Here is a 64322-nt window from a genome sequence, read left to right as displayed (position 1 = left end):
GACCTAGGGTCCTGGGAAGTGCTGGGAGGTGCTGGGAGGACACTTGGGGGGCTTCAGAGGTAGTGTGGTATAGGAGATAAAGGCACAGACTTCGGAGCCAGACCCTAGGTTCAAATCCCCAAATTCCTCTCTTTCTGGCTATGCGGTCTTGGGAATGATACTGCACCCTTTGTCCCTCTGCTATCCCACCTGTGAAATGGGCTGACAGAGGCCTCTTCACAGGGCTGGTGTGAGAGTAGATGAGTTGCTGCTTCCAGAGAACTGGGGCAGGATGCCTAGGCCGGGGCTGGCTTTTTGGTGCTTGGAATAGGGTGCTGGGGATCTTGGTGGTAGGAGGCCAGTGCCTGAGCTGGATGTTGTCGCTCACCCAGAGTTCCCCTTGGGTGAGAGAGAAAGTCTGATGAGCAAGAGCTGGATATGAGACAGCCCACCACCATTACTTGAGCACTTACTGTATACTGGCTGTATACTGTATACTGGCTCCGTTTCGCAGATGAAACCGAGTCCCTGAAAGGTGAAATACCTCGCCCAGGTGTTCATACCTGAGATGTGCTGGAGCAGGGACGGAGTGAGGCTGCTGCTAGGCCACTGTCCGAACAGAATGTCTAGGGACCCAGACAAGTCAGGTTAACTCCTGTTAACTGCTGAGGGCACCCCATCATTGGCGATTGGGGAAGCTGAGGCTCTGGATGGGGAGTGTTCTCATATAGGGTTGGCACCAGCCATGGGGAGAAGAGGGTGCCAAATGGGGGATCCCTTAGCAGGTCCTGCTCAGCTGAAGGGCCCAGGGCCCAAATGACAGGCCCTCCCCCAGCCTGCTCTGAGGGAAACCAGTGACATCTTAAATGGGACTCTCGGTCACACCTTCCTCAGGGAGGTATTTTGAGGATGTAATGAGCCAAGGTGGGCAAGGATCTTTGTGTATCGTAAGTGCTCAAGAAATGGGGACTCAGGAGAATTCTGGAAGCTGAGGAATGTACCACGGCAGGGCCACAGGACCCACTCAAGAATAGCTGTGGGCATCTGGAGGGTCCCGCCTGACCTTCAGTCACCAGGGGTACCCCTTTAGAAGATCTTCCCCTAATACAGTCAGGGACCACCAGGAACCTTCCCCCACTTGTCCTTCTCCCATCCTCCCCACCTAATGGGATGGGCAGAGCTGGGAACAGAGAGTGCCTGGGGTGTATTTGGGGGGGCTTCCTTCCGAAGCCACTCCTACCCAACCCCAGGAGCTGGGTATATGGCTCAGGAAGGGCACAGATGGGCTAAATATAACCTGGGCTCAGCAGGGAGGAGGGAGGAGGGCAAGCTCTCTTGCTCCCGCCCTGGCTAAGCTTCCTGTGCCAGCCTTTGGGTGTGACCCTTGCTGCCCTGGCCTGAGACAGGGAACTGGCAGGCCAGGAGAGCCTCCCTTCCATCTCCACTACCTCCTACAAGTATCAGGCTCTCCCACCTCCCACTCAGGATGCTATGTGGTGTCAGGGACTCAGTTTTTCAGACCTGGGTTCAAGTCCCAACTCTGCCACTGTGGTGTCTTTTTTTTTTTTTTTTTTAAGATTTTATTTATTTATTTGACAGAGAGAGATCACAAGTAGGCAGAGAGGCAGGCAGAAAGAGAGAGAGGAGGAAGCAGGCTCCCTGCTGAGATCCCAGGACCCTAAGATCATGACCTGAGCTGAAGGCAGAGGCTTTAACCCACTGAGCCACCCAGGCACCCCTGCCACTGTGGTGTCTTAACCCTCATTTATTCATCAGTAAAATGGGGTACCAAGGCCACATCTATAAAGTGCCTGCCCAGCCCATGTTTGGCCAAGGAGTTACCTTTAAAAATGCCTGTTTGGGGCACCCTCAATCCCCCACCTCCCTTCCCAGCCCAGCCCCTGCCCCAGTTCTTTTGCTGCTTGGGGCTTCTCCAGTGCTCAGAGCCACCAATGAAAGTTCAGGTCCAGAGTTGGGGTCAAGGTCAGGGTCTTGGCTGTGTGACCCTAGACAGGTCACTTCCCCTCTTTCAGCCTCAGTTTCCAACCCTAAAACAACCACCATATTCAGGGTGATTCAGAGACCTAGGGGGATCCGCACTGGGGCTAGTCTGTAGGAAATGCCACAGATGTGGGACCTGGAGCAGCTGAGGTCTCAGAGGGGAGACTGGGGAAGGCCACAGAGACCAGGACTCCTAGGAGGGCCAGGGAGAAGCCCTCTGGTACTGTGGGGTCCCTGCCAGTGGAGTGGGTACAGCTGGACCATTGAGGGGTCCCTGTGTCCTCTATCCTGGCCAGTGGTGGGCTATGAAGGGCCATTGTGTGGCTGGGGGTGGGTGGGCAGGGGTGGAATGTGACTGGGCACAGCAGATGGGCCATTGTTTGAGGGAATGTGCCGCGTGAGGCCTGACCTTTCCCGGTAGAGTGGGGGTTGGAGGGTTGGCATGCCAGGTGGGGGCTGGGAGGACAAGGCCAGCGTCGGTCAAGGGGGAGGGAATGTGGAGAGACAGTATCCATGCCCTTTTCCCCAGAAAAGCCTGTTGGGGAGGAGGCATGGGAATCCCAGTTCTGCCTCCTTCTCACTGGGCTGTGTGACTTTATGCGAGATTCTTGGCCTCTCTGAGGAGCTGTGGGTTTTCCGCAGGGAGGAGGCGGAGCACAGGACTGACAAAGAATAACCGCTCAGTACCCATTAGTTACCACCACCTGTAGAAAAGTCTGGAACTCTCAGATAAGTTCAAATCCTGGCTCAGCCACTCATGACCATTTGTGGTTGTCCTTCTCCCAGCCTCAGGTGTCTTCTCTGTAATGGGCTCGAAAACTCTCTTGACCTCACAAGAGTGTTCTGAGGTTTAGGGGCAATGAATGACCCTTGTGGGACATTTGTCACAAGATCAGGACCACAGGAAGTGCTCAGTAATAATAATAGGGCTTCTGAAGCCCCTCCATGTGCCCAGCATTTTGTATTTACCCACTTCTTTGACATAGTAGGTGCTGTTCTTCTCCCCATTTAACAGATGAGGAAGCTGAGGCCCAAAGAGGTGAGGTGATTGGCCCTCAGGGAGGACAGGGGAGTGGTTAGGATTGTTTTATGGTGAATTTGGCTCTCTCGGTCGACCCAGGTGGTTGGCGCAGGGGCTCTACTCTCAGGTAGTCCTAGGAGTCAGCTCTGGCTTTACTTTACTGTTTGTTGGCCAATAAAGGTGTTCTAGGCCTCAGTTCCTCCCCCCCCCCCAACCCTGCACTGTGGGGATGGGATCCTGACAGAGCGCAGGAAGCATCCGGCACTCAGGAAGCAATGGGTGGGGGGTGCCTGGGTGGCTCAGTGGGTTAAATCCTCTGCCTTCAGCTCAGGTCATGATCCCAGGGTCCTGGGATCGAGCCCCACATTTCTCCTCTTTCTCTGCCTGCTTGTGATCTCTGTCTGTCAAATAAATTTTAAAAATCTTAAAAAAAAAAAAAAAAAAAGGAAGCAATGGGTGGGGTTAGCTGATGGTAATGCTCACGTTCTTCTTCTCAGAGCCCCGGACCCAGGAGGCCCAAGGAGCTGGCCGTGACCCTGAGGTGAGCATTGGCCGGTGCCACATGCCCCCCCCTCCCCGCCAATCCCTCCCCGGCCTGCTTGGAGCCTCATGCCCTGGTCTCTTCCTGACAGGTAGCAAGACCCCAGAGGAAGGGTGTGAGCCCTGCAGAGGACTGTGCCTGTGCTACACCCCAGGCTGGGCTCCTGTTAGGCGGGGGTGCCTGTGCCCAGGCAGCGGTGAGAGGAAGGGGTGGGGGGCCCTTCTCCTGTTCTGATACCCGTCTTGGCCTCTCCCTCCACACCTGGCTTCCTCCTCGCCACTCTCCTGGCCTCAAGCTTCCCTTCCTGTCCCCCACAGGCTCAGAGGCAGCTGCTCCATGCAGAGCTAAAGCTGGTTCTGCAGCAGAAGGGAGAGAGGAAGCAGGAGCCTGGGGCTCCGGTGACTCCCAGCTGTGCCATGGAGGCCAGGAGCCGGAGCGCTGAGGTGAGCACTCACATGCCCTGCAAGGGGAACCTGGGGGCGGGGGGCGGGTAGGGGGCACAGACTGAGGCAGCAAGAAGACACTTCCTGGTTTCTCTGTGCCTCAGTCTCCCCATCCGTGAAATAGAAATAGTGACAGTGCCTATTTTATAGGTCACTGGGAGGAAAAGAATTTGAACATATGGAAAGTGCTTAGCAGTGCCTGGTACAAACTGAGAGTCCAAGCAGCGAATTCATTGGGGGCTTAACGGAGTTATATTAATAACGGGCTAAAGAAAATTGGGCAGAAACTTTTTGTTGGAAGAGGCAGGCTGCTATGGGGGTTAAATACGTGAGCTTTGAGCTCCTGGGCTTAAATGCCAACCCCCCACTTTGGTTGTGCAGCTCCAAACAGGGGACCTGACCTCTCAAACCCTGTTTTCCCATTGGTGAAATGGGACAACGGTCACTGTTATGACGCTAGAGGACCCGCATTGACCGCTTTCTACAGGATGCTAGGCACAGAGTGGGTCTACTTTTCCCGGAGCCAAGCTGAAGCCGAGGGGTGGCAGACCGGGGGGAAGGCCAAGGAGGTCACTCACTGCCTCCAGGATGGCCTAGGGGCTCTGAGGTCACAGACGGGGGTTTAAGCCCAGCTGCTTAACTCTGCTGTGTGGCATTAGGCAAATCACTCCTCTTCTCTTTACCTTTGTGTCTGTCCGTGCTGTGGGGAGGATAAAATGAGATGCTGTAGGTAAAATGCTTAGCCCAGGGCCTTGGGGAGGTGGTCATGTTCCTGCTGTTCCCAGCTGCCTCTACAACTCTTCTCACCTCCTCTCAACATGCTCCTCCTAGCCCTCTAGTCCCAGGGCCACTGCCAGCCTCGACCTGCTGCCCTAACCCTCTCCAAGCCCTGGGCTCAACTCCAATCTACCCAGTCCCGATGCCCCGCCCATTACAGCATCCTCGGATCCCTGTTGCTTCAGGTCTCAGCTCACAGGGACTCCTTCCGTAAACCCATGTCACCCATGGACCCAGAGAAGGCAAAGTTCTCCCCCAGAAACACACAGCAGATTGAGTTCCTAGACCGGTGTGGAACTGGGGTCTCTCACGGCCTCTTCTAAATCCCGGATGTGAATCCCGACGGGCGCTGCTGGGCCAGGGCCAGGACAGCACCATTTACAGTGAATACCAGGAATGCCATGTCTGCTGGTCCACTACTCATCACCCACGCACCCCTCTTCTTCACTGGATTCCCTCTCCCAAAGGCGTTATGCAGATCTTGGGGTCACAGAGTCCACAATAGGGCATAGTCTCACACGCGTTCAGGCCTCTGAAGAGCCCGGTCTCACCCTCCCCACTTCATCCTGCACCACTTAAAGATCCAGCACTTTCCTCGGAAGCCCATCCTCACCCCAGCCCTTGCTGGGCTGTTTTTAAAGCCTTTTTCCATACCTCAGTCCCACCCTATGGATCCCCGCCTTACCTTCCTGTATTACTCTCTTGCCACACCCCTCCCAGATTTTTGGCCCCTCCTCTGTGGCCTGAGCTCTACCTGCGCGAGCGGTCTGTTCACAAGCCCAACCCCTAGCCTCGCCCCCGAACTGGTCCCGCCCCCGAGGACAGAGCCCGCCCTATCAGGCCCTCCCCTCTCGCACATGCCCCCCGCTCCCCCCGCCTCGCTACTCCGCTTCTCGTCTATAACCCCGCCCCTTCGACCCCGGCCCCAGGGCTCCGGCCGACAGCAGTGGACCCAGCCGTTGAGCCTTGCCGCTGGTGCGAGAGAGCAGGCGGCCCTCGCGCTTCCTCAAAGGGAAGATGTCGGAGTGGGTGGGCCCGCACGGCCGGCCAGAGCCGCGCTCAGGGTCGTGTAACTGGAGGACCCTTTTAAGAGCCACTTTTAAGCGCGATGCCGGACTCTGGGCGAGGTCCGGCACCAGCGCCCCATGGCGACCCCTCGCTGCCCTCCGCAGGAGCTGAGGCGGGCGGAGTTGGTGGAGATCATCGTGGAGACCGAGGCGCAGACCGGGGTCAGCGGTATCAACGTAGCAGGCGGCGGCAAGGAGGGAATCTTTGTCCGCGAGCTTCGGGAGGACTCGCCCGCGGCCAGGAGCCTCAGCCTGCAGGAAGGTGGGCGGTCCGGGAGCGTGCGGCGGGGCCTTTCCGAGGCGGCGCCTTTTGGAGGCGGCGGGGTTAGGAGTGCGCCCCAGGTCCCGGGCGTGGCCTGCTCCCAGGAGGCGGGGAGAGTGGCTTGGGGCGGGGCTTTGTGTGTCCGCCTGGCAGTGGCTAAGAGCGGGCTCTGGAGGCTCATAGTGTCGGTTTGACTTCGAGATCTGCAGCTAGCTTGTGATCTTATGTGCCTTGGGTTTTCCATCTCGAAAATGGGAATAATTCTAGTACTCACCTCGCAGGGTTATTACGTGGATCAAGTGAGTCAGTAGTTGAAAATGCTTAGCGCATAGCTAAGTGGCACACAGTAAGCACCGTGTAAGCACTAGTTATTATTTTTGTTTTTGGGCCTGGAGAAAAGAGGTGGAGTTAACTTGGAGGGAATCTTAGTAAGTAAGGGATATTTTAAGTGACATGGATGAAGCCGATGTGATTTATTCATGCAACAACTATTTACTAAGTGCCTTCTATTTCCAGATACGATTCTAGGTGCTTGGGCTACTACAGTGAACAAAACAGAACACACTCTCTGCATTTATGCTTACTTTCTAGAAGGGAGAGATATATTTGACCAAAATATGTAAAACACATAGTAAACTAGAAGGCATTGTGTGCTGTGCGTGCCTGTAGGACAGTTGTATTTTTAAATAGAGTGAGGCAGGAAGGGAGGAAAGGCCTGGTGGAGGGAAGGGAGTGAGCTGTATGGCCATCTGGTTTTCAGAGGGCTTCATAGGCCATGGTGAGAATTTTGGCTTTTAATCTGGGAAGGTTGTGAGTGGGACAGCACAGAACTCCCTGCTTGTGCATGTACTCTCTCTCAAACAAGTAAAATCTTTAAAACGTTTTTATTTTTATATTTTTATTTTTTAAGATTTTTATTTATTTGACACAGAAGAGAAAGCACAGGCAGGAGGAGTAGCAGGCAGAGGGAGAGGGAGAGGGAGAAGCAGACTCCCCACTGAGCAGGGAGCCGGATATAGGGCTCAATCCCAGGACCCTGGGATCATGACCCAAGCCAAAGGCAGCTGCTTAACCATCTGAGCCACCCAGGCGCCCTAAGACGGTTTTTTTTTTTTTTTAACTTTATTTGAAAGAGTGAGAACTAGCAGGGGTGGGGGAAGGAGCAGAGGAAGAGGGAGAAGCAGATTCCCCAATGATCAGAGAGCCTGATGTGGACTCAATCCCAGGATCCTGGGATCATGACCTGAGCCAAAAGCAGATGCTTAACCAAGTGAGCCAACCAGGTGCCCCAAGATAACTTTAAATAAATAAGTACACACACACACACACACACACACACACACACACACACAGCCTACTCTGATTATCCAGGTAAGACATGGTGATGTTCAGACACAAAACAGTGTTAATGGGCATGAAGAGAAAGGTTTGGATTCTGGATATATTTTATTTTATTTATTATTATTTTTTTCTGGATATATTTTAAAGGAGGAGCCTTCAGGACTGGATATGGGGTGTGATGAAAAGAGAAGGGTCAAGGATGTGTCCAGGGATTCTTGACCTGAGGTTGGAGTTGCTAGTTCCACAAAAGGGCAACACTGGGGCTGGAGCTTGTTCGGAGTAAGGCCAGAACAGTTTGGATCTGTCAAGTGAAGGATATCTGTTGGATGCCATGGTGAAGCTGTGGAGGGGGAAGTGGATATATGAGTCTAGAATGGAAGGGAGAGTGCTGGACTGGAGAAATGGACTTGGGAGTTGTCAGCCCATTTATGGTCTTTAAACTCCTAATCTGTGGGGCGCCTGGGTGGCTCAGTGGGTTAAAGCCTCTGCCTTCGGCTCAGGTCATGATCCCAGGGTCCTGGGATCGAGCCCCGCATCGGGCTCTCTGCTCGGCGGGGAGCCTGCTTCCTCCTCTCTCTCTGCCTGCCTGTCTGCCTACTTGTGATCTGTCTGTCAAATAAATAAATAAAATATTTAAAAAAAATAAAATAAACTCCTAATCTGGGTGAGCTTCCTAAAGGGGTGAATATAGCATGGAGATAGAGATGAGAAGGGGCCCAAGGCCTGAGCTCTGGTGTGTCATTAAGAGATCCAGGAGGTGGGGAGGCTGAGAAGAAACCTCCAGGAGGTTCTAGAGGGTGTGTCTTACCCTGGAACCCAAGCCAGACAAATGAATGAAGGAGAGAGTCATGTTAGGTCGAAGTCTGTGAGGTCCCCTCAAATCAAGTCTGGGACTTGATCACTGGGCTTAGCTATACAGACGTATGGGACCTTGAGAGGGGCCATTCAAGTTTCTGGAAATGGGTGTCAGAAGTGTGGTTGGAGACATGGAAAGTGATGCAGCTAGACGACTCAGTGCATTTGTCATTAAGGTGAACAGATAAATGGAGCAGGAGCTCCAGGAGTGAGGTCAAGATAACTTTTCCTATGGGGCAAATAATGGTATGTTGTATGCATATGGGGATAACACAGAAGAAAGGGACAAATTGGTGATGCGGGGAGAGAGGGGAGAACTGCTGGAGGATGTCCCTGAGAAGGTGGTGGAAAGGCTGACCTGAGTTGGAAGTGGGGACAGTTCATCCTTAGAAATAGGTGGAGAGTGGAGTGAATAGCCACAGGAACTGGGGGGTGAGTATGGCGTGGAAGATTCTGGAAGGTCTGATTCTGTCCTCTCAGTAAACAAAGTCAGTGTCTTAAAATGTGAGAATAGGGGAGTGCATGAGTGGCTCCACTGGCTAAATTTCTGCCTTGGGGTCAGGTCATGATCACAGAGTTTTGAGATCAAGCCCTGAGTCCATCCAGCTCCCTGGTCAGCAGGGACTCTGTTTCTCCCTCTCCCTCTGCCCCTCTGCCCACTTACTTGTGTGCTTTCTTGCTCTCTTAAATAAATGAACAAAATCTTTAAAAAATAAAATAAAATGTGAGAATGGGGAGGGTGTCTGGATGGCTCAGTAGTCTGGGCGGGGTGGGGGGGGGTGTCTGTCCTCCACTCAGGTCATGATCCCAGCGTCTTAGGATCAAGGTCCACATGGGGCTCCCTGCCCAACGGAGAGCCTGTTTTTCATTCTCCTCCCTGCTTGTTCTCTCTGTTGCTATCTCTGTCTCTCTCTCTCAAATAAATAAATAAAATCTTTATAATAAATAAAGTAAAATGTGAGAATGGGGGAGGGAAGTGGAAAGGCAATGGGTGTGGCTTGGATGGGAGGGGATTTGTTTGGCAGGGGCGGGGCTAAGGCCATGGGGCGGGGCTTCACCTGAGCCTGTCTGGATCTCAAACTGGGAGGACTTCGCTTCTCAAGTCTGTACTGGGGGCTGGGGCGGGGAGGATAGGCGGGGCCAAGGTTTGGGGCCCGCCAGCCTTGCTGAGGTCGCTCCAGGGAAGTGGGTGGAACCAGGCCTAGGTGGAGCCAGCAGATGCCCACGCCCTGCCCACGTCCACCTTGCCTACAGGAGACCAACTACTGAGCGCCCGTGTGTTCTTCGAGAACTTCAAGTACGAGGACGCACTACGTCTGCTGCAATGTGCCGAGCCTTACAAGGTCTCCTTCTGCCTGAAGCGCACTGTGCCCACGGGGGACCTGGCGCTGCGGCCTGGCACCGTGGCCGGCTACGAGATCAAGGGCCCACGGGCCAAGGTGGCCAAGCTGGTACGCGTGCTTAGCCCGGCGCCGGCTCTGGACTGCCCCAGCGATCCAGTCTCTGCGCCCTGAGCCCTACTCTTCCACACCGTGGGTCGTCTTATCACTAACCCAACGCTAATCCCACTGTCCGCCTTCTGTTCTCTACCCCTAAACTCCTCCCTGGGGAGGGGGACCCACCTGTCTCAGACCAGGGCCTTTACCCACTTTGGAGAGCTATTAGCTCTAGGCTTGCCAGTAGTCCTGCACCAGGGAACTCCAAACCAGCAAGGCCAGGTTCAAGCCTGAGTGCTGCTAACTTACTGCTGAGTGACCCTGGACCAGTTTCTTTCCCTTTCTGGGCCTCAGTTTCCCCATCTCTAGAATGAAGGTATTGGGGAAAATCCTGGATGAGGACCTAGCAGTCTTGGGTCCCAGTTCCTACACTCCTGTTGACTCATTGTCAGCTGCTAAATGAATGTCTGTGCCTTACGGGGGCAGTAATTGTGAAATGACAGGAAGGAAGTGGGGCTGGTGTTTTGGGGACAAGATGCTTCATCCAACACATCCCCAGCCTGGTGCAATGCCAGATGGGGTTCCCCCTGTCTTCCCCGAGCCTCCCACTGTCCCACCGCCTCCCGCATCTCTCCTCTCTCCCCAGAACATCCAGAGTCTGTCCCCCGTGAAGAAGAAGAAGATGGTGATGCCCGGGGCCCTGGGGGCCCCTGCAGACCTGGCCCCTGTTGACGTCGAATTCTCCTTTCCCAAGTTCTCCCGTCTGCGTCGGGGCCTCAAAGCCGAGGCTCCCAAGGGTCCCGTCCCAGCTGCCCCAGCCCGCCGGCGCCTCCAGCTGCCTCGGCTGCGCGTCCGAGAAGTGGCAGAAGAGGCCCAGGCAGCCCGGCTGGCCGCTGCTGCTCCTCCCCCAAGGAAAGCCAAAGTGGAGGCTGAGGTGGCAGCAGGAGCTCGTTTCACAGCCCCCCAGGTGGAGCTGGTTGGGCCCCGGCTGCCAGGCGCCGAGGTCGGTGTCCCCCAGGTCTCAGCCCCCAAGGGACTGGGAGAGGTGGCTCTCCACCTGCCAAGCCTTGGACTAGGAGCCCCCACTGCCCCTGCTGTGGAGCCCGTGGCCCTAGGGATTCAGGTCCCCCAAGTGGAGCTGCCCACCTTACCATCGCTCCCCACTCTGCCCACACTTCCCTGCCTGGAAACCCGGGAAGGGGCTGCGGCCGTGACGGTGCCCACTCTGGATGTGGCAGCGCCTGCCATAGGGGTGGACCTGGCCTTGCCAGGTGTGGAGGTGGAGGCCCGGGGAGAGGCACCTGAGGTGGCCCTGAAGATGCCCCGCCTCAGTTTCCCCCGATTCGGGACTCGAGCAAAGGAAGTCGCCGAGGCCAAGTTGGCCAAGGGCAGCCCCGAGGCCAGGGTGAAGGGGCCCAGACTTCGGATGCCCACCTTTGGGCTTTCGCTCCTGGAGCCCCGGCCTACTGCTGCCGAAGCTGCTGTCGAGAGCAAGCTGAAGCTGCCCACCATCAAGATGCCCTCGTTTGGCCTTGGGGTCTCGGCCCCTGAGGTCAAGGTGCCCAAAGGGCCTGAGGTGAAGCTCCCGAAGGTGCCGGAGATGGCCGTGCCAGAGGTGCGGCTCCCCGACGTTCAGCTCCCCAAAGTCCCCGAGATGAAGCTCCCAAAGGTGCCAGAGATGGCCGTGCCCGAGGTGAGGCTCCCCGATGTTCAGCTCCCTAAAGTCCCCGAGATGAAGCTCCCCGAGATGAAGCTCCCGAAGGTGCCAGAGATGGCCGTGCCCGAGGTGCGGCTCCCCGACGTGCAGCTCCCCAAAGTCCCCGAGATGAAGCTCCCGAAGGTGCCAGAGATGGCCGTGCCCGAGGTGCGGCTCCCCGACGTGCAGCTCCCCAAAGTCCCCGAGATGAAGCTCCCCGAGATGAAGCTCCCGAAGGTGCCAGAGATGGCCGTGCCCGAGGTGCGGCTCCCCGACGTGCAGCTCCCCAAAGTCCCCGAGATGAAGCTCCCCGAGATGAAGCTCCCGAAGGTGCCAGAGATGGCCGTGCCCGAGGTGCGGCTCCCCGACGTGCAGCTCCCCAAAGTCCCCGAGATGAAGCTCCCCGAGATGAAGCTCCCGAAGGTGCCAGAGATGGCCGTGCCAGATGTGCAACTCCCAGAGGTAGGCCTCCCCAAAGTGTCAGAGATGAAGCTCCCAAAGGTGCCGGAGATGGCCGTGCCCGAGGTGCGGCTCCCCGACGTGCAGCTGCCGAAAGTCCCTGAGATGAAGCTCCCCGAGATGAAGCTCCCTGAGATGAAACTGCCAGAGATAAAACTCCCCAAGGTGCCTGAGATGGCTGTGCCCGAGGTCCACCTCCCGGAGGTGCAGCTGCCAAAGGTGTCAGAGATTCGACTGCCAGAAATGCAGGTGCCCAAGGTCCCAGAGGTGCATCTTCCAAAGGCGCCCGAGGTGAAGCTGCCCAAGGCTCCGGAGGTGCAGCTAAAAGCCGAGCAGGCAGAGGGGATGGAATTTGGCTTCAAGATGCCCAAGATGACCATGCCCAAGCTAGGGAGGGCAGAGTCTCCATCGCAAAGCAAGGCAGGCGAGGCAGGGGCTGAGGTCTCTGGGAAGCGGGTGACACTGCCCTGTCTGCAGCCAGAGGTAGGTCCCGAGGCTCGTGTGGGCGTCCCCACTCTCACACTGCCCTCCGTGGAGCTAGACCTGCCGAGGGCCCTCAGCCTGGAGGGGCAGGTCCCAGCAGCCGAAGTGGGCAAGGTGGAGCGGGCAGAGGGCCCTGGGGTGGCCGCAGGGGTCGGGGAAGTGGCCTTCCGAATGCCCTCTGTTGAAATCGTCACGCCACAGTTGCCTACTGTGGAAGTAGAGGAGGGGCGGCTCGAGGTGATGGAGATGAAAGTCAAGCCCTCCTCCAAGTTCTCCCTGCCCAAGTTTGGACTCTCGGGGCCCAAGGTGGCCAAGGCAGAGGCTGAGGGGGCTGGGCGAGCCACCAAGCTGAAGGTGTCCAAGTTCGCCATCTCACTCCCCAAGGCCCGAGCGGGGACTGAGGCTGAAGTGAAAGGGGCCGGGGAGGCAGGCCTGCTGCCTGCCCTCGATCTATCCATCCCGCAGCTCAGCCTGGACGCCCGTCTGCCCACAGGCAAGGTGGAGGTGGCAGGGGCTGACGTCAAGGTCAAGGGGCCGAGGTTTGTCCTGCCCAAGTTTGGGGTCAGGGGCCGGGATGCTGAGGCAGGAGAACTAGCGCCAGGGGTGGCCGAGTTGGAGGGCAAGGGCTGGGGTTGGGATGGGAAGGTGAAGATGCCCAAGTTGAAGATGCCCTCCTTTGGGCTGGCTCGGGGGAAGGAAGCTGAAATCCAGGGTGGGCGTGTCAGCCCAGGAGAAAAGCCCGAGTCCGTGGCTGGGCAGCTTAAGATCCCTGAGGTGGAGCTGGTCACCCTGGGGGCCCAGGAGGAAGGGAGGGCTGAGGGGGTAGTAGCTGTCAGTGGCTTACGGCTCTCAGGCCCCCAAGTGTCCATGACCAGGCCGGCAGGCACTGAGGGCAAGGAGGGGGCGCTGAGGATGCCCCTGGGCATCTCCCTGCCCCAGGTCGAGCTGTCTGGCTTCGGGGAGGCTGGCCTGGGCACCACCACTGGGCCACAGGTCAAGGGTGCAGCCCCATCAGTGGAGGGTGCAGCAGGCTACAGGGTCCAGGTGCCTCAGGTGACTTTGTCTCTGCCTGGAGCCCAGGTGGCAGGTGGCGAGCTGTTGGTAGGTGAGGGTGTCTTCAAGATGCCTGCTGTGTCGGTGCCCCAGGTTGAGCTGGACGTGGGGCTGGGCCGAGACGCGCAGCTGGGTGAGGCAGCCACAGGCGAGGGGGGCTTGAGCCTGAAGATGCCCACACTGGGGGCCAGAGCTGAGGCTGGGGAAGAGGGGTCTGGAGACCAGTCCCCAGGGGCCGAGCGCACCTTCCACCTCTCACTACCCGACGTCGAGATCTCCCCACCCACCGTGGGCAGCCATGCTGAGTACCAGGTGGCAGAGGGCGACGGGGAGGCCGGACACAAGCTCAAGGTGCGGCTGCCCCGATTTGGCCTGGTTCGGGCCAAGGAAGGCGTTGAAGAGGGTGAGAAGACCAAGAGCCCCAAACTCAGGCTGCCACGAGTGGGCTTCAGCCAGAGCGAGGCAGTCCCTGGGGAGAGCTCCCCCAGCCCTGAGGAGGAAGAGGAGGAGGGTGGCGGGGAAGGGGCCTCTGGGCGCCGAGGCAGAGTCCGGGTCCGCTTGCCCCGTGTGGGCCTGGCCACCTCGTCTAAGGCCTCTCGGGGCCAGGAGGGCGAGGCAGCCCCCAAGTCCCCTGGTGGGGAGAAGTCACCCAAGTTCCGCTTCCCCCGGGTGTCCCTAAGCCCCAAGGCCCGGAGTGGGAGTGGGGACCAGGAAGAGGGTGGATTCCGGGTTCGGCTGCCCAGTGTGGGGTTTTCAGAGACAGGGGCTCCAGGCCCTGCCAGGATGGAGGGGGCTCAGGCTGCTGTCGTCTAAAGTCCCAGAGCAGAGGGAACGTCCCCTCCCATTCCCTATTCCTGCCTCCTTCTTGTTTTGTGTGTGAGATAACTAGCACTAACCCCTCAGAGGGCCGGGAGGTGGCTGACTGACCGGGACCGGGCCAGGGAGGCCTCATGCCTGGCTCACTGGCAGGAGGGCCTGTATCTTGCCGAACCATGTGAATAAAATAATCCAGAGGTAGCCTTGTGTTGGGTTTCTTGTGTGTGTGTGTGTGTGTGTGTGTGTGTGTGGCGGAGGAACAGGGGAGGGTGGAGAGGGTGCAGGGAAAGAGGTCCCCAAGGAGGGGGCCTGCTGGAGCCTGGCCTGAGGAGGGCCTCTGTTGGCAGACACCGGGCCACCCCAGGTCTGAAGAGAGTCAGGAAAGATTAGCAGTGGGTCCTGCCCTAGCCATTCAGAACTCCCCAGGGCCTCTGAGCCAGATCCCTAGGCTGAGGCCTCTCCCACCAGGACCTCCCTGGGGGGCCCTGAGAGAGCAGCACAATTGCTACGCATGTGACCTCTGCTGGCCACCTTCTCCTCGACAAGGCCACCTCCACATCCCGGGGATTGCTTTCCTGTCTGGCTTGTTTGACTGCCCCATCCGGCCCGGCCCCACCCAGGAAGGCCCCTCCTGCTCCCTCTCCAGGCTCCAGTCCTCTTAGGACTAGGTCCCAGCATCCTCAGCTCCCATCAGGGCTGGCTGGGCCTTGGCTCCCAGGGACCCATTCCCACGCAGGTCCTAAGCCCCCGCCAAGGAGCTCCAGACTCCCCCGCATCTCTCTGCGGTGGCCCAGGCTGGGACAAAAAGATACTCTGTCCAGTCCCAAGTGTCCCCCTGACGCCCCAGTATCCGTCTGTCTGCTCTCCTCACATCCAGCCATGCCCTTGAGTTGTCACACACCACTGGCTTACTCTAGTATCTTCTCCATTAAAGCTGACCTCCCCTGGGTCACCACCTGGTCACGTGCTTTCTCTTCATCCCCACCAGACATGGCAGGAGTGACTTATACCTCTGGTGCACACTCTTTGCCCAGCCCTCCCCTCCCCCCACTTGGTGTTTCCCTCCCACTACGGCTGACCTGTCAGTGTCTATGGTGACTTCTCTATGGCCATGCTGAGGGCTTCCTCTGTCTCTCTTGTCCTGACTTCTCAGGGTCCCTTTCTCCTTTCTAAACACTCTCTTCTCTCTTCCCCACTCCTCTCTCTCCTCATGCCCGTTGGGCCCTCAGGACTCTTGTGAGGCCCTCAGCCACCTCCACCCCGTCCCCAGGCCATGTCACCCTCCCTGTGGTCCACATGGGAACCTAGTGTCCCTTGAGTGCCCCCGCTGGACGTGGCAGTGGTTCGGAGCTTGGGTCTAGAGTCAGACTGCTTGGGGTCAAAGCCTGTCGCTGGCACCCAACTGGGTGGCCTTCGGCATTTTTTCAACTTCTTTGCATCTTTTCTCTTCCATAAATGTTGCTATTAAAATGTATGTTTAAGGGACGCCTGGGTGGCTCAGTTGGTTGGACGACTGCTTTCGGCTCAGGTCATGATCCTGGAGTCCCGGGATCGAGTCCCGCATCGGGCTCCCAGCTCCACGGGGAGTCTGCTTCTCCCTCTGACCTTCTCCTCGTTCATGCTCTCTCTCACTGCCTCTCTCTCAAATAAATAAATAAAATATTTTTAAAAATGTATGTTTAAGGACGGGTTAAGGCTTCTAAAGCACTCCAGACTTGTCTAACCTGACATCAGCATCTGCTCCCCTAAGGTGTTCCTTATCCATGTCCCTGTTCCAGGGACCATCCCTGAGCCCTGGGCCTTGTTCTGGATGGTTCCCTCGCCCCCACCAAACTATCGGTCCTATAGCCTGCCCTCCTGGCTGCCAGTCTCATACACCAGCCTCCCCGCCGCACTCCCTGCTCCAGGGTCCAGGCCTCCACTCTTGTCCCCTCTGATCCACTCTTATTTGCTCGATAGCTTTCTGACATTTAAATCTGACCCTGTACTTTCTTGCTCAGAGCCCTTCTGTGGCTCCCCAGGGCCCTCAGAGAGATGAGTCCAAACTCCTTAGCCTGGCATTCAAGACCTTTTACCAGCTGGCCTGGCTTGAGCGGCACCCCTCCCCCCATGGCATCCACGGGTAGGGGCAGGTGTTTGCTCACATGGGGACACACACACACACACACACACACACACACACACACCCCAAGCTCTTCACCTCTGTTTAAAAATGTCCCAGTTCCCCCTGCCAGAAGTCCGGGATTGGACTTCCTTCTCTGTCGACCCTTCACCTGGCCAGCCCCTCCAGGATTCCGACGCTGGGGTGGGGGAGGGGGCTCCACCGGCCACCCCACCCCCCATTCCAGCCTGGGGCTCAGGTCTCCAACAACAGAACCAGAGCCACTCAGCAACGCTGGAACCCATTCGGGGGGGCCTGGGGCCCCTGGTCCCAAGCCAGGAGGGCTTCGGGGGAGGGGTGTGGCCCCTGGCGGACTGGCAGTGTGGCCCAGGGGGCTGGGGGGTGCCAGGGAGGTGGGCGTGAACCTTGAAGCGGGAGGCACGAGTGCGGTTCTCTTTCCCCCGCTGGGGGGGCCTTGGAGCCGGTGGCGGGCCGGAAGCCTTCGAAGGCAGAGCCTGTGGGGCGGGGGCGGTGGCAGGGCTGCGCCTGGGGGCCGGGGCACTATGGCCACCATCCAGTCTGAGACCGACTGCTATGACATCATCGAGGTGTTGGGCAAGGGCACCTTTGGGGAGGTGGCCAAGGGCTGGCGGCGAAGCACGGGGGAGATGGTGGCCATCAAGATCCTCAAGAATGACGCCTACCGCAACCGCATCATCAAGAACGAGCTGAAGCTGCTGCGGTGTATGCGGGGCCTGGACCCCGAGGAGGCCCACGTCATCCGCTTCCTCGAGTTCTTCCATGACGCCCTCAAGTTCTACCTGGTCTTCGAGCTGCTGGAGCAAAACCTGTTCGAATTCCAGAAGGAGAACAACTTCGCACCCCTGCCTGCCCGCCACATCCGCACAGTTACCCTGCAGGTGCTCAGAGCCCTGGCCCGGCTCAAGGAGCTGGCGATCATCCATGCCGATCTCAAGCCCGAGAACATCATGCTGGTGGACCAGACCCGCTGCCCCTTCAGGGTCAAGGTGAGTGGGGCAGCCCCAGTATGGCCATATCCCTCTTCCTCGTCTTCTCCGAGCTTCCCCCAGCCCTGGACACTCTCCTGTTGCTAAGGTCTCCCGTGTCCCCCACTCCCAGCCTTGAATGTCTCCCCTTCCCTGCCCATGATGCCTCTCCCCACCTCCTGGCCCTAAAATCCTCCCCACCTCCCTGTCCCAATACTGACATCCTCTCTGTCCCAGACCCGAGACCTGACCTTCCTTCTCCAATTCATAGTCCAGCTCCTCTGGCCTGGTCCTGTCTATGTGGGGCTCACATTCTAGGAGGGGGGGGGAACACAGTTGCTAAGATAAATTAGTCAAATGTGGTATGTGAGTGAGAAGGAGAAAAAATAAAGCATAGAGGAGGAGGATGTGGGTGGGGTGTTGATTGGGGGTGGCAGTGGTGACCGAAATTGTAGACATGGCAGTCAGGGAGACCTGGTTGAGATGACATTTGAGGAAGGTCCCAAAGGAGGGAGGTAGTCATGTAGACATCTGGGGAAAAGCATCTGGGGAGAAGGAAGAGTTCATGCAAAGGCCCTGAGGTAGGAGTGATCTGAGTATATGTGTTTGAGAAGCACCCAGGAGGTCAGGGTGAGAAGAGAGAGGAATGGGACCAGGGAGGTCACAGGCTGGGACACACAGGGCCTCGAGGGCCACAATGAGGACTGGTTTTATTCCATGTAAGATGGGGCCACAGGAGGCTTCTGAGCAGACAGAGATCATGATTCAGCTCAGGTGTTGCCAGGGTCCCTCTGGCTTCGTGAGAGCAACAGCCTGTGAGGGTCAGGAGCAGGAGGGCAGTGAGGGGTGGCTGCTCCCCACCAAGTGGGAAGCCCGGATGCGGGGATGGAGTCAGGGTAGTGGGAGGAAGGGACACAGTGGGTTCTAGGTAAGGACAGGATTTGCTGACTGATCTTATGTGAGGTATAAGAGAGGACTTGATTGGAGAGGAGAGCCTGATGGCCCGAGTGACTGGAAGGATGGAGGCGCCATTCTTCGTCACAGGCAGTTTGTTCATTAACAAATATTTCCTGGGGACTCCGGGTGGCTCAGATGGTTAAGCGTCTGCCTTGGGCTCAGATCATGATCTCCAGGTCCTGGGATCGAGCCCCATGTTGGGGGGTGGGGGGGGGGGTCTTGGCTCAGCGGGGAGCCTGCTTCTCCCTCTGCCTCTACTGCTCCCCCTGCTGTGCTCTCTCTGTCTCTGTCTCCCTCTCTCAAATGAATACGTAAAATCATTTTTTTTAAAGATTTTATTTATTTGACAGACAGATCACAAGTAGGCAGAGAGGCAGGCAGAGAGAGGGGGGAGGGGAAGCAGGCTCCCCACTGAGCAGAGAGCCCAACACGGGGCTCAATCCCAGGACCCTGGGATCATGACCTGAGCTGAAGGCAGATGCTTTAACTCACTGAGGCACCCAGGCACCCCTGAATACATAAAAATCTTTAAACAAAAACCAAACACTTACTGACCTCCTCTGGACCTGACCCAGGACCTGACCCTGTGTTGGGCACACAGAAGCACCTCTTATGCATGTCACAAGCTCCCTGGGCTCCCCCAACCAGCCCCAGCTCCTCTGCCCTGGACCCCCACCTGTGTCCCCCATCCCAGCCCTGGCCCCTCTGTCCACTTCTGAGCTTGTCACTGTCTGGTGAAGGGTCTGGACCAGGAGTGGGCGGGGCTGTGAAGGCAGGACCAGGTCAGTTGTGGCCACTACGGTGTCCTCAGCATCTCCCGGCACAGTGCGGGGGCGGAGTCAATGCGAAATGAAAGAGTCACAGGGAGAGAGGCAGGCAGGAAAAGGCAGGTCATTTTGCCCTAGGAAATGGAAGGACAGAGCCCCAAGGAAGGAAAGACTCCCACAAACACAGCAGAAGGCAGACAGGATGCATCCACAGCACCTGGCCAGCATTGGCCCTCCTTCCTGTGTCTGTGGAACAGATGAATGAACGGATCCCATGGCCGCCAAGTGCCCCAGGGCCCTCATGCTCTCAGATTCAGGCCTTTGCCACCCACACTCAGAGTGCAGGTTAATAACCCTCCCATCATCCCACCTTCTGCAGACAGAACACGAGGATGGCTGAATGAAAAGCAGAGAAACTCAGAGGGGGAAACTGAGGAAGGGGTCCAGAGAGTCTTGGAGATTCAGAGTGAAAGTAGCACAGGGCGCCTCCCAGTGGCATCAGGAGAGAAAGATTTTCAGCCTTCCCCTCCGGGTGCCTAATGATGAAGACGGAATAGGGTGGGGCTTCCTGGAGGTGTCTTCCCAGCAGGTGACATCGAGGTAGAGACAGAGAGAGATGAGAGACACCAGGAACAGGCAAGCAATGAAGAGGCAAAGAAAGAGAGAGTGATACAAAAAAGAGGTGGAAGGAAAGAGCATGCCAGGGACATAAGCCCCCTCATTCATTCATTCATTCTCTCCTGATTGCGCCCCTAACTGTGTGCCGGGCACTGTTATAGGCACCTAGGGATGCAACAGTGAACTGACAAAATCCCCAGACTGGCGTCCTAGCTGGGTAGAGAGACAATGAACTTGACTGAATGGTAAAACATATAGGATGTGAAATGGTGTTAAGAGTTCTGGGGGCACCTGGGTGGCTCAGTGAGTTAAAGCCTCTGCCTTTGGCTCAGGTCATGATCCTGGGGTCCTGGGATCGAGCCCCCACATCGGGCTCTCTGCTCAGCAGGGAGCCTGCTTCCTCCTCTCTCTCTGCCTGCTTCTCTGCCTACTTGTGATCTCTGTCTGTCAAATAAATAAAAAATCTTAAAAAAAAAAAAACTTTAAAGAGTTCTGGAGAAAAATGGGAGCCTGGGTGGCTCAGTGGGTTAAGCCTCTGCCTTTGGCTCAGGTTATGATCTCAAGGTCCTGGGATCGAGCCCTGTTGGGCTCTGCTCGGCAGGGAGCCTGCTTCCCCCTCTTCCTCTTCCTGCCTCTCTGCCTATTTGTGATCTCTCTCTCTCTCTCTCTCTGTGGCAAATACATAAAGTCTTAAAAAAAAAAAGTTCTGGAGAAAAGCAGGGATCCAGGAAGGGGGATAGGAACCATGGGGGATGGTGTTTTTTTATAGGATGGCCAGGGGAGGTCTCACTGAGTTGACTTTTGAGACCTGAGATGAGTGACCCATGTGGACACCTGGGGGAAGAGATGCCAGGCAGAGGGAACAGCTAGTGCAAAGGCCCTGCGCTAGGAATGCATCTGGCTTGTTCAAGGGACAGTGAGACACCTGTGCGAGAGGGGAAGCAGGAGGAGCTGAAGCCAGAGAGGTGATGGGCGATGGCCAGATTGCTCGAGCCTTGGGGGCCACCATGGGAAAGTTGACTTTTATCATAGGATGATAAAGCCATGGAGGGATTCTGAGCAGGGGAAGGATGTGATCGGACTCAGGCGCTCACAGGATCCCTCAGTGGTGTGCATATGACCAGTGAACTGCGGTGCAGAGGGGAGGAGCAGGGAGCCCATCGAGGAGGCCCCCACATCGGCCTCAGTGGGAGATGCCCCAGGACAGGGTGGCGTGGGGTAGAGGGGAGCCTCCTGGGGATAGGGAAGCTGCCCAGTCTGGATCCGTTCAGAAGGTGGAGCCGACAAGATTTGCTGATGGACAAGGTGTGGAGTGAAAGACGAAGAGAGGGGTCCTAAAGGCATACGTTCTAGAGGTTAGAAACAGAGAGACAAACACACAAAACCAGAGACAGAGGCGAGCGAAGACAGTGACATAAACAAGAGATAAGGACTCACAGACACAGTGACAGTCAGATGGCAGGGGCAGAAAGACACTGGTCAGAGCCACAGGGGAGACCTTGATCGGTCGTCCCCGGCCCCTCCCCCAACCCCCACTGCCGGCAGGTGATCGACTTCGGTTCAGCCAGCATTTTCAGCGAGGTGCGCTATGTCAAAGAGCCATATATCCAGTCGCGCTTCTACCGGGCCCCCGAGATCCTGCTAGGGCTGCCCTTCTGCGAGAAGGTGGATGTGTGGTCCCTGGGCTGCGTCATGGCCGAGCTGCACCTGGGCTGGCCCCTCTACCCAGGCAACAACGAGTACGACCAGGTGCGCTACATCTGTGAGACCCAGGGCTTGCCCAAGCCCCACCTGCTGCACGCCGCCCGCAAGGCGCACCACTTCTTTAAGCGCAACCCACACCCTGATGCCAGCAACCCCTGGCAGCTCAAGTCCTCTGCCGACTACCTGGCTGAGACCAAGGTAAGCTGAGGTGGGTGGGGGAGGGGGGGAGGGTATGGGGCAGGCAGGGTGAGGGCTGGTCATGTGGGGTCTGCTTCATCGAGAAAAAAAATCTAGGCTAGACCTCAGAGAGGACTTGGAGATTAGAGGGTCGGCTCAAATCACAGCAAGTGACAGCAAGAGAGATGTGGGTGAGACCCAAGGTGGCACTGGAAGTATATGGCGGCTGCTCTGAGTTTCCTGGCAAAGGGGGGTCGACAAGCTAGTGTAGCAAGCTGGTTGGACCACCTGGAGGCCTGGCTGGCTGGGCTTGGTGGTGTGGCACCCAGCAGCAGGAAGGATCTGGATTTGACTCCAAGGAGGGACTAGAGGTTGAGGGATGGTGGCTGGTTGGGGCTGCACCCATGGCTCTGGAGAGGACTGGAGGTCTGAGGGAGAAGTGAAACTTGGCTCAGTGAGACTCTGGGTGAGATGGCAGGAAGACCAAAGGGCCCACTCTGGTAGGTTTCCTGTAGCAGCAGGAGGGTGCTGGGTCAGATGAGAGGGGTTCTGGCCATAGGGAGTGGGTGTGGCCCTCCCCGCAGCAAGAGAGCTCCAGGTCAGATCCTGGGCAGAACTGGAAGTCTAGGTTTGGGTGTGTGGGCTTTACAGCCGCAAGAGAGTCCCGGACAAGACTGGAGGGCAGACTGGAAGCTGGGGGCGGGGATGGCGTGGTCATACGTGGGCCCCACAGCAGGAGCCCGAGGGCCCGGACTCAGTGTCAGCCCCGTGCCCACCCCCCCATGTCCCAGCAGGTGCGCCCCCTGGAGCGCCGCAAGTACATGCTCAAGTCACTGGACCAGATCGAGACCGTGAATGGCGGCGGAGCAGCCAGCCGGCTGACCTTCCCGGACCGCGAGGCGCTGGCGGAGCTCGCCGACCTCAAGAGCATGGTGGAGCTGATCAAACGCATGCTGACGTGGGAGTCGCATGAGCGCATCAGCCCCAGCGCCGCCCTGCGCCACCCCTTCGTGTCCATGCAGCAGCTGCGCAGCGCCCACGAGACCACCCGCTACTACCAGCTCTCGCTGCGCGGCTGCCGCCTCTCGCTGCAGGTGGAAGGCAAGCCGCCCACGCCCGGCGTGGCAGCCGTGGAGGACGGGCCCCCCTACTACCGGCTGGCCGAGGAGGAGGAGGCCGTGGGCATAGGCAGCATGGTGGGCAGCGGGCCCTTCTTCTGCGAGGAGAAGGCACCAGGCATGCAGAGGGCCATCGATCAGCTGGACGACCTGAGTCTGCAGGAGGTGGGATGCGGGCTATGGGGCGAGACCCGAGCCGACGTGGTTCCTGACATGCTGGCCCCACTCAAGGCAGCCGCCACTGGCCGCCGGGTGCCCGACTCGGGCCCCGAGCCCATCCTGGCTTTCTACGGCAGCCGCCTGGCGGGTCGCCACAAGGCCCGCAAGCCACCCACAGGCTCCAAGTCTGACTCCAACTTCAGCAACCTCATCCGGCTGAGCCAGGCCTCCCCCGAGGACGAGGGACCGTGCCGGGGCAGTGGCTGGGCCGAAGGAGAGCGCCGCGGGGCCTCGGCCGAGCCGCCCAGCCTCCCACAGCGGGATGGGGATGGACCAGACGTCAAGGATATGACCATGGATGCTGATGTAAGCCCAGTGGGCCTGTAGGCTGTGGGTGGTTCTGGGATCAGGGCCTCCCCGAGCTCCAAGATGGTGGGTACAGGCTGCAGCTGGCTCAGGGTTCAACACATACGAGTCCCCTCTCAGGATGTGACAAGGTTCGGCAAACACTAACCCACACTCAGAATATGATTAGGATTTGCTATGGCTCAGCATATAGTAACCCGTACTCAGGATGTAACATTCAGCACATACTTACCCACCCTTACAAGGTGGTGAGGCTCAGCACACACTGATCACTTCAGGATAGAAGGCTCAGCACACACTAACCCACATTCAAGATAGAAGGCTCAGCACACACTAACCCACATTCAAGATAGAAGGCTCAGCACACACTAACCCATATTCAGGATAGAAGGTTCAGCACACACTAATCCACCTTCCTGATGTATAGAAAGTCAGAATGCGTTAATCCCCCTATTGGAAGTGATAAAGGCCCAGCACTCAGAACAAGGCCTTAGCAGGGGCTTACCCACCTCAAAAAGAAATGACAAAGCCTCAGAGACCCTAATAGTACCTCAGAACACATTAAGGTTTCTGCACACACTGTTTGAGCCGCTAAGTTGCATTTGGGATCTACAAAATCGCCCTGGGGAAGTGACAAGGGTTCAGCTGGGACTGGAGAAGAGTCCAGGAGGGGCAGGCTGGTGGTTCCCAGGGTCGGGGGCTCCTTGGCTGATGGTCCTTTCTTCTTCCTAACAGAGGCCAGGCCCTGAGCTCTTTGACCCCAGCAGCTGCCCTGGGGAATGGCTGAATGAGCCAGACTGGACCCTGGAGGGTGTCAGGGGGCCACGGGCTCAGGGGCTCCCAGCCCGCCACGCTCGCCCGCATGGTCCCTCCCGGACCACCAGCTTTCTGCAGCACGTCAGTGGGCACCACTGATGGTGACCCCACTCCTGCCCATCACTGGGGGCTGTGCTAGTGGGGCTGGCATCCCCTCCTGAGAAGCCATTTCCTGAACCCACAAATTATTCTTACAGAAAGATAGTTATCCAGAAATCCCCCAATACCCTCGCCCGTGGTGCATGCCAGCACATACCCCCTGAACACAGGAGGGCCTTGGGGTCTGGCCCGTCGCCTCCCCCTCCCCCCCAGGCCAAAGGGACACAGGAAGGGGGCTGCCCCCACTGGCCCTGAGCATGCCCTCGGCCCTGCTGCCCTTGCCCATTTCAATAAAGAACTGTTCAGCAGCCCCGCCTGAGGCCTGGACTGGAGCTGGGGAGGGGTTCGGGTTGGCCGCCCAGGGCTCTGCTCTCTGATGCTGCGCCCCGTTGGCCCCTGGCTCAGGATGGAGGCTGGGCTGCCATCGCACTGTGAGGGACAGGCTGACCCATCCCCTGAATATGCTAAGCATTTGGCACGTGAGGATCCATCCTCAGAACGTTCCCGGTGTTCAGCAGGTGCCAATCCGAGCTTGCCCAATACCAAGGTCTCATCTGTCGACCTGCCCTTGCCACGTGTATAGGCTTGGCATGCCCACACCGCTGCTTGGGTCATGGCTACGTGTAAATTCCTGTGGCGGCCATCAGTTTATGCTTGGTGCACCCTGAGGTGTTTGGACCTGCGAGGCCACCCTTGGGAGCCGGTGATGGTCCGGCACGTCCCCATCTAGGAACGTGCCAAGTGTGTGGTGCTCGCTACCCTGTGCTGGCTGTGCGAGGCTCAGCTCATGCCAGGCCGTGTGGTCACACGCTACATGCTCAGCACATACTGGCTCATGGGCATCGCGCACATGGGGCTCAGCACACGCCAGTCCCATGCTGTGTGCTCAGCACATGCCAAATCCATGCTAAGGGCCCAGCACGTGCTGTGGCCTCAGGACCTGCCAAACCACGCTGGTAATACGCTGAGGTTTCTGCCAACACCAGGTCTCCAAGAGAGGGGCATGCTGGCTGTGTCCTACCCGACGCCCCACTTCACATCACTCAGGTCCGGCATGGGCTGTACAGACAAGTTATTTACTTCTTATTATAACCTGGAGCCCTCTTTGCCCTGGAAAGGGGGGTGGGCCAGGGGGCCAGGCCCAGCATGCACCCCCATTTCTTTGGGGGCTGATCCCTCCCCCAGCTGGGCTGGGTCCCGGGGCCACAGCATCAGGCCAGCAGGGACCGAGATAGAGGTGGGAGAGCAGGGGAGAGAGCCAGTGGAGCCACGATGGGGCACACAGAAGCAGGGGCACGGGGACAGGGGCCAGGACCCAGGACATCTGGGTCCACGGGGGCCGTGCAGGCCTCAGCCTGTCTGCCGGACCAGGGCCTCACAGCAGGCGACAGGCATTGCCCACACTGTCGGCTGAGGTGTCAAGGTCATGGCTGTATGGGGAGTCCCAGTCCCTCAGGAAAACCGCCTCCAGCTGGCTCCTCAGGCCGCCCCGCCCATTCTGCGTCACCAGTAGCGAGGTGCCCGCCGTCTCCGTAAAGTAGCTGCCAGACCAGTTGGAGGTTCCTGGGTGGGGGTGACGGCGGGGGTGGGGGGGCGGTCAGAGAGTCAGAGCCCAGAGCTGTGCTCTGCTTCCCCTCCTGCCCCCTGGGGGCGCTTGGGACACTCACCGATGTAGGTGGCCCGTTCGGTCACCATGTACTTATTGTGGTTGACGCGGGCGTACGGGATTCGGGCCTGGCTCTCATCCGCAGGGACCACGAAGAGTTTCTGAGGGGCGGGCAGAAAAGGAAGGAGCGTGAGCTGCAGGGTGGGGGTGCAGAAGGCCTGGGATCTGGGCTGGGGTATCAGTAACACTCGCTGAAAGGGAAGACCCAGCTGCCTCCCTTGTCATTCCTTCTCGTGTGGCTCCTATCCGTCCCTTAGGTCTCGCCTCAGATGTCCCCTTTTCCAGAAAGTCCTCTTCGACCCCCTCCCCCAGGCTGGGGTAGAAGCTTCCTCTGAGTCCCCCTATTCTGGCCACGATGCCACCTCCGTCAGGGCCCTGCCCCTCTCCTTGGGCCCCACCATCCTGGCCCGACTCGGGATCTCCCAGTCACGGCATGGCCCCATCCCTCAGGGTCAGCCCTCTCAGGTGACAGGTGAGCTCCACGAGGGCTGCGCCTTCAGTATCATCCGGCACTAGGGCTGGGGGCTGGGTGTGTGGTGGGTGCTTACCACCTGGACATCGGAGTGGGTGTGGTTGTCACGCAGGGCAGCCAGGGAGAGCAGGAAGGCCCGCATGGACGGCTCAGAGTGTCCCCAGCAGCTGATCAGCAGGCGAACCTTGACACCCCGCTCATAGGCAGCCCGCCGGAGCCCATCGTCGATGGCGGGCCAGAACCTTGGGGACAGGGGTGGAGGATTTGGAGGGCAGCTTTACTTAAGGCCTTCCCCTGAGCTTCAGGGAGCCTACTCTAGCTTCTAGGCACCCTTAATCCCCAAGACTGCCCTACTCCTGGCTCCCAGTCCTGCCCCCAAGCCACTCATCCTGCCTCCAGCCCATACCCCCGGCCCCGCCCCCAACCCCAGGATTCTCAGCCTTTTCTCTGTCCCCACTTTCTGTCTCAAGGGTTTAGACCCCCTCTCCCTGTCTCCTCTGCCTCTCCTTGTGGCTTCCCACCATCTGTCCCTTTGCCTTGGTCCTGCCTGCTTTCTGGCCTGGTCACTCCCTCTCCTGCCCCTGGTGGGTCCCTTCCCTGAGCCCCATTCGCGAGGCCGCTGTACCTGCGCGGGTGGGAGAACTCCATGGTCGGCAGGTAGTTCATGACCGCGACGTAGATAAAACTCCGGGCATTGTCCACTACGTTGAGCAGAGCCTTCAGATCTGGGGTGCGGCCACTGGGACACAGTGGTGGGGGTGCACTCTGGGGGGTGAGGGGACAGTCAAGACATGTGCCTGCTAAGGGTGCCGTCATCGTGGACCCTACAAATGCAGTTTGTCTCAAGCCGGTCCTGTGGGTTTCACTGAATCCTACAGCCTCCATGAAGGGGGGGTAATTGCCATATCCATTTTACAGGCAAGGGAGCTGAGGCTCAGAGAGGGTTAGTGGCTTGCCTAAGGTCACACAGCTGACAAATGGAGGCAGGATTTGCACCCAGGCTGCTTGGTTCCAGAATGTTTGCTCTAACACAGGGGTTCTAGACATAAGGACTCTGGTCCAGCAGCAACGGCATCATCTAGAACTTGTTAAATTTGCAAATTTTGGGCCTTCACTGCACACTGCCTACTGAACCAGGGTGCAGGGGTGGGGCTCAGGAATCTGGGTTTTAACCAGCCCTCCTCATGCTTCTGAGGCATGTTCAGGTTTAAGGACTTCTCCTGTAATCATCCGTGTCCCCGACTTGCTCACAGCCCATACAGATGACACTCCTTATGTGCCATTCGACACCAGGCCCTTTACCCGCTTCCCTCCCTCCTCGTGACAGATGGAGCAAACTCAAGTTCTGAAGGGGAAGTGGCCGTGGGGGAACCCTTAGCCTTCTGTGCGAGACCAATGGAGAAAAGGACCCCAATGAACCACGTGTCCCTGCGCCCAGGCCTTTCTGGGGCCCTCCCCAATGACTCTCGGGTTGGCCAGGTGACTGGCACAGAAGGGGATGGAAGGGGACCCAGACGGGCCACCCCAAATGGGGGCGATATCCAAGAGCTGCAAACAACAGTGCCTTGCCTCAGAGCTCAGTATCTGCCACAGGCAAGAGAACTTTCCATGGTGGCAGAAACGTTCTACGGCTGCACCATTCAACATGGCAGCTGTCTGCTCCCTGGGCCTACTCAGCACCTGAAACGTACGTCTGTGCAGTTCCGGAACTGAACTTTGAGCAATGTTTAATTTCAACTGACTTGTAAGGGCAAAGACCCGAATGTAGCTATACTGGACTGCTTGATAATGCAGGGCTCCCCTAGGGGCTCAGTGTGCATAAACCCCAGCTGGACTTCCCCATTAGCCCTAAAGGTTGCAGATAATCTTGACAGCCACCATGGAGAAGACACTGAGGCCTGGGGAGATTGGGACATAGCCTTGGCCCCAGACCAAGCAGACTGAACAGAAGTGAGGGGTCGGGACCCTCTTCCTGGCCCCCTTCCCACATCACCAGGTGGGGCTGGACAGAGACCGTGAGTGGCCCAGCCCCTCCCCCTAACGACTCACCGCCAAGTAGGCCAGAGCAGGGGTTCCATTGAGGCAGATCTCCATTGGTGTCTCCTGATTGTAGCGGGTGTCATAGGGCCGGGGCCAGGTGGCCGGGATGGAGCTGCCCGCCTGGCCCAGGTACCAGTAGGCCTCGAAGATCTTGGTCAGGTCTCGAGCTAGGCAGCTGCAGTTGTACATGACCACTCCTAGCTCCTTGACCTGTGGGAGGGCGGTGCTGAGCCTTTGGGTGGTGGCCTGGCGCCCACGGGTGACATGAACACCTACAGCCTCCTGCCCCTCTTCCTGTCCCTGGCCCCTCAATCTCCCCCTATCTTATCTGTCCCTCAGGCCCTTGTCCCCCTACCCCTGCCACCACCACTGGAACTAAGTCCTGGAATGGGCATGAACTTGACTCGAGGCTAAAGTCTTGCCAACTTTTGATGAAAGTCATTTGGTTATTCTAAAGAGCCAGGTTTCTTGAACCTTCGCATATGCTGTTACTTCTACCTTCCACAGAACAAGCTCCTACTCATTCTTAGGTCTCGGCTGACAGCCTCCTCCTCCAGGAAGCCTCTCGGACTGCCCCACCCATGTCAGGCATTCCTCTGGGCTTTTACATTCCCTTGGGTTTCCCTCAAGTCTGTCTCTGGTGACACTGGACCAGGAAGGTAGGCACTGGGGATGTCTTAGCTGTGGCTCTGTCTTCAGCATCTCCTCACAAGAGCTGGTTAGATTAGGGGCTCGGGAAATATTTGTTGAGTTTATAAATGATCACTGCCTAAGCTGTACCTTCTTTCCTGTCTTGTGCCAATCCTGCTTCAAGTGTCCTGTGAGTTGTCACCTCCTTTGGAAGACATTTTCTGGTACTCTGGCCTGGGTCCCCCATCCTGGCCCTGTCCCTGGTGACCAGCCCGTCACCACACTGGACTGGCAGTTCCCATTGCTTACCACCATGTCCTCAGCATCCCCGGGGACAGGCTTGGGCTTAGAGCAGGTACTCAAGGAACTGAATAATGAAGGGCCAATCAGTGGACAGGGCCTTGAATGCCTTGCAGTGGGGCTGGCAGCCGTCATCAGGGATCAGAGCAAACCCCAGGATTCTAAGAGCAGGGGAAGGCTGGACTTGGGGGTAGGCACCCCAAAGAGATGCAAGTCGCTGTATTCGCCATATTCCCATAGAAACAGCTGAGTCATCAGGGCACTGAAGCCCCCAACTGCCAGGATGAGGACCAGCAGGACGCAACGGGCTTTCTGGGTTGCAGGGGCGGCAATGAGCCAGCCCATGCGGGAGGGAGGAAGTAAGCCACTTCAGAGACTGGCCAGAGAAGACTCTGGGATTGAAGAGTGGTGCGGGTGGAGGCTGGGGGCCCCATGGGGCAGGGAGCCATCATGGAGGACAGCTGGGCAGGGTGCAGCCAGACCTGGGTCAGGGAGCGCCAGTCCATGTTGGCACTGCCGATATAGAAGTGGGTCTGGTCCACCACCCAGAACTTGGTGTGCAGGACGCCATGGGTCAGCTTCTGCATATCCACCATGCGTACCTGGGCACCTAGGACAAACAGTGCATCAGGACCGGCCCAGGGGCCAAGCCCCGCCTCCCAGCAACCCCCACCCCCCCGCCCTGCCTCCGCTGTCCGGCCCAGCTCACCACTTTGCAGCAGCGCCTGCAGGTCGGCCTGTGGCTGGGGCCCATTGGGCTTGCTCACAGTAATGCGGACCTTCACACCTTGAGGGGCCAGGGTCTGTAGCTGCCGGAGGACCTCCTCACCCTGCAGAGAGGATAGCTTCTGAGGGGCTGGGCCGGCCAGCTCTCTAACCCCAGGTAGCCCCCCTACCCCAAAAAGTCTGTTTTCCTATTGGGTCCCAATTTGCAATCAGGAGTGAACAGGCTTTCCACTAGTCAGCACGCTGAGGGATGGCTTCACAGGCTCTTAAAACTTCTCATCTCTTTTAATTACTGGGGCTCTGGGCCCTGCCAGGGCCTTCTGGCCACTCCTGTTCTGCCAGGGACCTTCCCAAGATCCTGCCTTGGAAGCATCAATGCCCGGCACTGCAGGGGCCTTCAAGCACCTTGCAGGATATTGGGAGGCATGGCACAGGCTGGAGGGGCCAGGAAGGTACAGCTGAGGCTTGATGAGGCCAATAACAGTCAAGGGTTCCCTGTCTCCTCCTGTGACCCGGCCCCATTCTAAGCTCCTACTTCTCTGAACTCACTGATTTCTCACCACTCTCATGGATGGGGCAGGGCTGAATATAATCCCCAGGGTGCGGAGGAGAAAATGGGGCACTGGAGAACTGAGGAGCAACGTGGGATTTGAACTCACTCACTGGTTCCCTATGGCCATGCTTGATGCTTTGAGCCACTCCAGTGGGACCCAGCAGGGAGTGGGCGCTCCTATCATTTTTACTTCTGTAATTATTTTTTTTTTTTTAGGCAGTGCTCAAGAAGACCCACAGTTTTACTAAATGTTAATCCCACTTCCAACAAAAAGAGATAGCAGGGGGAAGATAAAAGGAGGGACAAATTCAGCATGTTTTGCAAGGAAGAGGTTAGTTTTCTGTTTTTTTAAAAGCACGCCTGTACATTGTCACGAGGATATAGAGCGAATGCTCTGACCGTGTCAGATGCTGCGTGGGGGTCTGCACGGATGGGCCTATTTTCTTCTCAGAAGGGCAATTGCTATGTATTGGCCCCATTCTACAGATCAGGAAACTGAGGGCTGAGGGGGTGAGGCAACCTCCCCAAGGTCACACAGCTGGGCAGTGGCAGGCTGGCTTGAGGCTGGGCTGTTATTCACTCTGCTCCTTCCATTTCTTTGGATGACAGGGTTTGGGGCAGCTTGTGGGGGAGTGACATCAGTCAGCCTAATCCCTTGTAGGCAAACCCACAACCTGACATTCAGAGGCTTCCAGATGACCATGACAAACGCCTCCGGTCCAGGGGACCATGTGAAGACAGTTGCTTTCAATCACCTGTGTCCCACTCGCTGTGTGAGACGTGCCCACCCATGTCCCGGGCTGCCAGGGTGCCCTCTTCACTCCCTCACCACCCCTCATCCTCCCCCGCCGCCACCAGCCAGGGCCCAGGTTACCAGGTACCTGCTGGGCAGAGGGCTCCTGAGTATGGGTGTCGTTGTTGGTGAGAGTCCAGTAGAAGGAGGCGATGTCCAGAGTGCTGTGAGCACCGGCGAGCAGGCCCAGCCAGGCCTGGCTGGTGGAGGGGTTGCCCGTGGAGGCATTGGGGAAGTCTAGACCTTCGGGAATGCTCTCTACCAGCACTGCTCTGGGGGGTAAGGGAGGGTGGTATCAGCCACAGGGGGCCAGAGACAACCGGCTGGAACCTGTGTCTGCCCACAGAGGATGGAAGATGATATTGTCTGTGTGTGCCCATATTCAAGACTCTGTGTGTCTGTGCATCTGTCTGTCCAGACATACAGAAGGAAGACCACGTATGTAGACACCTATGTATGTGTGTGTGTATGTGTCTGTCCACAAATGTGATGGAAGATGCTGTGTCTGTGTGTGCCTGTCTGTTCACAGATCTGGACAGAAGATGATGCTGCGGGTGTCATGGGAACAGTGTTGGGGGAAGGGACTGCGGATGGAGGGAAGCCCCTGTGACAGGGCACTTGGGCGGCTTTGATCACCTCCCACTGGCACAGGGAGTGGGTGTGGCTCCGTGCAGGCCCTGCCCAGTGTGTAAGTGTCCTCATGGGAAGCTTGAGACGGCTCCTCCCCAACCCTCCAAGGTCCCCCTCCCCAACTTACTCGCAGGGGTCATAGCAGGGGGCTGGGCGCTGGTTGGGTCCAAAGAGATGCAAGTCGCCGTATTCCCATAGAAACAGCTGAGTCATCAGGGCACCGAAGCCCACAACTGCCAGGATGAGGACTAGCAGGACCCAACGGGCTTTCTGGGGGGAGGAGGAGGAGGCGGCGATGAGCCAGCCCGTGGCAGGCAGCCCAGCCCATGCTGGAGACAGGCAGGGGGTGGTGGTGGGCTCCTACCTTCTCTGCAGCCTTCCAAGCCTCGATCTCGTTCATGGGCAGCTCGCTGGCAGGTTCCTCCGCTGGAACCTTCAGCTGGGGGATGGGGATGGTAGAGGGTTGAAAGGGCAGCTTGACGGGGTGTCTGCCCTCCACTGCACCCAGCCCCATCCCACTGGGCTCCTACCCAGGTCCACCTACCTCCTGGTACATCAGTTTAGGCTTCATCTTGCCAGGTAGCAGGAGGACACGCCAAGACCAGGCAGGAAAGTGGGTGTGTCAGGGTCTCCAAACTGTGGGGAACAAAAGCTGGCACTGTGGGGATGCTCTGGGCTTTAGGGGAACATCACGGAAACCAGATTAGTCTTGGGCTCATGGGATCCACTGGGTCTCCTTGTCTGCAATCACGGGGGCCACTGGCATGGGGCCCGCCACCCCAAAAGAAGGAAGCTGACCGCTGGTCAGCAGGGATTTCGAAATCCCTCAAGGTCTAACATCTAGCTTTCTTCCCATCAGTCTATGCTGCCCACCCTGCCCCCCTGAGCGCCCACGCGGCTCCTCATTAACGCTCGTGCTGCTCATTAGCATCTTCGCTTCTCTGAGCGCTCATCTAGACATTCCCCAAAAGACAACTGTGGATGGGGTCAGCGGAGCCCCATATCTTTGCCTGGCTTTTCACCACCCGGAGACCACCCAGGGAGCATTTTCCAGGTGGCTGCCCTGCCATCACCCACAGATACCCACCAGACAGGTCAAGCTGGGAGCCCGCGACTATCGGGGCCTCACCACCAGTCCCCAGCCCATCCCCCTAGCCGTCTTCCTCCACCTTACCCCGGAGGGGACTCAGCCTTACCCCGCTGGCGGCAGCTGCTACCTCCGCGGGGCCCCAGCTACTGCCCCAACAGGCTGAGCAGGGGCGGGAGGAGGGAGGGGGCGGGGCCAGACGGAGCTCCGCCCGCTGCAGCGGGGAGTCTGCGCACTGCGCAGGCCGCCTCTGCTCACCGCAGGGAAAAGGGGGGCCGGGGTACCCCAGATACGGTCGCGTCAACCTAGTCCGGGTGGGTAGAGTACGTGGCTGGGGGATGGGCTTTGCCACCCCTCCATCCCCCCACAGAGCCCCAGTGTGGGGCAGGGAGGCCGCAGGTAAAGAGAAAAAGGAACCCCACGTCTTTCTTGTCTACAAACCTTGTGAATTTTTGTACCATGGGCATGTATTACCTAGTCAAAAATAAATAAATAAAATTAATCGTTAAAAAACGTATAAAGGAAATGTCAACTATACTCAAAAATAATTTTTTTAAAAAGCCTTATAAAATAAAATGGAGACCTCAGGGTTGAAGGATATGATTTCTAGGTGAAGAGAATAAAATCAGCAGAAGACAACCCAAGCTACGGGGTGAGGGGAAGAGCAAGGTGGCAGAAGGAGAGGGTGGGTTTCCTGTTGGAGTCTGTTTGGATAATAGTATTTGATTTCTTTTAAAAAGCCGACTGATATTTTGATAGGGATTTAAAAATTTTGGTTTCTGAAGTCCAGGCTCTGGCTGGAAGGATAAACAAGATTTGCCATTTCCCATCTCGTATCTCCCAAGAAGAATTTAAGACCACCGCTGGAGGGGCGCCTGGGTGGCTCAGAGGGTTAAGCCTCTGCCTTCGGCTTGGGTCATGGTCTCGGGTTCTTGGGATGAGCCCCACTTCGGGTTCTCTGCTCAGCGGGGAGCCTGCTTCCCCCTCTCTCTCTGCCTGTCTGCCTACTTGTGATCTCTGTCAAATAAATTAAAAAAAAAAAAAAAAAGACCACCGCTGGAGAAATGAATCGAAGAACTCTTCCACACCCACCTTACCCAGTAAAAAAGGAGGGCACGCTCTCCCCTCCGTCCACGCAGGAAGTCAACAGATAAATGCAGAAAAGGTTTGGATCACTGAGAGAAGCAACAGCGTCAGAAGTGGTTGCCTCGAGACTGGGGTCTGGGGTGGATGAGGACTGCTTTTTTTTGCACGCCTATTTTCTTTTTTAAAATTGTGCAATATAAGCGACTTACAGAAAAGCAGAGAAAAAAAAATCTCTGCAGATTAAAGAATAATTATAAAGCCAACACAGGTGTCGCCACGTCCCACCGGCATGCGCAGGCATTACCGTGATTTTAAAAAAGAAGGGCGAAAAAAAAAGAAAATTCCAAAAGGGAGCTAGGTTCTCTCCTCACAGGAAGATCCAGCCTAGATCTTAAAGGAGAATTTGGAAACCCCTTCCCCCACAAAGTCGGATCCCAGATTGGCAAGGGGAGAGCAGAGCTGGATCCGCACCTCTTATTGTAGAGGAACAAATGCGGATGGACCAAGTGGATCCAGCAAGTAGTGGCAAAAGATCAAGGTTATTTAGAATTGAGAGGTCAGCAGGGGAAGCAGAGGCTAAGTCTCAGAGGTGGCTGACCGCAGGGTTGCTAGGTGGGGGAGGGGAGGCACGGGGCAGGAAACATTTGCCTTTTATTAACCTGTGAAGGCCTTGGTGAGAAATGTTTTATTTAAGAATACAGGGTTGGCGGGGGGGGGCGCCTGGCTGGTTCAGTCGGTAGAGCATGTAACTCTTGGTCTCCGGGGTCGTGGGTCCGAGCCCCACATTGAGGATAGAGAGTACTTAAAAACAAACAAAAATCTGTGATTGGAACATCAGGTGATGTAAAATTAGGGAAGATGAAAATGAGCAAAATGGAGGGAGAGGTAGGGCATGGAGATGGGAGGGATGGGATGCCCACTAACACACCAAAAATAGGAAGAAGATAGACGGTGTTTGTTCAAATTGTTAGCGACCTTTTGGCTTCCAACTTGTATAGCGATTATGGGTCTAGTAACAATGCTTTTAACTTTAACTTGTTATATTTTTATCAAAATACCTCTAAGGTGTTTAAAAAGAAAACTCATGCTGGAGAAGCGGTTTAGACTGGATAGATTGCAAGGCTGTTAATACCTGCGGTCCTGCACCAGATGCCTGATTTGAATACGAGCCGCAGCCCTTATGTGACTATTTGACCTTGAGAAATGACAACGTGCCTTAGTTTTCCTGTCTGTAAGATGGGCATGGTAACAACAGTACTTACTTTCCATAAGGCAGTTCATTAATTTTACACATACTTAGTATCTGTGTACCAGGTGTTGTTTTAGGCACTGGAAGTACCGTTGTGAACAAAATAGACACCAGGGGAGACAGACAAAAAACGAGATGGTAAGTAAATTATATGTTAGAAGGTAATAAATGCCACAGAGAAGCAGGGCAGGGGTAAGGGTGGGGTTGGGATTGTTTGCAATTTTAAATAAGGAGGTCGAGGGGTGCCTGGGGGGCTCAGTTGGTTAAGCGTCTGCCTTTGGCTTAGGTCATGATCCTGGGGTCTTGGGATCAAGCCCCTTGTCAGGCACCCTGCTCAGTGGGGAGTCTGCTTCTCTCTCTCATTCTGTCTCCCCCGCACCCCAACTTGTGCTCTCGCTTGCTCTCTCTAGTGAATAAATTTAAAAAAAAATCTTCAATTAAAAAAAATTAAGGAAGTCTAGGAGAGCCTCGCTGAGAAGGGGATACCTGAGAAAAAAGCTTCAAGGAGGGGAAGGAAAGAGCTACAGGGACTTCTTAAGGACTGTTTCAAGCAGAGGGAACAGTCAGTGCAAAGGTCCTGAGGCTAGAACGTGCCTGATGTGGGTAGGGAAGAGCAAGGAGGCCCGTGTGTCTGTCGTGGGGTGGGCGGGGGGGTGGGAGAGATGCGTCAGAGAGCTGATGTGTAGGGCTGCCTGGACTGCAGTGAGGACGACATGTTCCAAGCAGAATGGAGACATGATCTGCCTTGGGTTTTGCAGTTGGTTGAGTGGTGACCTCAAAAAAGATATGCCCAACATGGCCATAATCTCTGGAACTTGTGAACATGAACTTGACTGGAGAAAGGGTCTTTGCAGATGTAATTATATTAAGAATTTTGAGATGATATCATCCTGGGTTATCTGGGTGAGCTTGAAATCCAATGACAAGTTTCTCTTAGAGACAGAAGAGAAGAAACAGAGAAGACCACATGACCAGGGAGGCAGAGCCACCAGAATCTGGGAGAGGCAGGAATCCCCCCCAGAGTCTCAGGAGAGGACATGACCCCACCAACACCTTGATTTTGGACATCCCACCTCCAGTACCATGAGAATAAATTTCGGTTGTCTTAAGCCACCCTGTTTGTGATTTGTTATAGCAGCAACAGGGAACTAATACAGGTGTCTGCTGGCTCCCTCTGGCTGCATGGGGGACGTGTGTGTGTGTGTGTGTGTGTGTGTGTGTGTTTTGAATATACAAAATTTGAGAAGTGACTCCTTTGAACTAAAGGAATTAATATCTTTCAAGCATACAGAATGCACACGCAAGAGTTTCTCAATAAATGTGACTGTGTTAAAGATCCTGACAGCCCCCCCCCCAAAAAAAAAGAAAGAAAGAAAGAAAGGAAAAGAAAAAGAAAAAGAAAAAAGATAAAAGAAAGGCACCCTTTCCCCCCTTCCCCCCAAGGCAAGATGCTTGCTTTCCATTGTAGGCTTCTAGGTACTTTTTTTTTTTTTTTAATGCACATAGGACTTCCTTGGAAATGAAATTAGGAGGCCCAGGCTCTTAGCTGGAGTGCCCCCTTCTCCACATCAGTTTCCAGAAAAAGACTATGGCCTCCATATCCAGCATCCCGGTCCCCAGGTCCCTTGGGGGCACAGGGCAAGGTGAAATTGAAGGTGGACACGGAAAGCTGGACTGATTGAGCCAGGCTGACAGGTGCAGGCATTTCCCTCAGCTCAGCTCCTGCGTTCCCAGGAACCTGGAATCCCCATTGGGTTCCAGGGCAATGTCCAGGCTAGTCCCTATGCTCTATTTCTTTGATGGTAGGAGGCATCTCTGCCAGCAAGCACAGCCCTCCCAGCCCCAGGGATATGACCGGCCCCTTGGCTTACATGCTGCCTGCCTTGGGGTGTGACACCACAGCCCACAGAAAAGGAGGAAGCAAAACCCACTGGGTTTCTGAGACACGTTCTGGTCACAGATCCCTGAACACCCCACCCTTGGCTGGGGGTCGGAGATGTGATCCCTCCCTCATAGCAGTGCTTTAGATTGCGGAACCCATGGTTCAAATCCCACCTGTCACTCTTACTGAGTGACCTCAGGCGTGGGACTTTATTTCTCTGAGCCCTGCGGGCCTAGCTATAGAATCGGGATCATCTCCTACTCATCTGTGGGGCAGAGGCTGAGGGATCTCTGAACAGTGTAAGGGGGTGGGTCTCGGAGTTCCTACCACCCTGGGTTCTGATCTCAGCCATGAGTAGAGGCTCCCTTCTCTGAGCCTTACCTTCATCCTCAGACTGATGGGGTGACGAGTACATTAACCTCACGTTTGCTGGGAAGAGTCAATGAAACCATCCACGCAGACAGGCAGACTAGCAAACCCCCAAAACAAGTTTGCTGGTGAGATCTGCGTGTCTCTTAGCATTGTGTACATACTTTTATCGCAGACAGACTTATATGTCCCTTAAAAAGCTAAGTCTGTGTTTGGTGTATTTCTCTACTCCCTGGTGTCCAGCACATCATAAGCACTCCATGAATGTTTGCTGAAAACAGAAGAAGGGGAGCAGGAGAGTGAAAACCTTGGAGCACAGACTTTCATAGAGGTCTCTGTAGACCTAGTGACATTTGTTTTATACACAGTGATAACCGGCATGTGCTCTAAGCCCAGAGCAGATGGGGAGGTAGATTATGGCCTTTTCGGCCGAGAGTAAAGTTCAAGGTCAATTTAAGGTTGATTCAAGCCATCAGAGAGAGCTGCTGAAGTGCCAGACAGAGGACACCACAGGAAACATTTACATATGGATTTTCCATATGGTTCAAAACAGAAATGTGTTTAAAAGGAGCTGATTTTCAATTGATTGTGCAAACCATTTTGAACTGAAAAATCAGTTGTCTGAGCTCAAGTCCACAGAAAACAGAACAGAGCACTGACTGGTTTTATTGACTTTGGTTGGTTGGTTGGTTTTTAGCAGTAGAACTTTTATTTCAAAGGACCCCTAGAAGGTGCCCTTCATAGGAAGAGAAGATGCTTGGTCTGAAGAACAATTAAATGGGTAAAAAAACTAATGAAACAACAACAAAAGAAACCACATCATGATTGGTGAATATTTCTGAGTTGGAACTCAAAAAATCTAAGCTATTTCATCCCTGCTCAGAACCCCTCTGTGGCTTCCCACTGCCCTCAGGGCAAAGGGTAAACCTCTTACCATGTCCTCTAGGGCCCAAAGCTGTCTCCAGCTCTCACCTGTTCCCTGAACTTCAGCTTTGGAAGTCCCATGGCCTTCACAATGCTTCTCCCCAAGGATTCCCAAGCCCCTCACTCCTACCATGTCCCCAACTGTCCTTAAAATCTCTTCCAAATCTGTTCCTTTCCTTGGTCCCCACTTCAAGGATAGCTGTCTTATCCGTCCCACAGGTCTTGGTCTGTGTGCCACCTCCTCCAGAAAGCCCTCCAGGATTGTCCCAAAGCCCTGGGCTTCATCCTGGACCCTCCACAACTTGTCCACTTGACCTCCTAAGGGTCCCTCCCACACACCCCTTTTCTTTCTCCCTTCCATGGCCTTGACCTCCCTCTCCCACCTGGGTCCCCACTTCTGCCACCTCCTTTGGCTCCCAACCTCCACCCAACCCTTCTAGTCCCCCCTCCATCTGAGACAAACTTGTTCCTCTCCTGCTCAAAAACCTATGTCCCCCACCAGCCCCTGGTGTCCTCAGGACAAAGTCTCAGCTCCTCACTGTGGTTCCCGGAGGTCTGAATGATCTCCCCTTAATAACACCTTTTCAGTTTACCATCTCACCGACCTTTAGATCCCATCCATATTTAATAGCTTTCACTTCCTTGAACTGAAACCACACTTTTACCACCACACACTCTCACAGCTGCTGCTCCTGCCCACCACACCTTTCTCTTCTCTTCGTGTGGCTCGTTCCTATCGGCTCCTGTGCCTCCTCCCCAAGGAAGCCCTTCCTGACTCCTGGGCTGGTCCAGAATCCCCTCTTTGTGTTCCAACAGCCCCTGAGCTTTTCCAGCCCAGCCCTGACCCTTCTGCCTACGCTTCCCCAATCCCAGCCCTCTGGACTGGCACTGTCTGGTGATGAGTCTGTTTGTCCCATTGGACTGTGAAACCCATGAGGGCACCAGCGTGGGGCCGTCTCCGTCACCACTGTGTGCCCAGTACCACCCAGCACAGGGACAGCACATGGCAGGTGCTCAAGTCATTCATCTGTTCATTCAACTACTATTTGCCCAGTAACTACTTGCTGGTAAAGCCTGTGCAGGAATGTTTTGTGCAGGAATACTGCACAAAACAGAAAAATCCTATTAAAGATGACACTCTCTGGGGGGGAAGAAAATAGATAGATGAGGGAAACATATAATATGCGCCTTGGAGAAAAATAAAGCAGGCAAGGGGCAGAGCGGCCTCACAATGGAAAATGGTTGAGGTCTCAGCTCAAAAAAATAACACCACGCCACTGCACATCTGGGGGGCAAAGCATTGTTAGCCCTGTTTTTCAGATGAGGCAGTAGGGGTCAGGGAACTCTCTGCTCAGGCTGTACGGTGTCAGTCTGTCGGTATAGAATTCGAACCCAGAACTCAGTTCTGTTCCGGGACACTATGATGTTGAACCAGCTCATGAACATAAAATAAGGCAGAATGTCTTTTCCTTGCCCTGCTCCCTCCCCAGAAGAGGGCAGAGCTCCTTGTTTACTGAGCCAAGCGCTGCTGGAAGCACTTGATGTATTTAATTACTCACACTGGTCCTTTTCTTAGCCCCGTGTAACAGATAAGGAAACTAAAGACCCAGAGAGATCAAGTCATGGGCACGAAAGGACACAGCCAGGAAATGGTGGAGCCAGGATTTGATCCCGAGCTGCCTCCGGGTCCCGGGTGTAGACAGCTGCCTCTCCTGTTGTTTATCATCTGCAGATCTGGGGCTGCCAGCCACCGCCACCCCGCCCCCCATAGCACCTGAACCCAGAGGTTCATTGGCATTGGCTTCTCAAAGACTCTCCCAACATCTCCTCCTCCTCTTTCTCCCAGTCTTTGAGAGGGACCTTGGAAGCTTTCTCCAAATACAAAGGATATGTGAGTGCAGCTTTAAGAAGACAGCTCTGGCTCTCCTTCTGACCAGGCTGCTCTGGCCAATCCATCCTTGGTAGAAGTTCTGGAGCTGGGCTGCTGTTTCATATCACATCAGATTAAGTCTCTCTTCTCCAAATCCTCCCGTGGCTCCTGCCTCATTCAGGGTAAAGCCAAAGTCTTCTCCATGGCTCATGAGTTCAGCCGATCTGCCCCCTCCCTCTTCTGACCTCACTCCACCCCTCTCCTCCCTCATTGGCTTCCTTGCTATTCCTGAAATAGTCAATGCATGCCCCAACCTCAGGGCCCTTGCATTTGCCATTCTCGCTGCCTAGAATGCTCTTCCCCATAGAGCCACATCACTCTCTCCCTTCCTTCAAGTCTTTGTTCAAATGTACCACCATCTCAGAAAACCTTCCCTGACCACCTTATTTAAAACTGTAACCTTGGGGTGCCCAGGTGGCTCAGTGGGTTAAAGCTTCTGCCTTCAGCACAGGTCATGATCTCAGGGTCCTGGGATCGAGCCCCGCATCAGGCTCTATGCTCAGCAGGGAGTCTGCTTCCCTTCCTCTCTCTCTCTCTCTCTCTCTCTCTCTCTGCCTACTTGTGATCTCTGTCAAATAAATAAATAAAATCTTAAAAAAAAAATAAAACTGTAACCTTTACCATGTATTCCCATCCCTCTTCTGACATATCATACAATCTACTTACCTGTTCGCTTGTTGTCTCTTACCCCTGCTAGAACGTAAACTCCATGAAGCCAGGGATCTCTGTCTGTTTGGTTCATTGCTGTGTCCCCCAGGCCTAGCACAGTATTGGGCATGTAGAACATGCCTAGTAAATATTTATTGAATGAACAACTTGTGTTTTTATTCCCATATTGCAGATACAGCAACTGAAGCACAGGGAGGTGAAGCCACCTCTTGAGGCCATGCAACTCTTTTAAGTATGAAGTCCTAGAACCAAGGTTGGAGCCAGGGTTCCAGATCCCAGACACCCATTGCTAACCACTGTCTCATATAGCCTCTCTAAGGCAGGTGAGTAAGATATTTAACTCTCTACCCAAGCATTCAGGGTTGCTGAGGTTTGACTGAGGTGTGCTGGGACCTGCCTCATCTCTTTATACCCCTGATTCTAGAAGTCAAGGGGATCTGGGTCTAAGCTAGCTAGTCCCCCCCACTGCCCACTACTCCTGGACTCTCATTTTGTAGGTGGGGGAACCACTCAATCCATCAAGGTAGAGAGATAGGGATGAAGTATTTACCCGAGCAAGGTTTGGGATGGCCGATGGCCCACCCCCTCAGGTGGGGTGACGTGGCAGAGATGAGGACATGGAGACTATGACGTGGTGTGGCATGGGGTGGTTGCCGTGGCAGAGGGTATCATGGTACGGGGAGCATACAAATGCCATGGAAATGAAGAGGGCAGCTGGTGGGGGGAGTGACAATGAAGATGTGATGAAGGTGATTGCCTCAGGATGAGAGTGACATGGTTAATAACATGATTAGCCCAAATCGCCACATCAAGCTGCACACATCACAAGAATAAACTGGCAGAATCCTCACAACCACCCTGGACATAGGTGTCCTTGTGTGCATTTTACAGCTGAGGAAGCAGAGATTGCAAAGGGGTGATCAGGTGGTCAAGGTTACCCAGAGGTTTCATGGTAGAGCTGGGAGTCTGGCACAGCTCAGGAAACCGGCTCTAGTAGCCCATATGGTGGTGAGGATATGAGAGGTGACACGGGAAAATGACGAGACATGGAGGGGAAAAAAAACAACTGGAGGGCAGAGTAGCTCCTTATGAGGAAAACTAGGAGCCTAAGGTATGGACGGTGACTGCCGGGAGCAAAGGTGATACGGGAGAATGGAGACATAAACGGTGAAAATGACGTAAGGGAAGAGTGACTGCGATTTAAGGATTTGGTGACTGGAGGTGTGTGCGGGTGAACGGGGTTATGACGACGACTTATGAGAAGTGAGGACTCCATAAAGGAAAAATAGCAACAAAAGAGGGGCGCAGGCGACATAAGGCGATGGCGGCATAAAGGGGGAAAGGCTGCAACGTAAGGCGGCAACGGGGGCTTAGAACGAAAGCGAATTAAAGGGATTGACAGCGACATAAGTAGGGTGATGGCGACAGAAGTGGGGTGATGACTATTCAACCGGGATGAGAAAGAAGGGGAGGGATGGCTACATAAAGAGAAACTGGATGACATAAGGGGAGAAATGCATTACAGAAGGAAGGACAACATGAAAAGGGTAGCAGAGGCGCCGTGCCCCAGATCGCACAGTACCTGCACTCCACGTCTCCTACTCCGGGACCCAGCCCCACACGCACCTTCCAGGCTGGAGCCCCGCCTGGCCACCCCCGCCGCGCGCAGGCGCACTTCGGCGGGACTGCGGGACGGCGGGGGCTAAGCATGTGAGTTTCTCATTGGCCTTGCTCCTCGCTAGCGCAGGGCGGAGAGAAGCGGACCGTGGGAGGTCACGTGACGGCTGGAGTGGGCGAGGGGCGGGGGCCCGCACTCTCGCTGGTGGCGGTCCAGCGGGCTAGAGCAGCCGCGGGCTGGGCGACCCAGCTTCCGGTGGCGAGGGCGGTACTTCCGGGGAGGGTTGCCGGGCTGAGAGAGGAGGGTCTGACAGTTGGCGCGGCGGGCTAGGAGGGCGGGCCGCGCGTGTGGGCGCGGGCTCCGAGGGTCAGGTGAGGCGCGGGCCACGGGGTGGTGGGACCGGGCAAGATGAGGAGGGGATGGATGGCGTCTTAGTTCTGAAATCAGTCTTGGCGTCGCTTTGCGGCCCGGACAAGCGACTTCTTTCTCTGAACCTCAGTTTCCTCCTCTGTAGAATGGGGGCCAGAATCTGACCGTAGCATCCTCCTTAGGGCTTAGAGTGGGAGGTCTGCTCGCGCATGTCGGAGACCCTAGTTCAGCGCCTAGCACACTGCGCACTTCGTTACTGTACTAGTACTGTTAATACTGTAGCGATGATAAATGTTTGCGCTTGGCGTGGAAGATCTGGGTGTGGGAGTGTGCAATTGGAGGCCCGCCGATTTCCGTGCAAGTCCCAGCCCAGCTTTGTGGCAGTGGGCCTGTGCCTGAACCTCTCTGGAGCTCATTTTCCTAATCTATACAATGAGGGTTAATAGTCTTATATCATAGGGTCGTTGTGAGGATGCTGATGAAATGTGCGTGTAAATCCCTTAGCATGGGGTTTTGCACTATATGCTCAATGTATTGGGACTATGTTAATAATGATAATGAGAATTATTGGTGTAGTTGGGACTTCCAGGGAAGAACGGAGTAGGGGGAAGCTCAGAGACAGCAATAGGAAAAACTTGGAATCTGGAATTGGCCAAATGGACATCCTGCCACTTCCTATTTGACTAATTTTGCCCCATCTCATAGATTTAGATTTTTCTTCTTCTTTAAAAGCACTGATGCATTTTTCTCCAGTCAATTAATTTGAGAAGAAAATTTCATATTGGCGTACTAAGGGAAAACTAGCACTGCTGGGTGCAAAAGGAAGGAAAACATAACCTGAAATACAACAGAAGCAGAATAGTCTATTTAAATTGTAGACAGAAGCTGAAAGAGAATTGAAAAGGGACTATCGTGGTCCCACAGACCCTGTCAGGTTGTACTCTGTTCTTTGCTTACCCTTTGCATGTGGCTGACATTAGGTCAGTGACTGTCCTCCCCTTTCTCTAGCTCACCGGAGTTTGATTTATTTAATGCTTATGTACATAGCACTTATCATCTGCCCAGCATTGTTTTAAGGACTTGGTGTTTGTGAACTCACTTCATCCCTCTAACCATTTTAAGACCATATACTCCTATATTCTTGTTTTATAGTTGAGGGAAGTAAGATCCAGAAAGGTTAAGGTTAACCCCTGACCCCCAAGGGTGGGGTTTTGGAAGTGGCAAAGTCAGGACATAGATCCAAGCCTTTCAAGGGCTTAGCCAGGGAGTCTGATATATGGTAATTACGTGAGTTTTAGAAACTGTCATTTGCTATTATTATTAATGTTCCAATTTTCACTGTTCAGAAAGGATCACTGGAGATGGTCTTTTAATGGAGGAAAGAGGCAATTGAGTCCAGCCGGGGGACTTCTGCCGCCGTAGGGAGAGGATACCAGTTCTCAAAGGCTTCTGGTAAGCATTAACTGACACCTCGAAAGACTGACCACAGCGCCTGGCTTGTAGTAGTCTATCAGTCAGTGTTAGTCATAGGCATTAAGACTGACTTGGGTTCAAGTTGTGGCCCTACAGTTCCTTGCTGTGTGACCTGGGACCTGCCACTCTCATTTTTAACATGGGGATCGTTTTTAACTTTTTTTTTTTTAGATTTTATTTATTTGACAGAGAGAGAGAGATCACAAGTAGGCAGAGAGGCAGGCAGAGAGAGAGGGAGGGAAACAGGCTCCCCACCGAGCAGAGAGCCTGATGCCGGGCTCGATCCCAGGACCCTGAGATCATCATCTGAGTTGAAGGCAGAGGCTTAACCCACTGAGCCACCCAGGTGCCCCTAACTTTTTTTTTTTTTTTTTTTTTTTACCCCAGGTGGTTGTGAGGAGACACTGAGCTGTGTATACTCAGTGCCTGGCACCATAGGCCTTCAACAGGAGTTACCAAATGGCCAGTGGAATCAGGGAGAACTTGTTTTCGAATCCCAGTGAAGTCACTTGGTGGATGTGGCATTTGACAAATGACTGCACCTCGATGAGTCAGTTTTTTTTTCATCGATTAAAATGGGGCTAATAATAGTCCTCCCTCCTGAGGAGGTAGTGAGGTGTCAGCAGGAGGCCTGGCTCCGGTCCTGGTTCATGATCAGTGCTTGGTATGTGACATGTTGTTTTTCTGTGTGATACATTGAAGACTCGCCATGCCCTGCTCTTTCAGAGCTGCTGGTGGTGTTGTCTTTGTCCAGTGGCAAAATCCAGAAGGCAGAGTAGATCTTAGGAGGCCAGTACAGGGGCAGAGTGATGTCTGTGGTCTTGTTCATCAACAAGAGACGCAACAGCAGCCAGAGAAGGTCAGCATGAGCCCCACTTGGAGGCAGAGGGGAGAGTCCCACATCTGGGGACTTCGGGAAAGCTCCCAAAGCCGGTGACAGCCAAACAGAGTGAAGGAGAGCTTGCCAGGAGGCCAGGATAAGAAAGCATTCCAGGCACAGGTGAGCTTCTGTGGAAAACCGGGAGGCAGGCAAAGCTCCTGGGTGTCAGCTAAGACGGGAGGCCTGGGAGGTGAGACTGGCCAACACTTCCACACTCTTAGGGGGCATGGCCACTGCCTCAGGTGTTCTGAGCATAAAAGTTCATTGGGTGTTCCAGCCTTCCTTTGAGGGAAGTAACATCTGTGCGGTCCTGACTTCCAGATGGGGACACCAGACCCGACTGGGGAAGTAGCTTGCAGAGACCATGTGGCTAGGAAGTGGTAGAGCCAGATATGAGCCCCAAGGTCTGGTTCCAGAGTCCTTACTGTCATACCATCTCTGTTGTACCATTAGAATGGAAGCAGGGAGGGGCAGATTGTGTATGAAGGTGAGCAGAAAGGGACTAATGCATCCTGTGGAGCAAGCCGAGGAGGGATGATGGAGAAGGATCAGAATTGGGGGCCCCGGGGGGCGCCTGGGTGGCTCTGTTGGTTAAGCGTCTGCCTTCGGCTCAGGTCATGATCTCAGGGTCCTGGGGCTCCCTGCTCGGTGGGGAGTCTCCTTGTCCCTCTGGCTCCCCTCCCCCACTATCATGCTCTCTCTCTCTCTCTCTCTCAAATAAATAAAATCTAAAAAAAAGGAGTCAGGGGCCAGAGTGCGTAGAAGGGAGCAGAGTGTAGGAAGAGCGCAGAGGGCTTAGAGGAGAGGGCGGGACTAGAGAAGAGCAGGACGGCTGAGTGGGCTAAGTGGCCCTGGAGGCAGATGGAGGTGAATCATCAGGCAAGGAAGTTTTTCCCTTTAGTTTCCTTTCTTTTCTTTCTCTTTTCTTTTCTTCCTTCCTTACTTCTTTTTTTCTTTTCCTTCCTTCCTTCCTTCCTTCCTGATTTTATTATTTGACAGAGAGAGTGAGAGCACAAGCAGAGGGAGCACAGAGGGAGAGGGAGAAGCAGGCTCCCCACTGAGCAGGGAGCCCAGCTCGGGACTTGATCCCAGGACCCTGGGACCATGACCTGAGCCGGAGACAGACGCTTAACTGACTGAACCACCTAGATGCCCAGTAACGTTCAGGGGAAAGTCCCCGTTGGTGCTAATATGTCCTGAACAGCTTTCTGGCACCTGCTCATCTTATCTAAGCAGGCATTGGTTTTCCATTTCTCCTACCAGGCTCCTCATGGTGTAGTGGCCCACCTCTCTGCCCTCAGCTCCTCCTGCTCTCCTCCCCCTGTCTCCCCACCTCCCGCTGTCCCCTCACTCACTGTACTGTAGTCACCTTGGCTTCGTGCTGTCCCGCATCTATGCCCAATGGGCTCCTGGCTCAGGGCACTGGACTTGCTGTACCTTCTCCTGGAACACTCTTCTTCTGTGAAACCACAGGCCTCACTCCTCCGCCTCCTTTGGGGTCTCCAAATGTCGCTTTAGAGCGGTCTCTCCTCTTCAGCCTGTTTGGAATCACAACCCCCTCCCTCCCTCGCCAGGCCCTCCCTGTGTTCTGGGTGACACTGAGGGCTTTCTGACTCACCAAATCATGATCCATTTTGCTTGTTTACTCTCTCATCCTTCCTCCTCTGTCCCCACCTAGATGCCACCCTCTGTATTTTTTTTTTAAGATTTTATTTATTTATTTGACAGAGATCACAAGTACGCAGAGGCAGGCAGAGAGAGGGGGAAGCAGGCTCCCCGCTGAGCAGGGAGCCTGATTCGGGGCTTGATCCCAGGACCCTGAGATCATGACCTGAGCAGAAGGCAGAGGCTTTAACCCGCTGAGCCACGCAGGCGCCCCTGTATTTTTGTTCACGGCAGTATCTTTAGCTCCTAGAATAGTGCCTCGCACCTTGTAAGTTGTCAGTAAATAATTTATGAATGGATGACTAATGGGTATTTATGGTTAAAGTGTTGAGTGAGGGTCGGTGTGGTGTGTTGTGGGGGAAGATGTCTTTTTTTTCCTCTATCACTTTCTTATCCCAGCCAGAAACTTCTGAGGTGTGCGGGGATGGAGCTGTGGACATTTGCTGTCGCTGGGTCTCATCCCGCTGGTCCCAGGCAGCAGCGGGAGCTGTGGTGGCAGCACTGTCCCAGGCTGACTTCCTGCCAGCTGTTCAGGCTATTCCTGGGCTGTGAGCCCCCAGGCACTCTCCTCTGGCCCACAGGCAGGCAGGCAGGCAACGAGGGAAACACTCACAGCCTGCAGCGACTCATGGGCCCTCTCCCGCTGTTCTCTCTTCCAGGCTCTTGGGAGCAGCACCAGGGCCCAGGGAGACAATGGTCTCAGTGACTATGGGTGAGTCTGTGGCCTTCTCTCCGGGGGTCCCCCTCCCCACTGCCCTTTCTGAGGTATGACCTTGGGGAGGGGAGCCGAAGTGGGGGAGGGAGAGCCAGGTCACTGGCAGGAACAGCTGTTCTGGGAGCACTGTGGAGGTGGGGCCACGGCCTGCCCAGGGCCTAGCCACTCTGTATCTTGACCTCCCAATGGCACAGTCTAGCCTTAAAGAACTTGTGATGTGAAACCCAGCAGAGCCTCAGTTTTCTCACATGTAAAATGGAGATACTCACAGGCCTTACGTCCTGGGATGTTGTAAGGATTAAGGAGGTTAGTGCATGTCAGACTTTGGGCACGCTTCTGACAAATGTCAGCCATTAGGATTCTCGTAAGCCTTATCACTATCTTCTCTTTCAGCTCTGCACTCTGGGGTTGCCAAAGCTCTGAGGTTAGTGGGTAGCTTGTACCGCTTTTGAGATTTGTACATATAGAGAAGTACATAAGACATCTTTATGTGGTCATGGGAGCGATGAGAGAAGGTAAACGTCAGACTGCATCTTTTTTTTTTTTAAGATTTTTTTTTTTTTTTTTTTTTATTTGACAGATAGATCACAAGCAGGCAGAGAGGCAGGCAGAGAGAGAGGAGGAAGCAGGCTCCCTGCTGAGCAGAGAGCCCGATGCGGGGCTCGATCCCAGGACCCTGAGATCATGACCTGAGCCGAAGGCAGTGGCTTAACCCACTGAGCCACCCAGGCACCCCCAGACTGCATCTTTATGATTCCATTTCTATGAAGCACAGGGACAGGCAGGACCAGTCCATGCTGTGGGAAAGTGGCGGTGGCCCTCGAAAAACAGAGTGATGTCACTATATAGGGAATGTGGTGGTGGCGGGGGGGTGCCTGTGGGATTATGGAAATGTTTTATTTCTTGATCTGGGGGCTGGTTCCGTGCATGTGTTGGTTTTTGAATGTTACCGACTTACATGTGCTTTGTGTGTATGTAAGTTATAGTTCAATACAAAGGTTTAAAAAAAAAAAAAAAACAACCCCCCCGCCACCCCGCAACCATTTAGGTCAAGAAATAAAGTATTGCCAGCCTCTCTGAGGGCCCACCCCGGTCAAGACCCTCTACCTCCTCCAGGGGGAATGAACCATGATTTTGGGATCATTTTTCCTTGCCCCCCCCTTTTTTTTTTAAAGATTTTATTTATTTATTTGATAGAAGACACAGCAAGAGAGGGAACACAAGCAAGGGGAATGGGAGAAGGAGAAGCAGGCTTCCCGCTGAGCAGGGAGCCTGATGCGAGGCCAGATCCCAGGACCCTGAGATCATGACCTGAACCGAAGAAAGACGCTTAACGACTGAGCCACCCAGGCACCCCTCTCCTTGCCTTTTGTACTTGTACACAAGTAGGCAGAAAATATTCCTATGCCTGAGGGTTTGGTTGTGACCTTAGGTGAACTAAATGTCCTGTGTTCTCTTGTTCCATGCAAGGGCCAGGAATCCTCTCCATGTCTTTCCTTTGAGCCGCTGTGTAGTATTTCCTGCCCCTGCTTCTGTCCGTGGATCCCACGTTGCTTCTGGGTTGGGGCTGTTAACAGACGAGCTGCTGTGAATATTCCAGTGTGTGTCTCCTGCTGTGTCCTGAGTCCAAGACACATTGTGTGTCCCCTCTGACTCTTTCTGGAATGGGGGCGCTCCTGACCATTTACTTGGCAGCGTATTTTTTTTTTCTCAAGATTTTATTTATTTGACAGAGAGAGAGAAATCACAAGTAGGCAGAGAGGCAGGCAGAGAGAGAGGGGGGAAGCAGGCTCCCCGCGGAGCAGAGAGCCCGATGCGGGGCTTGATCCCAGGACCCTGAGACCATGACCCGACCCGAAGGCAGAGGCTGAGCCCACTGAGCCACCCGGGCGCCCCACTTGGCAGCGTATTTTCCTCTTTAGTAGGACATGAAATGACGACAAGGGCCCGATGTGGGGATGCTCTCAGTTCCTTGACTTTGCTTCAGGCAGCTAGTCCCCCGCAAGTGATGTGGCCCCTTTTCCCTCCTTAGTAACAGCGTGATTGAGATGCAGTTCACATTTTATACAATAAAGTGTACAGTACAGTGGTTTTATACTGCGTTCGGAGTTCTACAGCCATTAGCACAATCAGTTTCAAAACCTTTTCATCACTTTCTGCAAAGCACCCGTACCCATTAACTAATCGTCACTCTCTTTTGCCTGTCCCCCACATCCCCCCCGAGCAACCACTGATCTGCTTTCTGTCTCTCTAGATCTCTATAGATGTTTACCTATTCTGAACATTTCATATAAGTGGAATCATTATGTGGTTTTTTTTAACAGATAAAGTTGCCTGCTTATGGCTGATGGAACCCAGGGCCCCATGCCTGGGCAGGTGGATAGTGCCTGTGTGAGGCAGAAAAAAGCCCCCTGTCCCCTGGGCCTGTGGTAGAAGTCCTTAGGGCATGATCTTCACCGGCTACAGTGCTGGGGTGCTGGGGGAGACGGGCCTGTGGCTAGGTAGGCAGAAGGGTGGTCCCAGGCCTGCGCCCGAGCCCTGAAGTTACCTTCAGAAGAAACCAGAGTCTCTTTCCCCACCCTATGCCTCAGTGGTCTTATAAGCAAAATGGGCATAGCACTAGCAAATTTCATATTTTGATTGTTGGGGTTTCGTGCTATATACAATGAGAAAGAAAAGTTTCGCCAGTGAAACCCTTGATTGTGAGGTGGCTCTTAGTTTCAGAGATGTTAAAATGTGAAAAGGAAGTTCTCAGAATCAGTGATCTTATCTAACAGCCATTGGCCAGACCAGGGTGAATTTGAAGGTCACACCCAAGAGGCTAAAACAGAGAAGTTTAGAAACAATAAAGCTCCGGTGGGTGGGTGTGTCCTTGCTCTGGGCCTTGGGCTCGGTAGTGGTGGCAGAGTAAAATAAATAGCAGCAGCGGCGACGAGTTGAGGTTGTCCCCTGGGCCAGGTGCCACTTCATGTCCTTTATGGGGACTCTGCGCAGTGATCCAAGGATGTACGCCTTATCACTAGAATGTGAGCTCCGTGAGGGCGGGGGCGTTGTCTTGTGCAGTGGAATCCACCTGCCTAGAACAGGACCTGCCAAGTCCTGGGTAAATCCTTCCTGAGTGTCATCCTAAAATTTCCGGATGAGGAAACGGAGACCCCAAGCGTTAACTTCCCGTAGGCCCTTAGCCAGGAGCTGGCAGAACCAGAATTTGAACCCAGGCGCCAAAGCCTATGCTTGCTGCTTCTGTGGTGAGGAGCGGGCTTGCTGATGCTCGTAGGCCCACTCTGTGTCCCTTCTTTCCCTTCACCTGTGGATCCTGTCACCCTCAGCAGCTGGGCCTGCCGATGGGGACCAGGCCGGAGAACCTAAAGCCCCAGCTCCCTGAACTTGGGCGTTGGCCTTGTGTGAAGATGATCGTGGGGCCTCGTGGCTCAGGGCAGAGCTGTGACCAGAAGGGTCAGGCAGAAGCACGTGGGCTTCATGGCCTCAGTCTCCTCCTTGGCAGAGGGAGGGAGGCCTAATGCTGCGAGCTGCTCGCAGGGTTGTGGGCAGGCTGAGTTCCACTGTCCGAGGGAAACCCTTGGCGGGGGCCTGGCGTGCAGTAAGCATTTAATCTGTGGGAGCTGCTGCTCTTGTGGTTTTGCGGCTGCTCTTCTCTGGAGGGAATAATGGGAATAACGAGCCCTGTCCATTCCCAGCCACTTCTGAGTGGATCCAGTTCTTTAAGGAAGCCGGCATTCCTCCGGGGCCTGCTGTCAATTACGCGGTGATGTTTGTGGATAATAGGTAAGGGGGCCTAGGGGAGAGGAAGGGAGGAGGCGGAGGGGGTGAGACGGGAGCTGGCTAGCCCATCTGTCCTGGCCTGCTTGTGGCCTCACTGCTGACCCTCCCCCCGCAGGATCCAGAAGAGCATGCTGCTGGATCTCAACAAAGAGATCATGAATGAGCTGGGCGTGACTGTGGTGGGCGATATCATTGCCATCCTCAAGCACGCCAAGGTGGTGCACCGCCAGGTGGGTGTGCTGCCCAGCCCCTTGATCTCTGGGTTTACGGTGTGGTGGGGGGCCTGTACCAGAGCCAGCAGGAGGCTTGGAAGCAAAAGCAGGCAGACCCGAGTTCCAAGGCTGGTTGTACCATTTGCTGTGTGACATTGGGCATGTTGCCTAACCTCTCTGAGCCTTTCTTTTTCCACTGGTAGAATGCAGATAGGTAGACCTATCTCACAGGGTGGTTGTAAGCATTAAGTTAAAGAAAGCCCTAGTATAAAAAGCCCCCAGTGTAAATAGTGGGGCCTTGGTAGAGGCTCTCTTACCATTACTAGTTCTCATCTTCCTCATGATAATCAGCTTTAGCAGGGCTCTTCTCTGTCCCCAGGACAGGAGCTCCCCCTGGGGGACTCAGGCAGTCACCGGGCCAACAACATGGTTATTCCATTCTTGGCCCCTCCACTTACAGTGACCTTAGACAAGTGAAGATCACTCCTCCCCCCACAGTCTCTCTGAAACAGGCTTTTCACACTGCACTGCTGCGTAGGGGAGCAGTGGCCACCTACCAGATAGCGTGTGGGGCACTGAGCACCAGACCTGGAATGAAGAGCTCATTGAATCTTCAGCTGACACTCACCAGGCCTTACCATAGCCTGCCATTCCCTGTCTCCATTCTTTATACATTTTATTTTATTATGATTTTTTAAAAGATTTTATTTATTTGACAGAGAGAGATCACAAGTAGGCAGAAAGGCAGGCAGAGAGAAAGGAGGAAGCAGGCTCCCTGATGAGCAGAGAGCCCGATGCAGGGCTCGATCCCAGGACCCCGAGGTCATGACCCGAGCTGAAGGCAGAGGCTTTAACCCACTGAGCCACTCAGGCACCTCCCCATATCCTCTTTCTGCTCTGCGATACCACCTTGCTTTTGTGTCTCCTAACCTCTCCTTTAGTCTCCGTGAATCTGTGACCGACCGTTCCATAGTCGTCCCAGGTGACTGATGACCTTGACAGTTGTGAAGAGTCCCGGTCAGGTGTTTCGCAGAGCATCTCTCAGATTGGGTCTGTCCTCTGCCTTCTCGTGGTGAGGAGTGAAATGTACTGAAATCTCTTCTCTAACAGCTCAGGCTCTCATCCTCCCAGTGTTGCTCAGGTTTCTTTTCCCCTACCTTGTGCCCTCGTCCCTGTGGTAACCCAGACACCTGTTTGGCTCTTCTCCCCCCCCCCCCCACAGGACATGTGCAAAGCTGCCACTGAGTCCGTGCCCTGCAGCCCCAGCCCCCTCCCTGGTGAGATCCGCCGAGGTGCCTCTAGCGGTGAGTCCCACCTACCTAGAGTTCCTTCCCTTTATCCCTACACTTTAGCTCTAAAGGGGACACACCCGGAGTCTGCAGGGGTGAAACAAGGCCAACAGAGGTTCTCTCGGCCACCGATTTTCACTGGTGGCAGTTCTGTTCTGTAAAGTGACTGCGAACACTGAATGAGCGAGTGCTGGGTCGTTGCTCCCAGAAGAAATACAAGGTTAGGTTCCTGCAAGCCTCTGCTTACAACACTTTTGTCAACCAATCAACACAGACCTTATTTTATGTATGTTTCTGTAAAGACGTTTCATTTGTCATATGTTGCTGATGCGTTCACATTGGGCTCGTGGCCAGCACCTCTGTAATGCGTGCCTGGACAAAGCTAATCTAACACAAATATTTTCTCCGTAAGGAACATCGCGTGGGAATACTAGAAAGCACTTTGCCACTCTATTTGGGGGCCATTATTTTATTTTTTTTAAAGATTTTATTTATTCGACAGACAGAGATCACAGGTAGGCAGAGAGGCAGGCAGAGAGAGAGAGAAGGAGAAGCAGACTGCCCGCTGAGCAGAGAGCCCGATGTGGGGCTCGATCCCAGAACCCTGGAATCATGACCTGAGCTGAAGGCAGAGGCTTTAACCCACTGAGCCACCCAGGCTCCCTTGGGGGCCATTTTATTTTATTTTATTTTATTTATTTTTTTTTTAAAGATTTTTATTTATTTATTTGACAGAGAGAAATCACAAGTAGGCAGAGAGGCAGGCAGAGAGAGAGAGGAGGAAGCAGGCTCCCTGCTGAGCAGAGAGCCCGATGCGGGGCTCGATCCCAGGACCTGGGATCATGACCTGAGCCGAAGGCAGCGGCTTAACCCACTGAGCCACCCAGGCGCCCCTGGGGGCCATTTTAAACAGCAAAAACACTAACACAGTTTTGGTTTTGGAGTTACAAATCAATCTTAGCAAAGAGGCGAATTTGCAAATAGGGAATCCGTGAATGGTGAGAACAGACAGTATTTACACATTTGGTTTTTTTTTCAGCAGTGTGATACCTTTTTAAAGAAGAATAAACTTTAAAAATTTAATATGCATATTAGCCTTTGCTGCTTAACGAGCCCCAAACTGGTTTCAGGCACAGACTTTTATTTCTCATGATTTTATGTCCTGGCCAGTCTCTTCTGCTCTGGGCCAGCTCAGTGGATCTCAGTGGTCACCTAGCAGGTTGGTGGAGGCTGGGTAATCTAGCATGGCCTCACTCACATGTCTGGTGGTTGGCTTGATGTCATCTGGGCTCACAGAGGTGACTGGGCCACACATCCCTCGTATTCCTGCAGGTGTGCCTGGGCTTGTCCACATGGGGCCAATCGCAGGGTGCCCTAGAGCAGCAGGAGAGGGCGGGCCCCAGTGTGCAGAGCACCTCTTAAGGTTCTGCTTGTGTAACACTTGCTCTTGTCCCATTGGCCAAAGGCTGTCTCGTGGCTAAGCCCAGTGTCAGTGTGGGCAGTGCCAGCCAAGGGCACGGACAGAGGAAAGCTGAACAAATTGGGGTTCTTTGCTTCGACAGTCTGCCTGAACTTACATATGATCATGAAGGTACAGCTGAATCACTTTCCACAGACGCAGCAGCCGTGTAACCAGCAGCATCCAAATCCAGAAACAAAAACCTGACCAGTGTCACTCCCCCCTCTCCAGGGCACCGATTACCCTGATGCCTCACAGCAGAGATGGTCTGTTTTTGTTAGTGTTTTTTGCTAGTCTGTCAAGTGTACATAACTGAAGTCAGACAGTATGTATTTTTTTTTTAAAGATTTTATTTATTTATTTATTTGACAGAGAGAGAGCTCACAAGCAGGCAGAGAGGCAGGTAGAGAGAGAGGAGGAAGCAGGCTCCCTGCTGAGCAGAGAGCCCGATGCGGGGCTTGATCCCAGGACCCTGAGATCATGACCTGAGCCGAAGGCAGCGGCTTAACCCACTGAGGCCCAGGCGCCCCAGTATGTATTTTTTTATAGCCTTCTGAATGCCTTCGTTTAAAACAAATTTAAAAAATTAAAACTAACAGAGGCACCTGTTGGTGTCTCAGTGGGTTAAGCCTCTGCCTTTGGCTCAGGTCGTGATCTCAGGGTCCTGAGATCGAGCCCCACATCAGGCTCTCTGCTCAGCAGGGAGCCTGCTTCCCTCTCTCTCTCTCTCTCTCTACCTGCCTCTCTGCCTGCTTGTGATCTCTCTCTGTCAAATAAATAAATAAAATCTTTAAAAAAAATTAAAACCAACAAAAATACTAGTGGAGAAAATAGGCAGTCGGGAGGAATAGGAGAAGCAGAGAGGGAAAGGGAGTGTGGAAGAATGTCCCAGAACAGCATTCTTGGTACGCTCACTTGTATACACTCTAGAATATATGCTTTTGAATATATGTGTCTGTATCTGTGCGTGTCTGACATCAAACTACAGCTTAGAGTCATTAGGGCAAAGACAGAGTTGTTTTTCTTCCACCCAAATGGCGCTTACCTGTCATGAGGAAACATCATATCCCTTATCCCTTTCAAGCAAGACATTTCCCTCTGGGTACATTGCACGAGGCAGGGCCTCTCTACTGTTTACTTTCTATCACAGACCATCCCAGTCATCCTGGGAGGTTCTGCCCAGCTCACCAGAAAGCCACCCTATCTGGCTTCAGAGCTGCCTGAAGAAAAGTCTTGGAAAAATTGTGGAAGCGTATATACCCATCATTATCAGGGGAGTGAGCAGGGCTGGAAACCGACTGTTTTTCCCCGGTAGGGGGAAGGAGGAGGCCTGATCAGGAAGGGCCAATCCCCAGACTTCAGAAAGATCCAATTCTTTTTCTTCTTTTTTTTTTTAATTTAAATTTAATTAGCCAACTTACGGTACATCATTAGTTTCAGATGTAGGGTTCAATAACTTGCCGGTTTCACATAACACCCAGGGCTCATCACAGCACTTGGGGCAGGCTCCGGTTCTTGACCTGGGTGGTGGGTATGTGGGAGTTGACTTTCTGTTAAGTGGTCTGTGTGGGTTTGATATTTTTTTTCCTGTATGCTGTAGTTATAATTTCAAAACCAAGCAAGCAACATATAATTGTGTAATGCATCGAAAGTCATGGTGGGGGACTTTATTAGGTTTTGAGAGGCAGCACACAGCAGAAAAAGGGAAGGCTTTGGGGGTGGGTAGGCTAGAATACCAAAACCTAAAAGCTGGTGGAGGTGGGAGTGGGGAGCACCAGGCCTATGGGGTAAGCCGGGCAGCATGAAGCTCTTCCCCAAGAGCTTTCGAGATCCGGGCCCTAAAACCAGGAACACTGTGCTGGAGATAAGACCCTCGTCCTTCCCGTGCTGGGGCCAGCCCTCCTGTCTGCGTGCTGTAGCTCCCCCTTGCTCTGCAGAAGACCGGGGCCTCCAGAGACCTCATCCCCAGAGGGAGGTCACCGCATGTCTTCCCGCTGCCCGGCTGTAGCTGGACTCACCATGGCCCAGGGGCCTGGCGGAGGAACCCCTCCCGGAGTCTGGAGTCCCCGCTTCCTCACCTATAAAATGGGCTTGTAGTAGATCCTGTTGGAATTTTCCATGAGAGGGTTCATTTTTTCTAGTAGATGTTTATTGAGGACCTGTGATGCACCAGGAACTGTCACAGCCCCTGGGGATACAGAAATAAATAGGCCTTGTCTCCTGGTGGGGTCTGCATACTCAAGGGAGAGCCCCCCAGGAGACATCCGTGTCATTTAGTGTCAAGCAGTACTTAGGGTTATGAGGCAAAAGCAAGCCTAGCGCAGGGTCGGGCTGGTGGAGTGGTCCAGGAAGCTTTCTCTGGGGAGGTGCCCTCGGAGAGGAGACCTGAGTGAAGAGCCAGAGCAAGCTGGTTGGTCCTCGGGGAACCGCATGCCCAGTTGAGGGAACAGCATGTGCTAGGAACAGGTGCACGCTTGCTGGGTGAGTAATATCCCCAGACCAGCTTAGCTGAAGTGGAGCCGGGAGAGGAGCTTGGGAGAGTGTGACAGGAACCAGTCTGGTCTAGGGCCTTAGGAAAGGCCCTCACGCAGTGAGGGGTGGGCCTGCTCCTGGTTAGACTGGCCAACCCCCATCGTGGCTGTGCAGCCCCCGCATGACTCCAGCTGCCCCTTCCCCATTCAGTCCCAAGGTTTGCCTTCACCATTCTGGCCTCCATCCCCGGGCCCTCGGCATGACTGGACTCTCTCCTTTCCTCCCTGTAGCTGCCTCTCGAATGATCGCCAACAGCCTGAACCGCGACTCCCCACCTGGCACTCCCCCCAGGCGGCCGGACACCAGCACCTCCAAGATCTCGGTCACTGTGTCCAACAAGATGGCAGCAAAGAGTGCCAAGGCTGCCGGTGAGGGGACGTGGGCGGATGGTGGGAGGAGCTGGGGGTGAGGGTGGGTTGGCGGATGGTCTTCAGAGGTCACGTGCCCAAGGTCACAAGGTGCTTTGAAGACTACAGCGTGTCCAGAGAGTTCAGGCTTGGTCAAGCCCCTGCGCCTCTGTGGGCCTTGCTTTCCCAGTCTGTAGAATGGGGACAGTAGGAAGCTCTTGAGACCGTGTACCTACCGGTGCGGTGTGCTGCAGTTCTCAGTGGTCAGTTCTGTCGTTTTCGATTTTTTGTTTATTTTGTATTGTGGAAAGAACACTTAACATTGACATTACCATCTTCAAAAAGGCTCAAGTGTTCAGTACAGCGCTGCAGATTACAGGGGGGCTCAGTCTGTTTTCACAGATGCTCACCGAGGCCCACGCTGGTGCCAGGCCCTGTGCTCGGTGCAGGGGTCAGAGGTCCAGAAGGCACCGTTTTCTCTCAGCAACCAGGAGGATCCTCCTTCCAGACCTTTGACCTGATCCTCTCACCCTGGGCTAGAACTCTCCAGATCTTTCCACTGTCCCAGTAATAAAGTCATCTACCTGCATGGCCTTATAGGCTCTGTATAATGTGACTCCTTCTCTGGCATGTCTTCCCCTGGCTCCCTCCCTCGGGTCCCTTCCAGGCTCCTTCCTGTCGTGGGCCCTTGCCCTGATGTTCCCTTCTCCCAGCACACTCTTCCACCAAAGACTTTCTGTGCTTGGCCTCTGTTCCTCTTTCAGGTCTCAGCTTGAAAGCTGGGAATAGGACACCAGCCTTTGGGCTTCCAAGCCCTCCTCCTGTGTGCCCCACTGCTCTGCCTTTGTTGGACCCACCCCCACAGCAAAGATCTTGGCACAAGTGGAAACCGAGGCCCAGAGAAGGAGCTTGGTTATTCTTATGCCTGGCGCCATCACACCCTGTGCCCCCTGCACTTCCTCCCCGCCTCTGGCCTTTTTGATTTGTGTGTCATGAGCAAGAAAGTTAAGATTAATTTCTTTTTTTTTAAATATTTGTTTACTTATTTATTTATTTGACAGAGATCACAAGTAGGCAGAGAGGCAGCAGGGGGGGGGGAGCAGGCTCCCCGCTGAGCAGAGACCCCTATGTGGGGCTTGATCCCAGGACCCCAGGATCATGACCTGAGCTGAAGGCAGAAGCTTTAACTCACTGAGCCACCCAGGCACCCCCAAGATTAATTTCTAAAGTATTGAAAAGATGGTGAGCCTGGGAGTCACCAGCTCAAATGTGTTGAGGGGATTCATTTGTTTTTTTAAATCTAAGTGAGTTATAATTTACTTACGTACTGTGCACAAATTGTAAGTGTACAGTTTGGTTAATTGATTAATTGATTAATTTTAAAAGATTTTATTTATTTGACAGAGAGAGGTACAGTGAGAGAGGGAACACAAGCAGGGGAGTGGGAGAGAGAGAAGCAGGCTTCCTGCCGAGCAGAGAGCCAGATGTGGGGCTTGATCCCAGGACCCTGAGATCATGATCTGAGCTGAAGGCAGACGTTTAATGACTGAGCCACCCAGGCGCCCCCAGTTTGATTAATGTAAAAAAAAAATGATTACACCCATGAAAGCTCTACCTAGATGGAGCTCTTGAACCATTCCATCAGCCAGTAGTTTCCCCCTTCCCAGCTACGCTGGGAGGTCAGCCTATTGGGGGCAGGGACAGAGCCACAGGGAGCCCTGAGAGGCCAGCCACCATGTAGGGATTCTGAGCGCCACTGGCAACCCTGTTGTGCCTAGACTCCTGAATCTCTTGGTGGTTCAAAGTCTGCAGTGGTTGAGAAGATAAGGGATTGCAGTCATTCGAACACATGGAGATAAAGGGCACATTTGTGCCCTTCGCAGGGTGTCCAGCCCCTAACCCAGGAGCACATTCTATCCCAGCAGATGCTCACCATCCCCCTTCTCCCCATCAGCCCTGGCCCGGCGGGAGGAGGAGAGCCTGGCTGTTCCCACCAAGCGGCGCCGAGTCACTGCTGAGATGGAGGGGAAGTACATTATCAACATGCCCAAAGGCACCACCCCCCGGACCCGCAAGATCCTGGAGCAGCAGCAGGCAGCGAAAGGTATCAACCTGGCAGGGGTGCCCTTTGGCGTCGAGACTGCATTTCCCTTCGTTGCGTGGTGCGGGGTTGGTCAGGCCCTGCGGGCACTGGCCGAGAGGCAGGCTCTAGTGAGATTCAGGGGGCAGGTGCCCGAAGCGTAGGAACCATCATGAGCCAGAGGAGCCTGGTTGAGGTTCCTTCCATAGCTGGGGTACAGAGGGGGTCTTCCCCACAGGGTTCCTTTTAGAATAGTGTTTGTGTCTTCATGGAAAAACACTCATATGGTGCACAAGAACATACAGTACCGCCGGACTCTGTCCCCTCAGTTCCATAGCCCAGGCCATCGTTACCCTACCCAGACCAGTGTGAGCTCGCCCGCGTGTGTTTGTACGTAGACCCATCTAGGTAGTTTGTTTTAAACCACAAATAGCATCATTTTGTAGGTATTGTTGTAGAACTTTTTTTTTTTTAAGGAATTTTTTATTGTTGTTGGGAGAGACAGAGAGAGCATGAGTAGGGGTTGGAGGTGCGGAGAGAGGGAGAAGCAGGGAGCCTGATGGCGGGGTTAATCCCACGACCCTGGGATCATGACCTGAGCTGAAGGCAGATGCTTAACTGACTGACCCACTCAGGCTTTAACTCTTTTTAATGATCATTTAGTAGTTGCAAAATATTTGTATATCGTGATTTAATAAACATTCTTTCAGTGGTCATTTGGGTTGGGATGTAGGGAGAGGGCTTATCACCAGTCAGTAGGCTCTCAGAGGCCCATGACCCCCAAAAGAGTGAAGGGAACAAGTAAGGATTAAGAATCCTTCCCACACATACACACGTTTCGAACTTGTACAGCCTCAAGGAGCCCAAGAGTCAATTTCAGTGGATTTCGCACTAGCCAGAGACGTGTGGGTCACTGTTAGCCAGGGCGTAGACACAGAGCATGTGCCAGCCTGGACCAGAGCTGCCCGGGCCTGGACTGGCCGTGTCTGCCCTCCCTTGTCTGCACCATGCGTGATGCTTGGCCAGGCCTGGGCTCCGTGCGCGGCTCAGCAGGTGCTGGCTGAGGGCTCACTTCCCTCCCAGGTCTCCAGAGGACATCCGTGTTTGACCGCCTCGGTGCCGAGACCAAGGCAGACACGACGACGGGGAATAAAGTGAGTTGGGAATGGGGAAACCACCTAAGGTTCTCTAATTGTCTTCCTTGCGGGTGTCAATCCCACATCTAACCCCTCATCCTCCCTGCACCGTCTCACCCACCCGGACAGCCTCAGTTCCCTTCTTTGCACCTCGACTTCTCTCCTCATTTCCAGTGCCTGGGGTCTGGCCAACTCATGCCTGCTGCCCTTGGGCCGCTCCCACTTCCGTGTCCCAGACTGGCCTTGGCATCTTTCCCCTGGAGGGACTCCCGTCCCAGGCCCTGTCTCAGGGATGCCCCGGTGCCCCCGTTCCAGGCCGGCTTCAGTGAAGGCTCTGTCTGTCGTCCCTGATCTGCCACCTCCCCCCATTTCCTGCCCTTCCCCCACAGCAGCAGTGTGTGCCCACATCCATGACAGGCCTCCTGCCCCCGCATCAGATGCTTCTCAGCGCGGTCAGGATGAACGCCACCCTTCTTGCCTTGGCCTGCAGGCCCCCGGGATGGTGTGTGGTTAGGAGCCCACAGCCTGAACCCTGCCCGGTGTGAATCCAGCTCTGCCACTCCCTGGCTGCATGGCCTTGGCCATGTCACTTAAGCTTCTTGTACCTCGGTTTCCTTATCTGTCTCATACCCACCTCATTGTGAGGATGAGCTGAGCTGCACTGCACGGGGCTGGGGCGTCTGATGTGTGGTTAGGCATGCTCTAGGTGTCCCCTTCCGTGAACTGCACCAGGTGTCCCGGCTGCGTTTCCTGCCTCTCCATCCCTTGCTCACCAGGGCTTACCTGACCTTTATCACATCCTAGAATCTTTTTTTTTTTTTTTTTTTATTTGACAGAGAGATCACAAGCAGGCAGAGAGGCAGGCAGAGAGAGAGGAGGAAGCAGGCTCCCCGAGAGAGCAGAGAGCCCGATGCGGGGCTCGATCCCAGGACTCCGAGATCATGACCTGAGCTGAAGGCAGCGGCTTAACCCACTGAGCCACCCAGGCGCCCCATACCTCCTAGAATCTTAATCGCGAGCATGATAGTAACAGTCGGGCTCTCGTGGCTAGAAGATGCAGCCATGTGAAGAGCTTACTTAGCACGGAGTGAGCGCTCCATACTTAGGATTCTTATTCCTGCCTTGGGAGCTTGGCCCTTGCTCTTTTCTTGGCCCACTCATCCCCACTCATCCGTGAGGGCCCGGCTTACACATCAGCACCTCGGACAAGGTGTCCCTGAACTCCTGGAGGAGGCAAGGCTTCCCGGTCTCCTTGCCAGCACTCCCGTCTCTTCCAGACAGCGCATCGCTGTTGTAATTAGGGAGTTGTTTGTGTGATTTCCGCGGCCAGGTCTGTCTCCCCCACTAGACTGTGAGCCCCCTGAGCGCAGGGCCAGGGATAGTCAGGACTCGGGAGACACTTGTTGAGTGAATGACCAAATTTGTCTTTTGTCTTGTTCCCCTGTCGACCTTGGCAATGGTCTTCTCTCTGTGCGTGGCCTGCCCTTTGTCTTCTCATGTTGGTTAGACCTACGTGCTGGAACTTTCAGATCTCATCTCAGGTGTCCCTCATCCAGAGAGTCTCTCCTGAACTTTAGCCAAGGTCAGGAGACTCCTTTGAGTTCTGCCAGTTCCCTGGATGTCCCGTCATGGCTCTCACCACTGGCTAGGGTGTCACCATGTCACCATGGGTGTTTCTCCCAGCGAGTCCAGGAACAGTGAGGCAGCTCTGTGCATATGGATGTTGAATGACTAAATGACTCACTTGTCCCGTCTCTGACCCCTGCAGCCCACAGGAGTCTTCAGCCGCCTCGGGGCCACCCCAGAGACGGACGAGGATCTGGCTTGGGACAGCGACAATGACAGCAGCAGCTCTGTCCTGCAGTATGCTGGGGTCCTGAAGAAGCTGGGCCGGGGCCCGGTGAAGCCCAGTCCCCAGCCAGCACTGACTGTCAAAGCCAAGGCCACAAGCTCGGCCACGACAGCTGCCATGCCAACACTGCGGCGCTTGGCCCTTTCCTCACGCCCTGGGCTTGAGAGGAAGCCGGAGTCCCTGTCCAAAGTCAGCATCATCCAGAGACTGGGCAAGGCTGCCCTTGTGCCCGAGGCCCAGGACAGCCAGGTCACAAGCACCAAGAGTAAGTCCTTGGCCGAGGTCAAGGTCACCATTAAGAGGACTCTGGTGGGGCCCCGGGGGAGCAGCTCCAGTGAGGGCCTGGGCGCCCAGATGGACCATGCAGGCACAGTGAGCGTGTTCAAAAGACTGGGCCGCAGGACCTTCTAGCCTCTGGGCGGGGCGCAGGCCCCTCTCCACGCTCCTGGCTCCGGTGGAGGCTCCGGTGAGGCTGCGCCCGGCCCTCTGCTGGCTCCCTCTGCTGGCTCCCGGATGACACTGCTTGTCTCCCTCAGGCATTCGAGCCGGCCCAAGCTTTCTGGGAATTCACCCCAGTATTCTGAGACCGAGATGGTCGCTGTGGCCAGGCCTTGCTGCTCTAGGACTTTCCTTTCTCATGTCCTTTGCTCTCTCCTCTCTGACTGTGGCCTTTGGCAGGACCCACTTTTCTACCGCTCCCAGAGCCAAGCGCTCTTTTCCCGCCTCTGTTCCCCCCTCCTGCCCGCCCCCCCGCAGCATCTGCTGCGTCCACCCCAGCTCCCCAGACTTCCCATCCCCCAGAGTCCCCCCGACCTTGCCCATGTCCCGACTTCCCCTCTGCCCCCTCTGCCCGCTCCTTTAACTTCTCCATCTCTCCCTCTCTTCACACTGTTCATTTCTCTTCTGTTTTCTGTCCCTGTGGCAAGGCCCGACTGTGCGCTGCGTCCTGCCTGACCCTCCTGCGCCTCCGGCCTCCCAGCGGCCCCCTCGTCGGCGGTGGCGTCGAGCCTGTAGAGACTGTTAGCCGCCCTCACGCCCAGGCTGGAGGGACCGCCCCTGACCCTGGGCTGCAGCGGGCTGCCTCGGTTTTCCTGTCCTGAGCATCTTTTTCTCTGACAGCCCATGGCGGGTGGTAGACAAGGGTCACCGGGAAGGGAGGCCAGCGCCGGGAGAAAAAGAAGAAAACGGCTGTTTTAATATATTTTTGTGACTTTCAAACTGTTTCCCTCCCCTCCTTCAGGGTGAGTCACAGGGTTGTTTTTCACATAAAGCACAACGTAGGTGTGGGTGGCAATGAAGGGTTGGGTTCTCTCTCTGGAGGCTAGGCTCCCTGGAGGTCAGGGCTCCATGTGGGCCATGTCTGTGGGGCAGGCCCCCAGCTGAGGGGAGTCATGGTCGTGGTCATCGTTCATTTGGACGTCCTCTTCCCTTCACCCGACTCTAGTTCCATCACTCTGTCCTCCCGCTCCGTGTAGTTCACCTGTTTCTGCCACTCTGCCTGTTGGTGGCTTTCCAAACTGCAGGCTCCCGTGTGAGGCAGTGGGTTTGTGTCATTTGGGTCATACACGCATTCACTGCTGCACAGCCCCTGCCCTGTGCCAGACCCGCCTGGAGGAAAGCAGACAAGCCCCTGCCTGCATGGCTAGCTCTCCAGTCAGGGAGGTGATGGGAGAGAGGTCATCCTGTCCAGAGAATGGGACGGTGGAGCAGAAGTGGCCAGGAGGACTGCTGATGTTGGGGGAAGAAGGTAAGGGCTGAGCAGGGAACCATCAGAAGCCGCTGTGTGA

At 54.9% G+C, this 64322-nt stretch overlaps 4 protein-coding genes and 1 long non-coding RNA gene across 21 annotated transcripts in view; 4 read left to right on the top strand and 1 right to left on the bottom strand.

Annotated features, from left to right (window-relative positions):
* Positions 1-14431, top strand: part of PRX (periaxin) — a 14517-nt gene extending 86 nt beyond the window's left edge. Inside the window, exons 2-8 of one of the 6 annotated variants that reach the window (XM_047712077.1) lie at positions 3499-3542; positions 3634-3738; positions 3860-3985; positions 5935-6091; positions 9542-9738; positions 10370-11368; positions 11462-14431. In XM_047712077.1, coding sequence (XP_047568033.1) covers positions 3959-3985; positions 5935-6091; positions 9542-9738; positions 10370-11368; positions 11462-14227 — 4146 coding nt within the window. In that variant the 5' untranslated portion in view covers positions 3499-3542; positions 3634-3738; positions 3860-3958 and the 3' untranslated portion in view covers positions 14228-14431. Of the gene's footprint in view, positions 1-3099; positions 3104-3498; positions 3543-3633; positions 3739-3859; positions 3986-5934; positions 6092-9541; positions 9739-10369 lie in introns of those variants that run through there. The other 5 variants (XM_047712078.1, XM_047712075.1, XM_047712076.1 and 2 more) reach the window with 5 other exon arrangements.
* Positions 14432-16591: 2160 nt separating this feature from the next.
* Positions 16592-24568, top strand: HIPK4 (homeodomain interacting protein kinase 4). The gene is made up of 4 exons (XM_047711850.1): positions 16592-17359; positions 21226-21582; positions 22356-23204; positions 23940-24568. Exons 1-4 carry the CDS (start codon positions 16895-16897, stop codon positions 24117-24119), a joined length of 1851 nt encoding a protein of 616 aa, XP_047567806.1. The 5' UTR covers positions 16592-16894; the 3' UTR covers positions 24120-24568.
* Positions 24569-25176: 608 nt separating this feature from the next.
* Positions 25177-42863, bottom strand: PLD3 (phospholipase D family member 3). Of its 6 annotated transcripts, none has more exons than XM_047711852.1 (13): positions 42708-42838; positions 33458-33490; positions 32474-32565; positions 32294-32368; positions 32057-32199; positions 31388-31571; positions 29937-30057; positions 29710-29837; positions 28307-28507; positions 26883-27022; positions 26334-26499; positions 25787-25886; positions 25177-25682 (listed from the first exon to the last, which is right to left on the bottom strand). In XM_047711852.1, the coding sequence occupies exons 3-13, from the start codon at positions 32498-32500 to the stop codon at positions 25495-25497; spliced, it is 1473 nt and encodes a 490-aa protein (XP_047567808.1). In that variant the 5' UTR covers positions 32501-32565; positions 33458-33490; positions 42708-42838; the 3' UTR covers positions 25177-25494. The 6 variants fall into 6 exon arrangements, with proteins under 6 accessions (XP_047567808.1, XP_047567810.1, XP_047567807.1 ...); XM_047711854.1 differs by lacking the exon at positions 42708-42838 and adding an exon at positions 34762-34822; XM_047711851.1 differs by lacking the exon at positions 33458-33490 and having other exon boundaries at positions 42708-42863.
* On the top strand, positions 34521-36442 carry LOC125089568 (uncharacterized). The gene is made up of 3 exons (XR_007123977.1): positions 34521-34658; positions 35417-35489; positions 36289-36442. It is a non-coding gene; the product is annotated as an uncharacterized LOC125089568 (long non-coding RNA).
* Positions 42864-43039: 176 nt separating the features above from the next.
* C17H19orf47 (chromosome 17 C19orf47 homolog) lies at positions 43040-63753 on the top strand. 7 transcript variants are annotated; one of them, XM_047711848.1, is made up of 11 exons: positions 43071-43114; positions 44459-44564; positions 47790-47842; positions 48239-48269; positions 51544-51631; positions 51744-51858; positions 53063-53144; positions 57351-57488; positions 59422-59571; positions 60631-60701; positions 62452-63753. In XM_047711848.1, the coding sequence occupies exons 5-11, from the start codon at positions 51615-51617 to the stop codon at positions 62944-62946; spliced, it is 1068 nt and encodes a 355-aa protein (XP_047567804.1). In that variant the 5' UTR covers positions 43071-43114; positions 44459-44564; positions 47790-47842; positions 48239-48269; positions 51544-51614; the 3' UTR covers positions 62947-63753. The 7 variants fall into 7 exon arrangements, with proteins under 7 accessions (XP_047567802.1, XP_047567804.1, XP_047567801.1 ...); XM_047711845.1 differs by lacking the exon at positions 48239-48269; XM_047711846.1 differs by lacking the exons at positions 44459-44564; positions 48239-48269 and having other exon boundaries at positions 43040-43114.
* Positions 63754-64322: the final 569 nt, after the last annotated feature.

Source organism: Lutra lutra, chromosome 17 (assembly GCF_902655055.1).
Source record: "Lutra lutra chromosome 17, mLutLut1.2, whole genome shotgun sequence".
In the NCBI taxonomy this organism is placed as follows: Eukaryota; Metazoa; Chordata; class Mammalia; order Carnivora; family Mustelidae; genus Lutra; species Lutra lutra.
The sequence above is the reverse complement of the archived record's forward strand: the minus strand, read 5'-3'. Positions and strand labels throughout refer to the sequence as shown.

Coding starts and splice junctions, on each gene's coding strand:
- C17H19orf47 (XM_047711846.1), top strand. Junction 51,859..53,062: donor CCAAGGTGGTGCACCGCCAG/GTGGGTGTGCTG, acceptor CCCCCCCCACAG/GACATGTGCAAAGCTGCCAC. Junction 53,145..57,350: donor CCGCCGAGGTGCCTCTAGCG/GTGAGTCCCACC, acceptor TCCTCCCTGTAG/CTGCCTCTCGAATGATCGCC.
- PLD3 (XM_047711851.1), bottom strand. CDS start 32,500: ATGAAGCCTAAACTGATGTACCAGGAG. Junction 29,838..29,936: donor GCAGGCGCTGCTGCAAAGTG/GTGAGCTGGGCC, acceptor TGTTTGTCCTAG/GTGCCCAGGTACGCATGGTG. Junction 26,500..26,882: donor GAGTTCTCCCACCCGCGCAG/GTACAGCGGCCT, acceptor CCTGTCCCCAAG/GTTCTGGCCCGCCATCGACG.
- HIPK4 (XM_047711850.1), top strand. CDS start 16,895: ATGGCCACCATCCAGTCTGAGACCGACTGCTATGACATCATCGAGGTG. Junction 17,360..21,225: donor GCTGCCCCTTCAGGGTCAAG/GTGAGTGGGGCA, acceptor CACTGCCGGCAG/GTGATCGACTTCGGTTCAGC. Junction 23,205..23,939: donor ATATGACCATGGATGCTGAT/GTAAGCCCAGTG, acceptor TCTTCCTAACAG/AGGCCAGGCCCTGAGCTCTT.